This window comes from Gymnodraco acuticeps, unplaced genomic scaffold (genome assembly GCF_902827175.1).
Source record: "Gymnodraco acuticeps unplaced genomic scaffold, fGymAcu1.1, whole genome shotgun sequence".
In the NCBI taxonomy this organism is placed as follows: Eukaryota; Metazoa; Chordata; class Actinopteri; order Perciformes; family Bathydraconidae; genus Gymnodraco; species Gymnodraco acuticeps.
The window spans coordinates 173,993-246,081 of record NW_022989790.1 but is presented as its reverse complement, the minus strand read 5'-3'; positions in this window follow the sequence as shown (position 1 = coordinate 246,081).

Sequence of the window (72,089 nt, the reverse complement as noted above, 5' to 3'; positions counted from 1 at the left end):
ATAATGTTTAATGTGTCGCTTTATTCCTTGAGGGCTTCCCAACATCTGGCATACTTGGAATTGCAAGTACGCTCCCAATTTTATGTATTTTGTCGTATTATTACAGAATTATTTTACATATGTATATCTTATAGTGTCCATTTCTGTCAAATGTTTAACCAATATCCAGTCCCTTTCCTCAAATGTACAACATGTACAACCACATGGCATAATCAATCACATTTCAAAAGACAAATACCCCAAAATATTTGTAATCAGAGTAAGTCGGGTTTCACCCAGAAGACAGGTGTTCATGTCCTGTTTGACAACACATCTTAATTTACATAAATGAAAGTATTTGAATTGTAAGGAGGCTCCCAATTATTCTGAGTATCATTATTACTGAATTATTTTACATATTTGTATCTTATAGTGTCCATTTCCTCTTGTATTCATATTTCCATGCTTGTTTTATTGATTTCCTGCAACATTTTCAAGCTGATATCCAGTCGCTTTCCTCAAAATATTGTTAATATGCAACACAACTGTCAATTAAGTTTTAAAGGACACAAAAACCCACAAATATTTCCAATCAAAGTCTAATCAAAGATTAAGTTTGTTTTCACCAAGGAGACAGGTGAGTCAACATCTTCATTTACATCACATGTGTCAAACTCAAGGCCCGGGGGCCAAATCAGGCCCGTGGTGGATTTAATTTCGGCCCGCAGGATCATTTCTAATTACTCTTAGATCTGGCCCGCCGGTATATTGCACGCACACCTTCACTCCATCCTGAGGGTCTCCTCCGCTCAGAGCCTGAGCCCAAACATTGATGACCTTGCACCCAAGATGAGATGCCAAGTATCTGAGCTAGCATCACAGAGCAGCACACTGAGTTTAATGGATGCTTCCTTCTGCACTTTCTCTCTCACGACAACAGGGCATGTTTGGTTTTCTCTCTGAGGGAATAGTTTTGTTGAAGCTGTCGTTGGCCTGTGGAAAAATGTACTCATAAGAAATGACTCTGGAAAAGCTGCAGATAGAGCCATAAGAAATGAATGCAACTGATTATTTAATGTTTAATGTTGTTTTTATAGGCAATAATTTAAGCTTTGTTAGTTCCAGGTTTAATATGTGCAATAAGTTCATTTCAATAAGTTCTGTAATAAACATTGAACCAGTCCGGACCCATTTTTTAATGTTGGCCCACTGTGTATTTGAGTTTGACCCCCCTGATTTACATAAATCAACGTAACAAACAAACCTATTTTAAGCCAAACCCGAACATTTTACGAAATCTAAACAAGCATTATTGTTGCCTACAATATATCAAGTAGTTTCATTGCACTTAGATTTAGTTTTGTTTTAAATTACAGCAAATATATATTTAGCTCGGAATGTAGATGAGACCACGTTTAGTTCCATGGGATTGTAATTTTGTTGGAGAGAAGGGGTTGAAATATGTCTGCGAACGCCACCTGGTAATGCAAACAGTATTTGGACGTTCCCTCTAAACGATATCAAGTACTTTCATCGTACTTAGATTTTGTTTTATTTTAAATTACAGCAAATATATACATTTTTAGCTCAAAATGTAAATGAGACTTGGAGATGGGAATGTAATTCTGTAAGAGACAGTGTTGAAATGGCTACGAACGCCACCTGGTAATGCAAACAGTATTTGGACGTCCCCTCTTCTTTAGTCTCAGTGTTATTGAGCCACTCAGGTACCACAGCAGCTCTGCTTCTCCCCAGTCAGCTGTCCTATATTACAGGCCAGCTCCCAGCAGTAAAAGACCCTGCCGGAAACTGGGTTTGATTTGTTGATGCGAGTGCGCTGAGGCAGAGTGGGGGCCAAGCATTAACGGGATGGAGACAATAGGCCATCACTAATCAGAGACCTCAAGGTTGCCATGAGGTTAATTGTAATGCAGGTGGCACTAGGGGAGGGGGCGAATAAGAAATGTCGCCTTCTTTACTGCCTTGGCGGCCATTGTGTTGTAACATTAAGCCCCGGGGCTAGGATTTGGCTTTCTCTCTCGCTCTTTCCCCTGTGTCCTCTTTACCTTTTAATTTCTTATTATCCGCTGATTCCCATTCACCCTCCATGGGTTAAAGAAAACCTTTTGCCACGTGTCAAAAGGAAATGTTAATATTGAGCCTGTCCTGTCTGTTGTGATGCGTGGCAAAGCATTGTGGGGCTTCACATTCACTGGAAGCACTCCTGTTGCATCATTGTTATTTGTTTAAACTGACAGGAACAGCAGAGCCTGCTTGCTTTTGTGTCGGTGAAAGAGCTTCTCCAAACAAGAGCGGGGTCATGAATACACAATAGGACGGGGTCTTCAGAGTAGCATTTGTTCTAGGTTTTGTTGTTTCTTGAGACCACTTTTCCGGGAGGTTGGACTGAGCTGCGTTTAGTTTACCGTGCTCATGTTTTTCCTGTGAGCTGTTTGGAAAGTGGAGGGCTTTACAGAGAGGGAAGACATCATCACTGAAACATTGAGTCTCATATGTATGTGTGTGTGTGCGTGTGCGTGTGCGTGTGCGTGTGTGTGTGGCCTAGCATTACTATACTTGTGGGACCTAAATCTGTTACATAGTCACGTGTGGGGACAAAATGGAGGTCCCCATGAGGGGGATCATTCATTTTAGGGTGAAGACTTGGTTAGGGTTAGGGTCAGGCATGTGTTGGTTATGGTTAAGGTTAGGATAAGTCTCCAGGAAATGCATGTAAGTCAATGTAATGTCCCCTGAAGTGATGTATACATGGCATGTGTGTGTGTGCAGATTGTGGTGGAGTTTATATAACCCTGTCTCCAAGACATCAGATGTATCTTCTACTCATTTTCAATACAAAGGAAGTATAATGCTACCCGGATTATGATTTTATGTCATTGCAATGCATTATGTTAATGTTAAGATATTACAGTTTTGATTTGGTGGGTCTGACACACCAGCTTGGCACAATCAAACTTAACTGAGTTATTTAGGATGCTAACCTGGGTCCACAGATTTTTAAGTCCTTCTCTTTGTCACCCACCATCCACCAGAGGACTTAATTCCCTTCAGAAAAGAACCTGTTCCCCGCGAACATAATCCAGGCCGGCAAAACAAACGAGTAAAACATGATATAGCATTTGATGAAATGATTATAATCAAACATCTGGATTCTTTATAGATATGTAATTGCTTAATTAACCTGAGTATCAATATTTACTTTTTATTCTAATCTGCGTCTCAGTGTGCGGATGGGATTTGTCATTACAGTGATTAATCATTCAACACCATCTATTTGATCTGGTCCCTTTGATATAATGTCCTCTAAAGTTTGACGTTTTTTCTCGCAACTTTACATTCCTCCGTGATATAAGGAACAGCATAGAGGCGAGGTACAGTTGTGAGAGGGATGGGGTCAGCGCGAGTAAAAGGGAGGGAGGTGGATCGTCTTGAAAGACAAACATCTCCATGTCTGCCAACCTGCAAATGGCCCCTGTGTTTATTCAGCTGAGGATTGGACGGCAGCCATGAGCATCAATGTGGAAGACTCTTTTCTTCCATGTGAGGGCAAAACGTCGAGATTTTTCATTTGATACATGACAAATGAGATGGTATTGAACAGCGGGGGCGCTGGTAAGGCATGGCTGGGTGAGGTGCAGCCGGTATGGTCGAGGGTAAGAGGAGGGACTTCTGCCAAGATCCTCATCAAACCCTCATGTTGGGGGAATAGCTTTAACTGATTTGTGTGTGGAAATGAGCAATGTATCGTCTCTCCATTACTGTATGTTGGACATAGCTTCCATTGACCTGAGCATCCTTACCTGTCTGATCTGATCACCTGTCTGTGTATGCTAATTGCCTCATAGCAGCCAGCTCAGAAAGCATTTACATCTTGCATGCAAAAATATGCATTTCAGCTTTATTTTTAATCCAAGAGTTTCAAACTAGCGCCATCCAAATAGCATTAACCTGGTGATTATGCAGTACAGTGGCTTTAAAAACTGAGTGTTTACACCTTTCATCTTTCACCCACTCCACGTGACCAAGACCCTGGTCTGACAACCAGATAAAGAGGCATTATTCCAACCATGTGCTGATATTTACCACGTTCATCCGGATAATGTGACATTGAGAGGGACAAGCAGAACCAGATTAAGGCCCCCGTTATCACCTGTGCCTCCAAGACATCCGTGACTTCGCCACACATCCACATGGGCAGGAAATCTGTCGAGAAGCAGACTTTGAAAACAACCTCTTACGACTTTGAAAACGCAAGATGCCGCTTACCTGAGCAGATCATCTGTTGTCACTACGTGTCTTTCTGGGGAGGGCGATCACATCCGTCAGAGTGTTTAGGAGGGTTCGTATCAAGCGGAACATTCTTTCATCTCGCTTAAGGAGGAGCGTGGCGTTCGTGCCTCCAGCTAAGCTCTGAACTGACACTCTGTCCTGATGGCGTGGCCTTAACTGGGGCTTGATCAGCAGCTCTCACTTTAAATCAGAGTGGAACCTCCTGTCGGTGTCGGAGTTTATAATCCAGACAACTTCGCGTCTCGGTGACGTCGTTTCAAACCGACGTCGCCATAGCTAGAAGTGGGTGAAGCTAATCTGGATATGGAAATGGTATCATGGTTTTCTGATTGGGACGTCAACAATATAGCGATATTTTGTCACTTCTACGGCTAAAGCTTGTGTCAATGCATTGCTTTTAGATATTGGGAAGTCATTCTGCCTAGTTCAAAATGGACAAGTGCATGCTATGTATTTACTCCTTTCTTTTGTGTTGATGCAGGAGTCGCATAAGCAAGAACTGTGTGAAGTTTATCTGGAAATTGAAATGGTATTTTTGATGGTTTTCGGATCGGAAAGTCAATGTTATAGCAATATGTTGTGATTGCTATGGCTAAAGCTTCTTCTGTTAATTCATTGGTTTATTATGAATAATAATAATTCTGCCTCATTCAAAATGGATACAGGCTGTGCTTGATGCACAAGTCGCAAAAGCAAGCTGGGTGAAGCTAATCTGGATATGGAATTGGTACCTTTGAGGGTTTTCTCATTGGAACATATGGCAATATTTGGTTATTTCTACGACTAAAGCTTGTGTCAATGCGTTTATTTTACCGAAAGATAGTAATTCTGCTTCGTTCAAACTTGCTAAATGCACGCTAAATAATAACTCCTTTCTGCTGTGTTTGATTCAGAATCTCTCTAGTTTTTTTACTATGAATTTGGGACACATCTTCAGGAATCACTGATAGCATACATAACAGTTTGCACACATTGATGTCCTAATAATTACATAATTTTCCACGCCAAAAATCTGGTGTCTCTAGTCTTAGATATCGCACCTACGCCAGGGTGTAGAGCCTCTCTAGTGAGACTGACATTCTTTTAAGGATCGCTGATAGAAAAATGTGTTTTAAATTCCCAAGTTGACACCTCTGCTCCAGTGGGATCGTGTGTCTGTGGGATGGAGCGGATGTCACAGGTTATGAGGCGACTTCCTGCAGCTCACGCAAGAACGCCTTCATTAGCAGACGTTTCCATTTGATGTAGCATATATAGGTTGATCGACTCTCCCCTGATAGCACTGATTACAGAGTGTTAAATACAAGCGGGGAAATGTTGTAGGTGGATAATTGTGTGCTTAGTTGTTAAATGGAGTTGTAAAAGCCATCTGGAGCATTGGAGGTTTGTTTTTGTTACTATTTACCTGAGAAGGAGTGTCTTTACTGTTGTTTGTAGATTCAAGATTCAATTCAAAGGTTTTATTGTCATGTGCACAAAGCTACAGTGTAGAAATGGCAATGAAATTCTTCTGACCTGAGCTCCTCCAACAATGCAACATATAATAAAATACAAAATAAAAAGTAGTGCAAAAAGTCTATCGACATGTAAATAGTACTGAAAGGCATCTAATATGTGTATTGTCTTGTTTCAATGTCATCATTTCCATGACGAAAAGCACTGAATAATAATAATATATAAATGGCCCTTTGAGTGTAAAACCCAGACTCAACCAACTGGGATGGTTTTTAATGCCACAACATGATTTGTATTTTTACATTTGCTTTACATATGATTATGTTATTACACATTTTTCAGTTCACAATCACAATCAGGTTGCATTACGGGGTTAGATGTAATCCCAAAGTAATACAAATTCAGCTCCCAGCTAATGATATTCATGAGGTGCAGCGTGCCCCTGTAGCTTGTACCTATTGTTAAGCCTTCCTATCTCCCCCTGAGGTATTGGCAACATTTAAAGGAAATGACATAATCTACACTTAGGCGTAGTGTAGAAAAGCTGTCATTGAAACTGAAAGTATTCCAGGCTAGGTTGAAAACACTAAATCGAATGTTTAAAAAAACAACTAGGGAATAGAATTTAACTTTTAATCCGTCAGAATGTTTTAAAAAAGTACTTATTTTTCTTTTAAAACATCAAAGCGTCTCGTCGTTATCCCTCATGTCGTTATGAAGAGCTTTTCTAAAGGACACATGCACTTCTTTGCAGTCGAACATAAGACAATAACCTCCTTAAGTACGAGGCTAAGTCTCCGCTCTGCCTGCATTAGGCAAGAAAAAGGGCTTGTGTAATTAGTCGTGCACTATAAATCAAGTGGTGTGAATCTATTTCGCCATGGCCTAATTGAAAGTGCTCTCTTTTTTTTCGGGGTGCTGTAGTCGGACACAGAGCTCCGTCGGATGGTGATAGATGTGGAATCCAGCACAAACAGTTTGAACCAGTCAGCCCGTGATTGATCAGGACCCTCTGGGATGTCGGGTGGATCTTTCTCCTTCAAGCAGAAGATAAAAGCCTTAACGACTCTCCAGTCTTGTTGTACCTCCCGATTGTGTGTTTGTGTGTGTGTCGGGGTTTCATTATATCGCAGTGTTTGACCTTGAAGGTTTTGTGGGCTGTGATGTCTCAATGATTCCTCTTTTAAGTGCCCAAAACGCAGCCTTGTATGCTCCATTGATGCCACTATACACACACTACATAAATGCCCCATGGAGGAGGCCATTTGCATGAAAATTTAGTTGATTTATGACTGGATTCTATAGCATTTTCTATAATCACCCAGCACATTTTTGCAGGGGCTTAGTAGTGGCCGTAGTGATGCCACAGTACAGTGCTGTAACCCCACTTCAAAGCCCGTTTTGTTCACACGCACCCTCACAAAAACACAGGGTGACTTCAATGGCTTCCAGTGGCAAAGGTGGACCAGCTGGGCTGTTTTGTTCTCCACTTGTGTGTTTTTTTTGTCTGCCCTCTTCATCGTCTCCAGTCCCATCTTTGAGCATTTTCCCCGGAGATTTACACTTGCCGTTGTTGATAGAATAAAAAAAAAAAGCTGCTCAGGTTTGCTGTGTTTCTGTATTTCAATAAGAGTCTGGGCTGATTGTCCTACAGCGGCGATGGATGTGGCTTTTGGAAGTGGAGGTGCATCGGAGGGGATCACTCGGCATCTGGCCCAACACTCTTGTGTCACCGTGACCCTCCTGTGGGGGAGGCAGTGAGGGCCACAACAGGGGTCCCACTGAAAAGCAACATAAATTTCAGAGGGGGAATCAATAGACTGTGAGAATTGTAAGAGATGCATTGGTTTGCACTGGACGCACCTACAGTCCTCAGCAGTGTGTGAAAATAACAACATAAAACAACAGCGTGTTCGAGCCACTAAAACGAGGCGGCTTTTTCGATTATCACACTAACTCAACTCCGATTCTTTAGCACGACTGAAATCTAGGGAAAGCCACAGAGGGGGGAAAAAGAAAGTCTGTTACGTGGGGGGGAAACCTATTCTCCCACAAGATGTATAAATAGCCGCAGCCATGGCTCTCTGTGTCAAAGTTAGGACACTCAGTGGGGTGCACACTTCAAAGCAACCAGGGAATTCTCCAAAACAACTGCTGGCAATTTCAAATCAGCATTCCCTCTGAAAGCCTTGTAACCTTTCACCTGTATTCTGCCATGAGATAACTAGAGGAGAACATGTCATAGTGGGATTATACAGTGCCGTGTATGTGGCAGAAGAGTGGAAACTGTCCATTTGAGACTCTGAAATGTTGGTGTTCACATTGAAAACTGTCCTTAAAATGATCAAATAGATTTTTTAGAGAGGTTTGCCTCATAGTGATTTAAAAAAATACTGCTTTTGAGTTCGTTTTGGCTCCAGATGTCATCCTAAAAACAGAAATCACAGCTGATCAGGCTTCAAAAGACGCCTTATTTGCCACAATATGGAATAAAAAAGGACTTTAAATGGTTACAAGCTGAAAAACATGTACAATTTTGAGTTTCACAAAATATATTTAAATAGGGACAATGGAGTTCTACATTTTCATTTTAACAAATACGCGTGTTGTATCTATTAGGTGTTGAATTCATTGTAAGAAAATAGCCTGAAGCCTATTCAGTAAAGACATGGGGTTGTGTCTTTGATGAGTCGGCCTGTGGTGCATTGTGGGTAGTGGTGTGCTCTCTGGCCACAGCAGGATACGGTCCAGTTTTCAGGTGCTTTTGCTCTCCTCGGTCATATTAATTATGGGATAAGAAAAAGCCTCTAATCCCTCAGCCTTTGAAGCACGAGGCCACTTTTTAAAAGGCTAAAATATCGCATAAAGGACACATGTATGCTACTTTAAAATACAAAAAAATACATTGATGCTAGTAGAAGTAGGATTTATTTTGGATTATAGTTGCTCATTCACAGAAAACTACGATATACACATTTCCACATTTCCACATTTCCCAACTCATTAACCCTAATCTCCATCTAATCTTCTCACGGAACGATCCTAGCATATCAGAGGCGGTGTAAGGATGTCCTTTTGTCTCTTTTCATTCATTTAGCTAATGCCGTTTTGTTATTATGTCTGAAAACACACAAAGCAGATGGACCGTCCTCTCCTCCAAGATCAAAGTGGAGTCCCCGCTGAACGCTGACCCCAGACCGTCACCCCCGGCTCTCTTCAGGCAGACTGAGGTCTAGTTTCTCTCTGTAATCAGATCCCAGGCCAGCGCTTCGTGGAGGAAAACAGCCACTGGAGATTGGCAGCCTACAACAGGTTTTACGGCTGTTGTTTCAGGTGGGAGGCGAGTCGGAGGGATTTTATTTTACACTGCCCTCTTGTGCTCTGACACATACTGTACTGCCTGATTCTCATTGAGATCCTGCAGGGAGACAACAAAAGAGGCAGCGGTGCAGTTACATATTATGCACATATCATTCAAAATGCTGAGGCATGGGAGAGCTTGTGGAGTCATGTGATGTGATGCACATTCCTAGTTTCAATACTCAGCCTTTAAATGAGTTTATTTAGCCCTAATACAAACAGATTAGTGGCTGATTGCTTTTGTATAACAGCTAACTAGATATCTAAGAGACCGACAGACAGACAGACAGACAGACAGACAGACAGACAGACAGACAGACAGACAGACAGACAGACAGACAGACAGACAGACAGACAGACAGACAGAGAGACAGACAGAGAGACAGACAGAGAGACAGACAGACAGACACACAGACAGACAGACAGACAGACAGAGAGACAGACAGAGAGACAGAGAGACAGACAGAGAGACAGAGAGACAGACAGAGAGACAGACAGACAGACAGAGAGACAGACAGACAGACAGAGAGACAGACAGAGAGACAGACAGACAGACAGACAGACAGACAGACAGACAGACAGACAGACAGACAGAGAGACAGATGGACAGACAGACAGACAGACAGACAGACAGATGGATAGAGCGATAGATAGAGAAATAGATACTTTATTGATCCCAATTTGGGAATTGTTTGCGTTGCAGCAGCATAAAAAACAAGGCAATGTACATAAGAGAAATTAAGACACAAGAAATAAACAGTCCAAAATATTTCTGAAAGAAAATAGCATTAAAAAGTTAAAATAAAAAAAAATATATACACGTTATTAGAAAATAATAAAAACCTCAGTATTATTTTCTATTAGCAGATTATCAGCGACACAGGCTGTGAGCTGCTCTCTTCCCGCTCTGCCACATGTCACAAAGATAGAGAGGAATAATTGTTTGATCTGTCCTTCTGCCTGTCGCTGCCCTAATCACTCAAGACTGATTCAGAAAATGCAGGCTTGAATGTCAGAGGGCCTCCTGTGGAGAGGTGGAGCATTTCAGCGGCTTTGGACAGCCGTGGCCCGGTAATCACCACTCTCAACCTGGCCGGGCACTCCAGCTCTCCCCTGATTGAGCACCTCAATCTAACAAGGTGCTATTGCTGGAGCCGGAGATTCTGCCAGGTTTTGACAAACCAGCGGATTGTCCCTGATCATCATGGGACGTTGCTTTTCCCTCTGCTCAGCCATGCATGCTGCAGGAGTCAGGAGCAGATGCCAGCGCTATCAACGCTGCAAGGGAAATTAAAAAGGAGCTTGAAGGTTACAAAAGAAAATCTGATAATTCCACATCATTTGAAGGATGCGTCGCCAGCTTGTTTCCTGTCGTGTTGTACCGAGGAGCCATTTTGGGGCATACAGTTTACATTTCCCCTGTGATTCCTGACTGCTACCACGCTTCCTCTGACCTTGTTTCAGTGTGTGACACCGGGGCTCGCCCCCAGGGACTTTACATCCCGATGTTAGCGAGATAGCAGCCTGTTTACAATTACCTTTAACCTCCAGCTCTTACCTCGGGAGACGTTATTGATGACAGAGGCAAGCTGCAGTCTGTCAGGCTTTGCGTTGAGATGTTGTCTAATGATTTAAGACAACCAGGGCTGCAGCTAACAAGTACACTCATTATCAATTAACCTACCTAATGTTTTCCCGATAGATCGACTCGTTTATTCTATCAAATGTCAAATAATGGTGAACAAATTAGCCATCAGAATATCCCACATGTTTTAATCAGTTAGTTCCAGTCAAGAGAAGTGAGCGTAATGCTGCTTTAAAGAGGCCCTGTTGGGATTTTTAGGGTTTCCCCTTTTCTGTGTTGTGATATATTGGTGTTCGTGCATGTAAATGATGACAAATAAAGAGCTTTTTGAACATTAAAGCATAGAGACATGTCACAGTAGAGACACTACATAAATATGAACCTGAAAATGATCAGAATAGGGCCTCTTTAAAACAAAGCAGTCTTTTAGTATACAGTCATAAATTAGCAAAACAAATATTAGGCTGATGGCTTCAGTAGTATGTGAGCTCACACACAAATCGACACACACACACATGACCAAACACATTATCTCTCTACGCCTTGCAGAGATAATAACACACTATGGACCAAAATATCTATTGGCACAATTATATAAAAATGCGCAATGCCACATACATTAGCAACACTAAAACAAACCACCACTGAACATCAAAACACAGCCTACAAAACAGCCTTTCAACAACACATGAGGAAGAACGAAACGCAACTCTAGACTTAAAACTTGTAGAGACGGCATTCAAAGTTTGTCACTTTATATAACATGTAGTGAACAGGAGGTTATTTAAAGGGCCCATGTCATGCTTTTCTGGTTGTCACCCGTCCCCTTGTGTTATGAAGGTTGTTCTGCATGTGAACGGTCTGCAGAGTCACAAACCCTCAAAGTGCACCCTGTAGGGAGTAAAACTCTAACACAGAGAAGACCTGTCTGTGCTGCCCCAGAACGCCTCGTTGGACATTTCTCTTTTTTCATTGTTTGCTTCCTGGGTTGACGTGTGAACACCCAGACCAACAACAAATGACCGGATTGGCCCAAATGGACCAATCCGTGGAGCTCCTCACACACCAGGACCCCTTGGCTAACTAACAGGGAGTCCCATTGACTTGCATAGAGCTCCCTGGTTGGTAATAGACGAGTTGGGGTCGTGGAGCAATGCTCTCCGCAGACCCATTCTCACAGCGTTAGAAACCTTTCTCTTTCTCAATATCAAGCCACACTTATTGTTTTTACTTCGGCTGTGAGTGTTTGTGTGCTCAGGATGAGTTCCGCGCTGTCTCGCTGTCTCGCCGACCCGGAAGCCTGTCCGCTCCTCCCAGCAGCCTCGCAACGAGCCTCGCAACGTCCCGACCAATCAAAGCACAGTGGGCTCACAGGGAGGGGGGGGGGCAGGAGCTCCAACAAGCCGTTTAGGACAGAGAGGGAATACACACACTATACAGAGATGCTGTGAGAAACCAATGTGAGTTTGGAACATTGAACAATGTAAATCTATTCTAGTCGACCTCAACAATGGAATTATGATCAGCAGAAATGGCCATGGGACCTTTAATGCTTGGATGAAAGTATTTTGGCTCCAAACATGTCTTAGAGTTAACTTCTGACTTAACACAAGAATGGAAATGTAAAAAGATTTCCGTATAAAAATAAATCAAGTCTAAGGAAGGTGATGTCTAGAGTTATAACCTTTACTGTTAAATTAGGGACAATTTAAGTGGTACTTGGTGATGGTTTCAGCCTGCTTAAGAGGTTAATTGTGAAATCCTTCACATTATACATCATAACACAGCTGTGAAAAAAAGACTTCTTTTGAAGGCTTCAAATACATTCGGAGTAACTACTAGCTGTAGGATTTGAAGCAATGCATTTGGAAATTATGATCAATTGTAGTTTTTGCCAAGCTTGATTTAAAGTGTCATAAATGTCTCCACTCAACGGGAAATAATAGCCTTGTAGAGAATTCATCGCAGCGTCGCCTCCAGTTCTTTTACCTCTCATCCGTTTTCAGCTTAATATAATATTGTTGATTTATCTGTGATATATTTCGAGCTTCGGGCCTTTTCTCGCTTTGAAATGAATGGATGTTCTTCAAGACTGCGGACGGGTGTTTCATTATTCTAGTTGGCTTGCCTTTGAATTGTGGCAAGAACATGGCGGTCACTCCATCAAAAGGAATTATGTTCAGGTTCCCACAAAGACATTTGTCATCCGGCGCAGGAGGTATTAGAGCAATGAGAGACTCTTAACTCGGGTTAAAATCAGCACCTTTGAGCCGGGGGAAAACAGCCACTTGGTCTCCTGCGTTCCTCGCGGCATTTTCAACACAGATCCTCATAACTTGGTGCTGAAAGTTGATTAATAGTACATTTAGCTCGACTCACAGCCTTCCTCTCGGTAATAAATTAGGGTCATTAATCAATAAAGAGCACGGCAATTCCAGGAGACAGGGGACATGCTGGTTCCTAATAGAAAAAGAGAGGAGTGACGCTCAGGCCTTTCCCACCGTTGACCACCCTGACCGAGGTGTTCATTGTGCACCTGCCTAAATCCAATTAAATGACGTAATTAATGAACATCTTTCCCAACAATAATGGGCTTTGCGTCTCCGCCAGCCTATTGATTTCTTAGTGGCAAACCAGTTAGGACGGCCTGTCACTGTCAACTTGAAGATTTACTGGGTCTCATGGCTGAAATGTTGTGTTTCTTTCATTAAAAAGCAAGGATTTTGACGTTTCAAGAGGCTTAGCAGTTGGTTTGTACCCAGAAAAAGTCAATTAATATGTCTGTTAATTTAAAGACGGCACCATGTTTCACCATATCCTCCAAACAGGCTACACGATTATAATTAAAGTATAGTTAGGAGGTACATTTGTCCACTTCCAGAAAGCGATTTGCGTTCCTGAGCGGTGGATGAATGGCTCTCAGGTTCGCCTGGCTACCTGAAAAAGCTCCTTCCCTATATAGCGCTGTCCAGAGCTGTCACATCGCCTGGTCTCCATTCAGCTTGATTAATGATCAGCTGAGGGGCACAGCTAGAAGGGCTAGTCTCAATTATGAAAAAGGCAGTAACTAGTCCATTGTGCTGATGCCTTTATTCCACTGACAACGCTGAGAAATAGCAATATTCCTAATCAGAGTTGAATCATTTATCACCCGTTTATTGGCGTTCTTTGACGTCATCCATCCTAACCCTGACCTATCCTTTAAATCCCTGTGCTGCTTTCTACTAATAAACTTGTTGTGACAATCTCCTTAACGGCCATTTGCGTCTCCAAGCGTTAGTTTAGCATTGTAAATAAATGTGCCTGGAAAGAACACCATTAAACTCACAATGCGGAGAGTTTATAGGGGAAGATAAGTGAGTTTAATATGCACTGGAGGGTAAAGGGAATATTCTATTACTGCATGTAGTATGGAAATTACCCCATAAAGAAACTAATATGGCAATTTGGGGGCCAATTTTTAATATGATTTTTATGATACAGTTCTACTTATGGTAATGAAGTTGTCATCGCACTTGTTCACTGCGGCTAACGCAAAGCACCATCTTTCAATTTGTACGAATTACACTAAACTGTTACAAATGAACTTCATTAATGCTGGAATGAGAAAAAACATGTTATTGCATTTCTGGACCGCTGGCTCTGGGATTGTGTGTTTTATATTTGAGAGAAAACACTCTCTTAGGTATATAGGACTGTTCCACAACACAAACAAACAGCGGGGGGTCGTTATGTACTCGGAAACGCGTGCACCAAAGTCTCATTGAGAAGAGGGATGGGGATGCTTTACTGAACCAGAAGTTTATCTATTCTAATTCTACTATATTTACTGTCACATGGGCATCGATTGGGTTTAACAAGGATCAGAACCTCTCAGTCTGCACGGGTCTAAATCTAATGTGGCGCTTTCCTATCGTTATAATGGAAAGAAAAGGAACAATTCAGGACTCTGCCGATCTGTTCATTATATTCCTTTATGACCAAATTATCAATAAACGCTCAATTTTTGTCCACAAATGTGAGATATCTTGAAAGATAAGATACATCCACCCAGATGCTATAGCATGTCTCGATGCATATTGCTGTACACATAACAGTATTACTTACTACATTATCGCAGCACTTTATACTTTCTTACGGGTGGCTTATGAAGTCATTAAGAGGTAAATGCAGTAATTACACCACATTTTGATTAGCATGTCAAGGCCGTTATGTAATCATCGACCCCCCCTGCGCCCTCTGGACCTGCGGAAGGAACATTAAATCCATATTTATAGTGAACGTGCATAATTATTCAGGACATTTTTTAATATACATATTTGGTATTGATAGCAGATTTGAAATGTAGAAATCTGAGAAAACTCAGTTATGTTGCTCCGGTCTGGAGAGTGGAAAAAAATCAATGTCCATTGTCAATACCAGGTGGAGTAATTACCTGTTGAGTCTTCATTCATTTCAACGTGAGCGCTCAGCTTGGCTCAATGAGTACAATCCCTTAATCCCATTCTGCTCGCTGATTAGGAAACCCGGAAACGTTTAAATGTGACAGATGTTGGGAATCAGGTTTGATTCTTTTAATTGCTCCGTATTCTCCAGGCACCGTTTCTTTCATTCAATTTAACAAATGTGTGTTGAGGGAGTCTGCGGTAGACACTGGTGCAGCTCATTGTTTCCACGAAGACATGGCAACAACTACAGAGCATTGGTGTAAGGCTGAACACCACACACACACACACACACACACACACACACACACACACACACACACACACACAACACACACACACACACACACACACACACACACACACACACACACACACAACACACACACACACACACACACACACACACACACACACACACACACACACACACACACACACACACACACACACACACACACACACACACACACACACACACACACACACACACACACACACACACACACACACACACACGAGACTTATCTTAACCAACACAAGTCTTCACCCTAAAATGAATGATTCCCCACATGGTTACTTCCGTGTTGTCCCCATAAGGGAGGCGAGTCCCCACACGTGACTGTGTAAACAGATGAAGGTCCCCACAAGTATAGTAATGCTAGGACACACACACGTTTAGCTGAGGGTTTTATTTTGCAGCTGTCAGCTAGTGCGTCTGGCCCAAGAAGGAAAAGGGCTGTTTTTGAAATCACATGCTAACGTACTGCGTTTTATGTGCCGTTTATGATCCACACATAAAACCCACCTTAAATGCAGTCGGAGGGCACTACATACTACATTTGATGTTAGTCCTAATGCAAATACAAACAATACAAAGTCCCTCTGCACTCAAAGATGGGTTTCCTTATATTTCCTTTACTGAGAGATGTGTCAGAACATCGTAAAAGAGGAGAGGGGGTCTTTAGTGAAGTGTGTTGGATAGGTTTTTGTACACGACAACTTGCAAATGGCCTCGCCCCCTTTTTCACCAATTCAGCCTTGCACTAACAATATCAGTCATTTATTTTCAAACCCTGGAGTTTACATTACCCATAACTCAACTGAACTGCTAGCAAAGCAACGATGAACACAATGATATCGATATATAATACATAGCAAGCAAACCAAATGCCAGTAAAGACATGCTGACGTCTGAGTGTCTCTTAGGGTAGGAATCTGTTCCCTCCTTACTCTCTTTTCCTGAGTCCTCTGTCTTTATCTGACACTTGTGAAATAAGGGTATTCCAACTTGTCTGCGAATGCTTTGACATCTGCTATTACGCATTTCAGAGGTTGTCTGTGGCGATTTATTTGCAGGTTTTGGAAAATGAATTTAACATCGCCGGATTAGAAAGCCCGGGATTTATTATATCCATCACCAAAGCACTGAGTGACACTAAGCTGTCTTTCAAGCATCCAAATGATACTCTCAAATGTAATGAGATCTTAAGCCCTGCCAACATATAATTAAAAACGTTGACGGAGAAATAAGAATGCAAAAAATGTCTTCCAGGACTCTGCAGTGAACTTCGAGCCACGGTGCTTATAGCAAGTGTTCATTAAATACATACATGGTGGAGTGTGAGGCTGTCCATCAATGCTGTCGTGTCTGTTAGAGATGTCTTTATTCCGGTCTGTTGTCATCAAATGTATTTTATTTCGACCCCGCCTCCTTTCTTTTGTCAGTCAGCTGTTATCAGTAGATCCTAGGGGTGTAACGGTTCACAGAAGTCACGGTTCGGTTCATACCTCGGTTTGGGGGTCACAGTTCGGTACGGGTTCGGTACAACAAGGAAAAACAAAAAAGTCCCAAATGCATATTTTTTTTGCTGTTATTTATTTTTAACAGTAGTGCAAGTTTTGGTATGAAAATAAGGAACTCTAACATTTGGAATCATTAACTGTATTACACAGTTAAAAACAAACCACACACACGTAGATGGCCATATTATTTATAATGGCTGATGTCAAACTAAAAGGTAATAAGCTGTAAATCTAAAAAGAATGTCTTGAAAATATTAAAATAAATAAGTGTTTCAATCACAATCAATAAAAGGCAATGCAGAACTGTATAACATCTCCTGATGTCAACATATAAAATAAATACAATGATAAATATAAAACAAAATAAAAGCTGTACCTTTCGGAGCAATGTGTAACATGTGTAATTAACTTGTGAGTGTGTGAGGCCATTATGCCTAAATAAGGTACTCAAGCTTTACTCTATTTTCAAGTTGTTCTTCAGAAAGATGAGTTTGTCTACGTTGTCAGTAGTGAGGGCAGATCTGTTGGCGGTAACTATGTCACCTGCCGTCGAGAAAACCCTCTCGCTGGGACTGAGACTGACTCGGAGGTGATTGAGCATGTTTGACGTGTTACCACTACATACCGCACCGCTGTCGAACATCGCCGACACACCGTCCTCGTCCGATCCACAACTCGCACCCCATCGTTGTTGTAGTCCACAGGGAACCCGACATGTTCCCACACAGCTGATTTAAAAGAAGCAGGTGGGTCTTCTAGCTCCTGTGTGTTGTGTGAACTCGCCGTAGCTACTAACTTTTCTTCTTCATGTATTGTGTTCGTTTTGTTGTGTTTTGTTCTTGTTCTTCATTTGTTATTTACGGGCGGCTGGCTTTTAGGCGCAATACCGCCCCCTGGATTATATATAGTGTAATACTGCCCTGAGTGACAGACTTTTTTCCCACTCGTAAAAAAAGGCGTATTCGTCGTGTGACTGCATGTGCCGAACGGTGCCGAACCGTGACTGCCGAACGGTGCCGAACCGTGACGTCCGAACCGTGACGGTACGGGACGAATACGGATACCGTTACACCCCTAGATCCCTGTGCTCTGATTTGATCATTAATCCCACTTGTATGTTGTCAAATGCTTCAATCAAATGCTGCTTTCAGTTGTTCAAGAAGGATTTCAAACTCCCATGAGAAGAATTATTATTAGTAATAGCCTCTTAAATTTATTCCGGTGGTCTTTTAGTACAACCACGCAATCCGGAGGCCCTTTTGTACCATAGCGAGAATCCTTACCAACTTACAATAATGTTTCAAAAACAACTCAATTATTGATTTTGCAGTGTACGAATTGTCTTTCTGAGGTCAGACACATTTGCAGAAAGTAGTTCAATCCTCCATAAAACACAGCAAACACAACTGTTCCAATCCTTTGAATCATGCAATGTTTATATCCATGTTTACTTGCTGATCTACATTGCATTATTTGCACATTCCTACAACAGTTAATGCGTATTTTGTGCTTGCATGCATGTATGATGGTATACAAAAAAATCGATCTTAGAACGACAAGCTTCTGGGGACAGTGTTCATGGGTCGAGCAACTTGAAGCACTATAATACGTTAAAGTTAAGAAACAAGGTGAACAACTGGATTGTTTCACAACTAGCCGGTGTACCAAACTAATAAAAGAACCAAATCTTTGACAGACCATACCCTGCTCTCAAGATGGACCTGCATGCAACCAAAGCCTGCTCAAACTCCATTAACTATATACAAAAACTACGAAGCTTCCTTTACCAAAATCTTGTCTAGTCACCTACAGATTTGAACACAATAATGGCTAGAAAGAAAGACACATACATGATCATGTCCCTGCTTCTGTCAGAATCCCCAAAGCTTAAACAATGTGTTTGTGGTTGAGGACTCCTGGATGTTAGTGGTGGCACGCAGCCTCTGTCTCCCAGCAGGTGAGGTGATGACAGCGTCTGGCACGATTCCCTCTTTCTCCGGTCACTTCCTGCCGTCCTCAACATATGGGAGGAGACATTGTTATCCATTGGCTCTTCTCCAACACTCTATCACCTTTGCCCACAAACTGAGCAAGACCACGCTGGACACTGAAATGTTTGAGTGACACTACAAATACTCGAATTCTTGCCAAGTATATTCGTCTAACATCTAGTCAGAATATGTCTCTACTCCTGATATAAGACACACTAACTTCAGAAGTAAAACTGCAGTGAGATATCGGGTCTTGTTTTTAGACAAAGCATCCTCTTGATAAGTCAAAGCATCTTATTTTGAGTCTTATCTCAGAGGAAACACGTATTTATTAGGAAATCACCAACTAATCAGAAAACGTTTGAGCAACATTTCCTAATTCTGGTCAAATATAGTTCAGAATGAGTTCTCAGCTAATTACAAGATCTGATTTATCTAAATATCCCTTCTTATTTCAAGACATCTTACCAAGCTCATTTTCACTCGTTCTATTGGCAGATTTTTTTCCTTATTTCATGTAAAAACAGCTCGTTTTCATTATTGTTTAACGTGTTTTTGGAGCAGCATTTGTTTCCAGTGTAAGACCTGTTTTGAAACAAGTCCTGATGAATTGAAAACTTGATGCTTGTATGTCTATAGTTCTTTGGGTGACTTTTTTGGCTTGTGTTGAAGTTGTATAGTGTGTTTGTGAAACTTCAGCGCGTTGTCGGACGTGTGAAGTCGCCCTCAGAAATGATTAATTAGAGTCCTTGAAGTTAGACGATGATCATGCAAACAGATCTTTCCGTTCTCTCAATGCCATGTTTTCTCCAACAAAGCTGGCTCGGTGTCTTCACAACTGTCGAACTGAATATTTGCGGCAAGAAACAGCATATGGTGAAGGATTCATGGATTCATTTTCCATTCAAGGTGGTAGTCAGGCTTTAGAGTGCTTGCTTGTGCCTTTCACCTTTGTCTTGTTGCCGATTAAACCCAGATTATAATAGAGGCAAGAAGTGGACAAAGCAACCCCCGCCCCAGAGACTTGCTGGACTCGCGGTCTCGCTTACACGTTCAGGAGCTGTCGCTTTGAATCGGCAGCAGGCAGCCAGGCTGAAGGTTTCCCACTGACTGCAGAGGAGTCGTTGGCCAGGCTTTCCTTGTCACTGGGACTTAAGGCAGTCACTGATCCTAATGCAGACACTGTTGTTGCAGCATTCCAATTTTTAATCACTGCGTGACTTGTCAGACCTAATGAGGGCAGTGGCGTAAGAATGATCAACATACCAGAACATCTCCGCTCTGCAAGGCCAACACTTCCTGTTTTTAAATATATATCCAAGATGGGTTTAAGCTAGAAAGGTAGTGAGAGCTGAATGGCGCAGCCTTCAGATTGATTGGTTGCTAAGGTGACTGCTAACACTGTGGACACCTTATGCAATCACAGCTCTAATGGGTGCACCTTTTCCACGAATCATGCAGGCATGTTAAAGACAGGGAACAAGAGAAAGTGGAATAGCTGGGCCGTGCTACATTTGGACCAAAATCATTTAGGATTGCTTAAACTAAATCATTTTGACCCTAAAATCATAGTATTTCTAACAGTGTGTGGTTCTGGGTTAATCAAGTGTTATTGTCCTATTTAAGACCTTCAGATAGATTTAGCTAACCTGCGTCCAGTGCTGCACAACCAACACGTTACGTCAAATCCGGTACCAGACAATGAGATTAAACATACAAGCGACCATTTATTTTTACTTTGGTTAACGCTGGGTTCTTCATTGTTGAATCAAAGCTCCAGCAGAGGAAAAGCCTCTTAAAGCCCTGGTTAGTGAGCAGAAGGGCTGTACTGAATGTATTTATTTGTCCACATTAAAAGCTTCTATTGTGGTTTTTCGAACGAACATTTGAATGCCTGTCGATTTTGTGTTATTGTGGCCTATAGAAATGTCATTTATGTGGCTGTAAGACCGCGGCTAGTCCGCCCCCGTTATTACAGTTCTGTGTTTTGAACGCAGTAAAGAAAAAAACAATCTATTTTTGAAACGTGAACCGCCTTGCTATATGGTCCAGGGAGCATTGATTGGCCAGATGTGAACTGAATTGGTTTGTAATGTGTAGGCACCTCTGTGTGTGGTGTGTGTGTGTGTGTGTGTGTGTGTGTGTGTGTGTGTGTGTGTGTGTGTGTGTGTGTGTGTGTGTGTGTGTGTGTGTGTGTGTGTGTGTGTGTGTGTGTGTGTGTGTGTGTGTGTGTGTGTGTGTGTGTGTGTGTGTGTGTGTGTGTGTGTGTGTGTGTGTGTGTGTGTGTGTGTGTGTGTGTGTGTGTGTGTGTGTGTAAAGAAATCCAAGCCCGGCAGAGTGTGTCTGGCGTGCGTTCTGTCAGATGTCTCTCCCTCTTTAATCCTTTGTGTGTGAGAGGGTCAAGAGGCAGCAGACTCCTGCAGGACTGTAGTGGCTGCAGAACACTGGAGCAGAGAGACTCTCCACCTGAAGTCCTGCGTCTGAAACCCTTTGAAAAGAATCCAGCTGGAAGTCCGAGGAGGAGGAAGTTGTCAGTGTCAGTGTTCGTTGTCAGAATACACAAACTGAGAATTCCTCAGTGTTTGGATGCTTTTTGAATGATTTACTCAAAAGTGCAAAATCTTGAATTTAAAGCCGATGTAATGACGCAACTTGTTGGAAAGGGATCAAATGAGATGTATTAATTATTCTGTTAATGTTAATGATTAGAAGTCCAAGACAACATCTTCAAATGATTTGTTTTACAGGCAAAACGTTTTTTTTCCAAAATATTGAGTCTATAATGTCGATATTAGGAAAAAACACAATTTGGGGGATTTTTGCTGAAGTGAAACTCCACATCTATTGATCCAAAAGCTGCACATGTCAATAAACAAATTAGCTAATCTTTGCAACTCTAGTTCAATATTGTTATTTTTACTAAAAAATGCATATACTAATTTGTCAATATTAGTTATTATTAGTATATATATTGAGAGACCAGCCCAAAGTGCTTAATGCAGAAAAACATAACGATGATATTGAAAAAAGGGTTAAAACTCAAATAAAACAGAGAGTAATATATATATATATAATATATACTCAATGGTATGTTAATAGAGACAAGTTTTGTTGGCAATTATTGTACAGTGAGTTTTGCGTACCATGAGCGGGACAAATACAAATTAAATTAAATATATATATAGAACAAATTGTGATTATAACATGTTGTTAACCAGATCGAATCAGAGGCCGTTTTATAATGTATATTTGCGTTCAGAGCCTTCACAGTGAAAGCCCTGAGAGAGTGAAATGGCACATACTGGTAATAAGGATAGCTTATATTTTCGGGGACACAGTAGGGGTCAAAGGTCACCCAGAGGCGCCAGTGTGTTGCTGTCTCTTTTATTAATAAACAACCTTCATTAAAGGAGCAGCGTAACTGAATATTACCACATCTCTGCCTCCCTTTGTGTGATGAGAAGAGCCCCGGTGATTCCTCGCATGGCTCCAAAGGGCTACAGGGGAATTTCCCTCAGAAGCTGCCCCTTCAGCTCAATTCCTCCCCACATTTCCGAAGGCTTTTCATTCGTATCCCCTGGAAACCGCTCCACATTCTTTAAACTCTCCTTCAAGAAAAAAAAGAAGCGGAGGAGGAGGGAGGCAAGGCCCTTACACGTTTTGTTATGCCCTTTGATCACACGTTTATCTTTAAAACAGATGGCTGACCACCGTCCTGTTTGTATCAACACATTTGAAAGAGGGGGTCCTAGAAAATTGGTTTTCAGGATCTCTTGAATCACAAATCATAAGAAATAAAAGGCTCATGTATTCTTTAAAGCTGTTAAAGGGGAGCTTAACTACCTCCCATCCCCCATAATATCCATGTCTGCAGCCAGACTGGCCCTTTCTAAGACATTTCCATCCTTTACAAGAGATAAGCTACTAATATAATGACTGAATCAGACAGAATTATACACACGGGGTACAGAAGGCGTGACAAGGGTTAGTTTGCAGTGAATGGAGGATGTGGCCTGTGATTGTGTCTTAAAAAATGCACAAGAAAGAGCAATGTGACGATTTCAAATAAAATGACTTTTTTTTTCTTTTCTCTTTCCTGTCGTGTGTTATAGGTTTTGGTGCATGTAAATGGTTTGCAAAGGCTACAATCCCTCTGTTCCCTCAGTGACATCACCATGGAACACTCGTGCTTCTATTGGCTAGCGCTCCAACACATTGTACGTGATAGGCTAAGGGGCGGGACATCTCTAAGTGGTTGTCCAATCACAACAGAGCCGGCCAGCTAACCAATCAGAGCAGACTGGGCTCTGGTTTCAGACAGAGGGTGAAAAGAGGTACTGCAGCACAGACAGTATGAGAACAATAAAGAGCTTTTTGAACATTAAAGCATGGAGACATGTAGAGACACTACATACTGATATACACCACCAGCAGGAGAGGACTCTTTAAAGTAGAGACACTACATACTGATATACACCTGAACATCAGCAGGAGAGGACTCTTTAAAGTAGAGACACTACATACTGATATACACCTGAACATCAGCAGGAGAGGACTCTTTAAAGTAGAGACACTACATACTGATATACACCTGAACATCAGCAAGAGAGGACTCTTTAAAGTAGAGACACTACATACTGATATACACCTGAACATCAGCAGGAGATGACTCTTTAAAGTAGAGACACTACATACTGATATACACCTGAACATCAGCAAGAGAGGACTCTTTAAAGTAGAGACACTACATACTGATATACACCTGAACATCAGCAGGAGAGGACTCTTTGAAGTAGAGACACTACATACTGATATACACCTGAACATCAGCAGGAGAGGACTCTTTAAAGTAGAGACACTACATACTGATATACACCTGAACATCAGCAGGAGAGGACTCTTTAAAGTAGAGACACTATATACTGATATACACCTGAATATCAGCAGGAGAGGACTCTTTAAAGTAGAGACACTACATACTGATATACACCTGAACATCAGCAGGAGAGGACTCTTTAAAGTAGAGACACTATATACTGATATACACCTGAACACCAGCAGGAGAGGACTCTTTAAAGTAGAGACACTACATACTGATATACACCTGAACATCAGCAGGAGAGGACTCTTTAAAGTAGAGACACTACATACTGATATACACCTGAACATCAGCAGGAGAGGACTCTTTAAAGTAGAGACACTACATACTGATATACACCTGAACATCAGCAGGAGAGGACTCTTTAAAGTAGAGACACTACATACTGATATACACCTGAACATCAGCAGGAGAGGACTCTTTAAAGTAGAGGCACTACATACTGATATACACCTGAACATCAGCAGGAGAGGACTCTTTAAATCTCATATGTATCTGAGGGGGGAAGAGTGCTTTGCTCCTGCACATCAGAAGGCTGTCAGATGTCCTCAGAGGCGATCAGGTGCACTGACATGCTCTTTTATGTTCTGTAAAGTGGTCACTTATATTTCAAACACTGTATTGGCTTTTGTCACTGCAAGGCGTGATTTTAAATGTATCAGTGCATTGTAAAAGCATTGATTTCTCTCCGGATTTAATATATTTTTAGACATCTTCACTCTCATTTAGTGAGATTACCCCGGGGTCACCTTGGAAACTGTCTTTCCACGTTAACTCCTGGAATCTGACACTGCAGTCGGTAACAACAGTTTAGCAACCTCTCATTAGACGATGAGCCGGATGCATTGACGAGGTCACTTGTGCGGGACAGGAGGTTAGGATAATGAATGGTAGCACACCTCTGCCTACACACTCTTTGTGGTTGCCATGGTGGACGTGAGGGCAATTTAAGCGTCACCATATCCACCGGGGGGGCGCCCTCTCGGGTAAGTGGCTTTGCGGCGGAAAGCTGACGCCTGCCATCAAGGTTGTTCTTTAAGCACCGAGTCTCCACGTTAAGAGATGAGAGCGACGTGAGGACGGGAATTACAGGCGCGTGGAAATGTTGCTTACACGGGAACATGGAGGAATATTACCTAATCAGTCAAATCCTCCCAAGCTGACACCTCTCCGGAGACACCCGATGAGACCCCACTGAACCCCTGTGCCCCCCCCCCCCCACCCGTGGCTCAGCCCTGAGGGCGCCCCCGAGAGAGGATCCGAGGTTCGGAGGTTCTCCTTGACAGACATTCTCAAAATTACTCAAATGGTTTTGCATACAGTGCAGTATCCATCTACCGGGGGGGAACTTTACCCTCAATTAAAAGTGCACCGGTGAAGCTGCATATTTTGCATTTCGTAACAATGTGTGTGTTAAACTGAAGGTGATCTTAATAGGATTTTCTGCGCTTGGGAACCAGAGATTAGGAGCTTTATATCGCAGAGCCGGAGCATTTTGAACAGGGCGAGTGTTTTAATCTGAACTGGATTAAAAATGCCAGACTGAGGAAAGTTAAAGGACAAGGCATCAAAGCGAAATGCCCATTACCTCCTGCTTTTAGAAAGGTGTGAGCAAGCACATAACATGTGTCTGCTGCAGCTCAGAGTGTGTGGAAAAATACACAATCAGCATTCAATAACTTAGTTTTGTCACCATTTGAGTAGCTCATACATCGTATAAGTATTCTGTCACTGTCATCAATCTAAAAAGTTGTTTCAGTCCATACGTTAATTCAGTTTAAATATGTAACACACACACAGACGACACACACGGCTGCAAATTGTATGCTAATGACTGACCAGGAAACATAAAAGGGAAGCACAGGGATGTGGTCTACCTACAGCTGTTAAATATATAATCCATCTGTAATCAAATTTGACAGTTAATCAAGTGCCGCATTTGTAATGCAGACTTTTGGACAGACATAACCAACTCCATCAGCGCCTGCATAATAAATGTATGATTTTAATGATGTTTCTATTAAGCGTCCCCGCTCACTTTACAAATGATTTGACGTGTCTGCTGTTTATTTGTTTTCCAGGGGAAGCTATAGATTGTTGCTAGGAGCAATAATTATGATGGAGGTGTGGAGGGGGTCAGCAGAGAGGGAAATTAAGAAAAAAAATGTAATTACTTATAGATTGAATGAATGAATTTCTAATGCTATTCGCTGGGTTTTGCCTGACAGCTGACAAGACCTTTTCAAGAGTGGTGAAGGAGTCCTTTTGATGGCAGACAAAGAGGACTATCATTTACAGAAAGTGGGTTTCACCTCACCAAGAGGGGAGAGGGTGCAAGTGACACGTCAACAAAACACGGTGCACTTCCTGTATGAGCGTCTGACAGCCGCAGCCTGGGACATGTGCTCCGTCTCTGCAGCTGAAAGAGAGACTGCACAGGGACCATTGTTCCCCCAACGCCTGCTTCTGACTGCATGCAAATATGGTCCGTGTGTGTGTGTTTGAATGTGCATGTAGGTGTGTGTTGACATGTGTAAACATGTGCACATACACCAGGGATATGTGTATCCTCATACACACCAGTCAGTGATTTTCTGTTTATATATGCAGTGCACACGTACAATACAAATTCTATCAGAGATTAGTTGTGTCAGTAAATTTGAAATATCTACGTTAGCTACCTAGCTTACAGCAGATCTGCAGTAACATCAGATCTGTCATGTGACCACATTGTTAAAATAAGACCATCAAACATTTTAGGTAAGTTTCAAACAACAGAGACAATCGTTCAGCTTTATAATCCTGAACGCCACCAAGCGCTCCGGTCCCAGCTGTGCGCGTCACTTTTTAGTGTCCCCTGGTTTCCGTTACGTTTTGAACTTCATGCAGCATTTCATTCGTAGCCATTAGCACTTTCAGTAAATGCCGCACATGTTTCGTGAAGATAAACTTGCATCGTTTCTGAAGCTGCAGCAGCTTTCTCCTGGTGGAAGTGTATGGGCCGTTGTGGCACCCCCTTACACTTCACTATCATACAACAGAACACAAAAGGCTTTAGTCTCTAATCTGGACTCGTGATTCGCTGACAGGCCAGTCTGCGTTGCTCTCAAACCGTTAAACTCCCAGCACCTCTGGAGCTGACATTACATCTCGTTGTATTTGTTCTAAGGATTAAATCCTCAGCATATACACACACTCCTTCCAGACATGGATCACAGACTATTACACACTCCTGTTTCCGGATGGATGTTCCTGTAGGAGTGCCACAAAAGGTTGGCCCATTTAATTACATGTACACCCCGATTGTCCCCTCCTCTCAAGGCCTCGCTCCTAATCATGATCGTGGATGAGCGTCTGCACTTCCGCCGTGTCTGCCTCACTTTCCAGGAGGGTCACCGGTGAGCCGCTGTGACGAGCTCCCCTATATTGTCTCTTGCCTGGGAGAAAGAAGCCTTCGCCTGGTCTCAGCGTCAAACTTTAACCTTTCTCAACTTTAATTACACTAAGTAAGTTTGGAGTGTGCCGCGGTGCTGTCCGGCCGACTCAGCTCCATCCCTGCGCTGATGGGAAGTCTGCATGGGAGCCCCGGCCCCCGCTGCCTCTGACACACTGACGATACTCTGCCCTGACGATACTCTGCCCTGACGCTGCTGCTGACGCTGGCCTGCTCCCCTGACCAGGCGAACACCAGGGCATAAACACACACACACACATTATTTCTGTTCTTGTACATATCATATTCTATTTACATGTATATAGACTTTTTGCACTACTTTTTATTTTGTATTTTATTATATATGTTGGATTGTTGGAGGAACTCAAGTCAGAATCATTTCACTGCCATTTCTACACTGCAGCTATGTTTATAAAACCTTTTAATTGAACACACACAGCAGTGAAAATATGCAAGGAGTTCTCTTCAAATAACATTTCCTGCTTTTGATTATTTGTAGATCAACAAATTCCTAAAATATGTTTATCTACATCATGGGTTACCACTCAAGTTGTGTGTGTGTGTGTGTGTGTGTGTGTGTGTGTGTGTGTACGCATGTATATATATATATATATATGTGATGGTGAATCCGTTAGAAAGTCAGATTCAAGCCATCCTGAAACAGATTTATATTACACAAAGGATCTGTGCCAATAACACTGTGTGTGTGTGTGTGTGTGTGTGTGTGTGTGTGTGTGTGTGTGTGTGTGTGTGTGTGGTGTGTGTGTGTGTGTGTGTGTGTGTGTGTGTGTGTGTGTAAGAGAGATAGGGAACGATGAAGACTTGTGTGTTTGCTCATTACTCATTCCTCTGCAGGAGTGAAATGCATTTTTTTTTGTTATGTCATCAAAACTCTGTTAATGAAGCAGATTTTTTTTCTGGAAGAGCGATGGCACGGATGAAAAAAACACATTTCTATTGTATTTATCTGCAAGAGAAACTGCCCATTCATCACTGGTGAGAAAAACTATTCTAAGCAAGCAAATCCATAATCCTATAAAATGACAGAATTGACCTAAAAGTAAGAAACCCATATGTGTGGGTTTAAAAGACCGATACAACACAAAGCGACAAGGCAAAGTCAAGTACGATACAATATGTGAAAATCCTCACACACACATTTTCAACACACACACGTTGAGTGCTTGACTCAGACGGTCTGATCGATTCACAGGTAGTCGATTGCGCCACTCACATGTGCGCCCTTATGATAATAGGCCCCCTTTTAGAGTCATCTAATTCTGATGATGAATTGGACTTCCATAGAAAGCCAAAAAGGAGTTACTGTGGTAACCGCATGGCCTGTCAATCACCTGCAATCAGCCTTTTTTCTCTGTTCATTGCTTGATGCGTCAAGATTAGGACCTTCTCCGCGGGGGGCTTCAAAACACTCAGAGGGAACGAAGAACCGTGTGGAAGTTCTGCGGCTGATGTTTTGGAAACTTTGCCGGCTGTGACCCTTTGGCTTTGACTTCAGGAGCTGAAGACGTGACTGTTTTTTAAGAGAAAACACACGTTATTGTCCGAGCTGTAATAAAATAAATCCTCACAATTACGACCGCACGCTGGCCTCTTGTTCTACACCTCGGCTGTGCTCTTCATCTGCGTCAGCTACACAGACGGCATGTGTTTCTGACCACAGAGGCTCCTAATGAAATGCCCACGAGGAGAAGGCCATTTAAATGCTAATGCTCTCCATGTATAAGTGTGAGGGTTGGAAATGCCCTACTGTATAGCACGCCTGTATTTACAGATAAAGACACAATGCAAACTATCAGAAGCTGCTTTGAATAAAATAAAATAACATTTGTGTTGGATATATTGCTTTGTTTTCCAGTCTTCTGGAAAAACTCGGTCAATCACATGTTTTTTTTAATTACCTTACACTGAAAGAACCGAAACATTGGCTTTAATGAAACGTATGTCAACATAACATGACATACAAAATTATATGACATAATACATTTAATTATAGTCAATATTTCAGTGTACATTTTACCATAGCACACTGGCTGCAGTTAAACATTTAGGGGAAGTGCAACTAATTTGCCGGGCAGGACTATGAACTGTGGCATTACGTCCTTAAAGAAAAGGGGAAAAGCCATATAACAGAAGCACACAGGCTCTAAAGATCTTAATTCCCCATTAGTTCCTTATTCTCTCCAGTGACAAAGACGGGGCTCCTTTCAGTCCTGTGTTCCCTCGCATACCAAAGTCATTCAACAGAGGAGACCTTTACCAAGAGCAATGCTCTATTCAAGCCATGTTAATTACAATTTTAAACCATTATTTGTTTCAACACCTGGTTAACCTATTCAGACCTGTTTAAATCCTCTTTATTATCCCAGGTGTCATGGGAAGGCACTGAGGAGTGAAAGGGTCCTGTGTGCACCGGGAACATAATCAAGCCGATACGACATCGTGCTGAATGGCTTTTGGGGGATAAGATCAGATGTTACACACTCCAGTCCTCAAGTAAAATGGTGCTAGGTGGATTATGTCTGAAAAGAGGATTTTGTCAAGGATGTGTCCTCAACTTTTCTCTTTCGGCGGTAAAGCACCTTGAATGGCACACTGCTTCTTCAGCAGCTGTATTAGGACTGGAAGACTCAATTGCGGGCTTAAAAGCAATTGGCTTTGTTGTGCATTTCTGTGCATATATTTGTGTTGCAGTTAGAGGCTTTGAGAGCAAGAGGCCATGCTGCGTCATGAGGATGGATGGTGTTTCTATTAGTGGTCTCCTCACCGCCTAAGCTCCTTTTCTCTCTCACCTACTTTGAAGTTGTAGTTAGACCATAGCCCTGCGTCCATTATGATGTCATTAGCACGGCTTTACACAGGAACTTGACCCCTGCTGAGCCTTTGTTACGCCGGCTTACCTGCCTTAGGTACTTGTTTGAGGATGATCCCATTTCAATAGGATATATCAACAGAGTGGCATAATAGGACAACATGATGGAACACACATGAAAAAAGAGAGACTCACACCATCATGAGAGACTTCACAATACCTTTTCTAATTTCCTGGCCCAGCACCTACATCCACAACGGCTGGAGGCTGTTTGTATACACCCCCCGCTGTGTGGTTCAAATATAGTGGCGACTTCGGTATAGTAAAGGATGGCCATACAAAGTTCTGATTAACGAATTAACACCCTCTAATAACCCTTCACCGTCCTCCCTTAAATGGATTAAGGCTCCTCTCTTAACACTTTCTTTTGCACAAAATTTAATTAAGATTTAGATTTGGTTTGAACATGCCAGGACAGATTCGCACTGCATTCATGATGTGCTTCAATTAAAACTACAACTTAAGCTGCTTCCCCAATAATTAGACTTTCTCCTTTATTTAAATGCTATCTAATTATGCTTTATCCCTGCGTAATTCAATTTCTTACGCAGGGTACAGCGTGGATTCTGGGACCGTTTAGGTACATTTTAAAAGGTCATTTTCTCCAATTTAGGGGTTGTATCGAGTGCCTTCCCCTTTTTAAATACATAGCTTTGTTTTGCAACAGCAAATATTCAATTAGACGCCACTTTAATCCCCCGCCATCCCTGACAACATGCTCTCAGTTAGCATCCAATCAACAACTCCTCAGGAAAATATGTAGAATGAATAAAGCTCCATGGCGAGTGTTTACAAACATGATGGTTTTCCAAATAGTGCTTTTTTTTGTCTTCGTTGACATTTGCCCTCCTGAGGCGGTTTCCCATGTATTTGCATAGTGATTTAAAACAACAGAGAATGTCCTGCCCAGTGTTAATTTACTCAAAGCAGCGGGGGTCGCTGGCCCGGCCACTGACCATTACACAGTAGGACAGGGGTGTCCAGCTGACTGTCCTTTTAATCGACAACAGCAGGCCTAAGGAATTTAACAGCAGGGGATTCACCATTTTTTTCCCGAACAAATAACGTTTATGGAAGATTTACGAGTAATCCGAATTGTCTGGGCTTTCCTCCCTTTCGCTTCATTCAATTAGCGGCTGTGGATGTGTTGGTTAAAGGGGTGACGAGACAATTGAAGGTGTCATCTAATTATTTTATCCCTGCGCTACGCAGAAACAGCTCCCCGTGCTGGAATCTCCGGCCTTGGCTCGGCGATATGAAGTAAACGGGTTAAAGCAGCGGGGGTGATGCAATATGTGGCTCTCCTGGAGATGTCCCCCAATCTATAACATGTTTAAAGTGAATCAGGGACCTGCAGGACCGCAATTTGATTAGATGGAAAATGTAAGGTAAATCGAATCAGCTGCTTTATATGCACGCTTTTGAGGCTGTATCTCTAGTAAGGTCAGATGCTGTACTGTTCACAGAGGTAAAGGAATAAGTGTTTAAAGGACACCTATTATGCAAAATCCACTTATTCATACACTTCTTTTCTACATTAACATGTGTCCTCTCTTCTTCATGTCTCTTCTACATCAACATGTGTCCCCTCTTCTTCATGTCTCTTCTACATCAGCATGTGTCCCCTCTTCTTCATGTCTCTTCTACATCAGCATGTGTCCCCTCTTCTTCATGTATCTTCCACATCAACATGTGTCCCCTCTTCTTCATGTCTCTTCTACATCAACATGTGTCCCCTCTTCTACATCAACATGTGTCCCCTCTTCTCCATGTCTCTTCTACATCAACATGTGTCCCCTCTTCTTCATGTCTCTTCTACATCAACATGTGTCCCCTCTTCTTCATGTCTCTTCTACATCAACATGTGTCCCCTCTTCTCCATGTCTCTTCTACATCAACATGTGTCCCCTCTTCTTCATGTCTCTTCTACATCAACATGTGTCCCCTCTTCTTCATGTCTCTTCTACATCAACATGTGTCCCCTCTTCTTCATGTCTCTTCTACATCAACATGTGTCCCCTCTTCTCCATGTCTCTTCTACATCAACATGTGTCCCCTCTTCTTCATGTCTCTTCTACATCAACATGTGTCCCCTCTTCTTCATGTCTCTTCTACATCAACATGTGTCCCCTCTTCTTCATGTCTCTTCTACATCAACATGTGTCCCCTCTTCTTCATGTCTCTTCTACATCAACATGTGTCCCCTCTTCTTCATGTCTCTTCTACATCAACATGTGTCCCCTCTTCTTCATGTCTCTTCTTCATCAACATGTGTCCCCTCTGTGGAAAGAGACTCTGAAAGTTTCAGGAACAAAGATTCTCTCTCTTTTTGATCCATTTCTATAAAAACCTGTCTGAAAATGAGCTGATCAGATTTTGGCCACCTTATGATGTCATAACGATGTGTTGTCTTGTGTAACCATTAGCCAATCAGCAACCAAGGTACCCCCCCCCCCCTTATCACCTGAATCTCCTCCTAGAGCACCATTGAGTTCTTTGTAACCAAATGTCTCTCAGAGGGGCGTGGGGAGGGGCTCCTTATTTTCATCTAAAGTAACAGACAGAGAATCAGCACTTTGGAAACAGGGCTGAAACAGAGGGGATTATGGGTAATGCTGCAATTATCTGTTTGGTGTTTCAGCCAATCAGAGACAGGTTCTGGATATATCTGAGACCTGTGATATATTGATGAAAACAGTATAACCTTTAAAATGCTTTAATGTATCCGATCCAAGCCAAAGAAGTCCTGTGAGCTGAAGTCCGTCCTGCAGCCAGGTTTCCCCCTTGTTTGTAAATCAGCTGTGAGTAATGGATTCTGGGAAGCTGCCCTGCTGCAGGGCTGCTCCCTCGCTGCCGGACCCTCCCATGCTCCCCCGTCGACATTGCCTTCCCAAATCTGTCCTGATGTTCCTAGTCTGTCAGGAGCCGCCCCGGGGGGCCGTGCGATCGCCCCGCTCGGCCCGGCCCCTTCCCCTCGCTGGGCCCAAGCCAGCTGAACCGTGTAAGTCCCTGCCATTGCAAACATGCCGACTCCAACCGGGATTGACAGATCGCAGACCGTGGACGCTCGCCCACCAGTCCGGGGACATCAGGTTCCACTGGTGGTAAGAAAACGGCTAGCATTAAGAGGTCAGGCTGACACATTCGGATGTGCATTGATAATCAGCTTCACGAGGAGGACATAAGTACAATTCTGATTTTACAAGTGTAAACAACCGTGTAGCTGTCCCCTATCATACTGTTTTTCATCAATGTATTACAGGTCTCAGATACAAAACATGTCTCTGAAGTGTTTGGCTCCAAACACCAAACAGATCATTGCAGCATTACCCATAATCCCCTCTGTTTCAGCCCTGATTCCAAAGTGCTGATTCTCTGTCTGTTACTTTAGATGAAAATAAGGAGCCCCTCCCCACGCCCCTCTGAGAGACATTTGGTTACAAAGAACTCAATGGAGCTCTAGAGGAGATTCAGGTGATAAGGGGGGGGGGGGGGGGTTACCTTGGTTGCTGATTGGCTAATGGTTACACAAGACAACACATCGTTATGACATCATAAAGTGGCCAAAATCTGATCAGCTCATTTTCAGACAGGTTTTTATAGAAATGGATCAAAAAGAGAGAGAATCTTTGTTCCTGAAACTTTCAGAGTCTCTTTCCACAGAGGGGACACATGTTGATGTAGAAGAGACATGAAGAAGAGGGGACACATGTTGATGTAGAAGAGACATGAAGAAGAGGGGACACATGTTGATGTAGAAGAGACATGAAGAAGAGGGGACACATGTTGATGTAGAAGAGACATGAAGAAGAGGGGACACATGTTGATGTAGAAGAGACATGAAGAAGAGGGGACACATGTTGATGTAGAAGAGACATGAAGAAGAGCTGACACATGTTGATGTAGAAGAGACATGGAGAAGAGGGGACACATGTTGATGTAGAAGAGACATGGAGAAGAGGGGACACATGTTGATGTAGAAGAGACATGAAGAAGAGGGGACACATGTTGATGTAGAAGAGACATGAAGAAGAGGGGACACATGTTGATGTAGAAGAGACATGAAGAAGAGGGGACACATGTTGATGTAGAAGAGACATGAAGAAGAGGGGACACATGTTGATGTAGAAGAGACATGAAGAAGAGGGGACACATGTTGATGTAGAAGAGACATGAAGAAGAGGGGACACATGTTGATGTAGAAGAGACATGAAGAAGAGGGGACACATGTTGATGTAGAAGAGACATGAAGAAGAGGGGACACATGTTGATGTAGAAGAGACATGAAGAAGAGGGGACACATGTTGATGTAGAAGAGACATGAAGAAGAGGGGACACATGTTGATGTAGAAGAGACATGAAGAAGAGGGGACACATGTTGATGTAGAAGAGACATGAAGAAGAGGGGACACATGTTGATGTAGAAGAGACATGAAGAAGAGGGGACACATGTTGATGTAGAAGAGACATGAAGAAGAGGGGACACATGTTGATGTAGAAGAGACATGAAGAAGAGGATTTTGCATAAGAGGTGACCTTTAAGAAAAAGCTCTTAAATTCAGTTTACTGCACAAAGCACATGAAGCATTTCCCTGTTTCCTCTGTACTGCTACACTTATCCGTGTGTCTGCACAACGCCTTGGCTATGACGACCACATGGGTCCCCAAGCGCACATTAGAGAGCCTGGGGGGTCCCTAAGTGTCACCCATGAAATCAGGATGTTAGGGTATGAAAAACGGGGGAGGGACCGCTAGTAATTCTCATTATTGTTAAATGTTCATCGTCCCTGGTGTTGACTTTGCCTTAGTCTGGCGCCGCTTGCCAAGAAACAACATGACTACCACACCCGCCGGTTTTAAAAGCTACAGATATGGGGGGACATCTTCTTAAGTCTGAGTGTGACCCCAAATTAATTACAACAAGATCTGACCAATAAGGGCTCGGTGAATTTTCCTCACCACTGCTTGCCTTATAATTGCCCCAAAAATTAATCTTGAATCAGCTCTTGTGAAACACGAATAATTATACGGTGATAAATGCAAAAATGTTCTAATTCCAAAAAGGTCAATAGCAATTTGTCAGCAATGAATGTAAAGGTGGAACTGCAGGGTTTCCACATCTCTTCCACTGCGGCCCGAACACTGCGCTGACTGGCAGAGCAAGAGAACTTCTAAATGGCACATTTCTGACGTCCATAATGGCTTAATGTCTGCTTCTGACAGAGATATTGGGGGAAGAAGAGTGACTCTTTGCGCGTTGGCGTGGCCCAGAGGCTTTTGCTGTCACAGCTGATGACAGTAACTTTCCCCATGCAGATTAAATTGGTGTTTACAGATTTGCCCTGGGTGTACATTTTTCCCCCTGCTGGGCTCCACTGGCTGATGATGAGTCGCAGATGAGACCGACCGTTTCTCGACACTGACGCTTACCCTCGATCACACACAGCCTCAGTGGCTTACCAGGCATCCGCCACTTTACCGCCACACAGCGCTTTCCCCTCTAACGGTACACCAGCTATTTACATCTGCAGAAAATTGGAGTGCTGCCACTTTTGTCACGCTGTACTTGCGGCATGTAGCAGTGAGATGAAATGCCGTTGAGCAAATTAAACACCATCACTCACGATGTTGATCGTAGACTCCAAGCAAAGGTCCCGTAGTGTTACAATGGATATCAATGACTTCCTGGTGTTGTTGAATTGCGTGGGTTGTTACAGCTGGTCAGTAAGAATGTGCTCAAAGTTTAAAGACACAGTGGGTTTGTTTTCACAGATGCATGAGACCCCACTTCAAAAAGAAAAAGGAACTTGGCTTATCACACAGAAAAGTTTGGTGTTATGCATGTGAATCACTTCAAAACGGACAGTTCAAATCTATTTAGAGGAATTGAAAATGGCTTTCCCACCGTACAAATGAGTAAGAGTGAGATATTAAGTAGTTACACGTCATTTGCATTGATTCAACTTTTAATTGTATAATTGTGGGAAAGCTGATTGCTTCAAGTGATGCGGTATTTACTCCGAAGGCACTTTATTAGTGAACTTCAGAGTCAAATCAATGGCCAGATTAACCTGGTCGTATGGCAGCACATCTAAACATTTGCTTTTTTTGGACAAATATCCATATTTGATTCAATATTTTGGCATTTGTATGCATCCGTTTTTATCCAAACTAACAACACGGATATTCCTAACTGCTATTTTTGTTAAAGTTATTACTATTTAGATCAAATGAACACCTTTTAGATGCTGGTCACCTGGACGCTTTTTGCATGTGAAGATGAATAAGCAGAACAGCATCTATGTGTGTATTCATTTCAGGTTGTAAACAGTAGTCTCTCACACCGGGTTGTTATCGAGTTGTGGCCCCCGGCGTAGGATTGATCCACTTCAGTGCAGCAGCAGGGGGGCGGGGGGCTCTGCAGGGGCTCAGCGGGGCTCCAAATCAATAAGGTTAATAGATGTGGGGGCCACGCAGTCAGAGGTGTGCAGTCTGGCATTTTCGGTGCCAATGAGGAAAATTCCTGATGACGAGGTGTCTCTTTTGGAGCCTGCATTAATGTCAGTCTGATTACCTGATACAGCGGGTTAGGGGAGCCATTAACTGGAATTAGCTTTACAAGGAGACCCTTCAGATTGGAGACTTTTTAACTTGCCACCTCTTCATCCGCTGTCCATTGAGAACAAATTGCCAGCCCCCTCCCTCCTTTCCTCCAGACTCCATTATTTCGCTCTGATTTTCTATAATGCCAACAGTTTCATAATCACTTGATGAGTAATTTCCTCTCATTTGGGATTCAGAGAGAGAGAGAGGTTTGACTTGGAAGTTCATTTTTTTTCTTCTCATTTTTACAGCGTTGCTCAAATCGCATTGACAAGAAAAGAGGGGTTTGGAGGGGGGGGGAATGGGTGATACAATCAAAAAAATAAACATTTGAAAACCTGGGAATCAAAGCCTATCATTGCAGGATTTGCTCTTCCACATTTGCTGCTGGACTTCTGCGATATCACGGCCTCTCCTCCTCCTCCTCCTCCTGAATACCCCCATTATTTATTTCCGGGACAATAAGCTAACAGTTCACAGAAAGTCTTTTGTACATTTCCCTCACACAGAAAGTTTGTGCTTAGCTTTCCCACACTGTGATATCCACTAGACTATTAAGATTTGTGAATAGGGCCCTTCAGTTTCTCTCAGACTTACAGCAGTGTGTGAATAGCAAATGCAAATGAGTTGCTTGCTGATCTATTCTCAGAGTACCTGGCTAATGTCTATACAGAAGGTCTGAGTGTGTGTGGACGAGGATACACTGGCCAGAGCTCACCTGCAATTAGCCATGCACCTGCATCAGCTGAATTAAAGTGTGCGAGCAGAAGTCATGCTGCTCTCTCCCCTCAGCCCCCCCTAAACAAAACACTGAAGTCATTTGCAATAAAAGAATCAGTTGTCTCCTTTCCCCCCCTTTCAAAAGGGCCCTTTGCATAGGAAATCAGTTGTCTCTCCCTTCATGGACACCATGCCGAGTGGGCTCCCATGGAAATGAGTTTTGGTATTGTTGTGCCGAGGCCCTCCCCCTCTAATAAATTGAGGAGGATTAAGGGAGAAGAATGTAATAAAGGATAGTCATTTCATCATGACAGCCATTTTTAGAGGGGGTTGGGGCAGCCGGAGATTTAAAGGATAATCAGCCCCGGGTTTATTTCCATAACACGCATTACAATCTGCTTCTTTGAACTTTGCTGCCACTTAGGTTACTACATTTGTAGGAGGCAAAAGAAAAAAGCATTATTATCGAATGTTTAGTGTTTGAGGCTTGAGTGACATATTAGAGACATCTGAGTGAGTTATTAAACCGGTTTGGCTCTTAGAGATTACTACGCATTAATCTAAGCACTTTGAAGTGTGTGTGTGTGTGTGTGTGTGTGTGTGTGTGTGTGTGTGTGTGTGTGTGTGTGTGTGTGTGTGTGTGTGTGTGTGTGTGTCTACAGTGGAATTATAGGCATATATTTTGGCTGTAAATGATATTTAAGAAAGTGTTTGAAATGCTTCCCTTGACTTTCATTTAGAAACACACGAAGCTCAAGTGGCTGAAACATTTTGTTGATCATGCTGCCAACTTTTTCTCCACGCATGGTATGAGTTTTTTTATTGATCATGCATTTAGAGCCCACCCCCGCCCCTCCTGGCTGTTTGTTTAGTCTCCGAGATTGGAAACACTTCAGAAATGGTGACCAGCAGCAGGTGATAGGGGTGTGGGGGGGGGGCTGAGCTTTGAAGTCTGTGCTCCTTATTGATCCTGTGCATATTCTAAAAATCAAAGAGGGCATCAAAGGCATAGCTAAACTCTTAAAGACTCTGCACGCACCAAAAAAGGGCACCAATGACAGCGTGAACAAGCAAAGCAGGTGGTGGCTGCCGGTCGGAGAAATTACCCCCCACCCCTCAAAACCCCAGACAGACTGCTGAACGCTTCTATTTTCATGTCGGACACCAGTGGCTCCCACTTTGACTGGCACTTGTCTCTCATTAGAGGAAGGGAAAGGCAGCTTGGGGAAATCTTCAGTTCAAATTAATTAGTCTGCTGAAGCAACACGCTGCACAGGATATTGGAATAGAGCATTTGGAGCAATTAGCCGATAACTTTTGACAACATGATTTGTGCCGCCATGCTAACTCTATAAATTATAGAAGGTGCTAATCTTTATGGTGTGACATTTTGGGAGTTGGTGGGCAAGACATTATTAGAAACAATATGTCAGCAAGGCTAACGGATAGCTCTGTATCACGCTATATGGGGAATGTGCTTTTGAAGAATCGCAAATCCATTTCTAACCACAGTTTAAATACCATCATAAAAAAAGACGAAAACACCATGGTCTTTTTCTATACATTAAAAAGCAGTTTTCTTGCGTTTTTCTCCCTTACAATTTACAAAGTTTACTGCAAAAGTAATCTAGGAGAAATACGTTTTCCTCGATATTGAGGTAACAGGGTTGAAATGCCAAACTTAAGGACATATATCAAAGAGAATATTCATTTATTTCAGAACTGATAGGATATTCTTTATGGGTGTCATCGTGCTCAAAACACACTTACAAACCAGTATTAAGTTCTCCATCGTGTCACAAAGTGCGAACTAGACCCAGCTTCATAGTGACTGATCTCTCTGACAGCCCACAGTCCACAGAGCCATCACCTTGAGTCCACGACTCCACTATTGGCACAATTGATGACACTGAAGCAACTAGGTGGAGGCTTCAATTGGACCATCTTTCCTGAGACATCCAGCGTGCTTCAACAACCCCCAGCTCCCCCTGTGATGTATGCCTGTCCTCTGCTCTCCCTGGGTGCACACGGGAGTTATTTGAGCCTTTGTGGGAGCAGCGGGACGCAGCGCTGCCACACCGGCTCACTGTTGGATTACCCTCATTGCGTGAGTCTTTGGCCTCTTTTTCCTCTGGTGACGACACAGGGTCGAGTTCACAAGGGGCTGATTTAACTCATTCACCGCAGTCAACTGCCACTAGCCACATGCCTGCCAGCCCAGTAATTCTAACACAACACTAACTGTTCCTGAAACGCAGAGACCAAATGCCTCTTTGACTCGATTCACATATATCGCATTTTTTCGGAGGGATGATGGGTTGATTTACGCCTAACGCTCTCCGGGGAGTACGAGAAATTTAGCTCGGGGCACTTGGAGGTCTTGTTTGTAGCTACTGTAAATGTGTGCTTTACACTCTCTGTCTTATTTGCTTTGCTTCACATGAGGTCTGGCTGTCTGTTGGAAAATACATTTGTGGTGCTTTTTTAAAGCTTAAGCTATTGGGTGACTAGGAAATTGACAAACAATTATAATCTGTGACTACATATTATCATAATTCATTGTAATGGTTCATTCAAAAGTTCTGAGTTCAAGCTCCTCAATTAATGACAATACTCTGGATTGCAATTACAATGTAATTAATAAACAAAGTCTGCAGATAAAACACTAATTAAAAATGATTTGTACCGTTACTTTACTTGGTTTAAGACTCCGCAACACAATCTAGATGGAAGTTCAAGCACATACTGTAAAAAGGTAAATGCACTTAAAGAAACCCCCTAGAAATATCTATTTTCTTACGCCACTAGTTGTTGCAAATATGATTTTGAAATCGAGTGTCTGGCCCTCATAGAGAAACAGAGAAGCTAACACTCAATCATTAATCTGTACAAACTTTCCTCATGTTGCTAAAAACGTAGCTTGTTTCTGGTGTAATGATAAGCAGGTGTATAACTGTTGTTGTCATTATCACCTGCAGCATGAACAACATCCATAATACACCTCAGCGATTATGACAGACAGGGATTCAAAACTGTGATTATATGAAGGAAATGGACTGTGTTGGCTTTTCTTGAATAGGAAATTGTTTATATGAATATCTTGGGAGTAAAATCGTTAGTTTTTTATAGTTTTAGATAGTTAGAATAGATTTAGATAAGAGGCTATTGTTCATGATGTTGTATAGCAGAGTATATGCACGAATCCTGAAGTCACATGTAAAACCTTTTAAGACCTTTTAAGACCCTTTCCATACATTTTAAGACCTCATCGCCACTTTGAGTTCTAACCGGTTACCTTGGTGACACACTTTACCTCACATTGACTATATACAGTATTGATTGTCTTTCCTCCTTATCTTCCAACCATTTGGACGCAGACTTGCATTTCCCCATAACGATGTTGCTTAGCAACCGGCGTAACGGAGCTTCGCGCTATCAAGCAGTGAGCGTGCGATGTCCTGTTCAGATGACGTCAAACCCAACGGGATGCCATCAATAAACGACACAGAATCACACTACACACCTACGCCATGATTACATTCAGGCAGACTGTAGAATACAACCTCTTTGGACCATTTATATACTTATTGGAAACAAGCTACAAAATGTAAGTTTCATACTTTTTAATAGCCTTCATTTTCACTAAATTGATTTATCAACTTTTAATACTTTTTAAGACCCCGCGGACACCCTGGTAAAGTCACCCTAAAAACAACTTACATTTAAAATAATAAGTTATTACAATCAGTAAGAACATGCAACAACATAGAGGCTTACACTACGGGAACTGCTAAAGAATATCTAGACTTAACTCAGTGTAAAACATGTATACATTTTACTTTGCGAGTATCTATAATAATTACCCCTTTAATTGCACAGGGATTAGAATGGCTGTCCTCGTTTCTCGGGATGTTGTCACTGAGCTGAAGGAAAAAAACAAAACAACAAAAAGCTTATCCTGCCTTTTCCCAAGAGACTTAACAATCATACAAACAATGGACCTACTGACCCCTGAAACCCGTCTTCTTCGTGGTGTGTGAGGACATGGTGTTTTCACTGGCCGTGTTTCTTAAGTACTGCGCTTTGCTGTAAGTAGCCTGTACAGCGAATGTCTTTGGCCTCGCTAACGGAGGCGTCCCACTGACGTCCCAGGGGACGCATCGGAGTAATGTTCTCACATTAATAGGGCAAACAAGGGATACTCTTTACATTGGGACGATTAATCCAAGATCCTGCAGCGCTCCCGCTCCCCATCATGATGGATCTCATGTGATGTCATTTTCACATCATGGTGAAATAGTCCTAGTGGTTTGGTACCATCTTTTTTTAAAGGAGGCATCCCAATTCAATACTAGGACGAGTGAATCAGAATCCCTTTATTAGAGGAGACATTTACGTTGTTACAGCAGAAAAAGAGCCACAGACAGCTGAATGTTACATGCATACAAAAGTATTAGCTGCAGGAATCCTGAAGTCAAATTTAAGACCTTTTAAGACCCTTTCCGTACATTTTAAGACCTCATCACCACTTGGAGTTTTAACCGGTTGCCTTGGCGACACACTTTACCTCACATTGACTATATACAGTATTGATTGTCCTTCCTCCTTATCTTCCAACCATTTGGACGCAAACTTGCATTTCCCCATAACGATGTTTAACAACCGGCGTAAACGGACCTTCGCGCGCTATCAAGCAGTGAGCGTGCGATGTCCTGTTCTGATGACGTCACACCCAACGGGATGCCATCAATAAACTACACAGAATCACACTACACACCTACGCCATGATTACATTCAGGCAGACTGTAGAACACAACCTCTTTGGACCATTCATATACTTATTGAAAACAAGCTACACAATGTAATGTCTTGGAAAATGCCGTTTAATACTTTTTAATAGCCTTCATTTTCGCTAAATTGATTTATCAACTTTTTAAGACCCCGCGGACCCCCTGATTAAAGTAAACGAGTGAACATGGGATGGTTCTTGTGCTTTGGTGTTTCTGCATGTCATGTAATTAAAGCCCGAAAGTCAACTCTTTTTTTTGTTTTGTTGCAGGGAGGAGAACAAATGAATTCAAGTCTTTTCAGTTTACGGATTTCAACTTTGTTTGACATAAAACGTGCACTTTAACAGATTTGTATTTCCTTTAACACGGTTCTTCCACAGTGTGTCAGCTGTTTAGAAAAGGGTGTGAAGAAGTCTGCTGCCTGTGGCCAAAAGAATGAACTATGGCAGACTGGAGATTGTGAATAGGCCTTTTACAGGTCACAGGACCCATTCAGCCCGCTGACATTGTTATTATCTGACCGTCATAGATGGGCCTAATTAATATTCTCATCATAGGCCTCTGGAACATTGTAAACAAAATTATCCGCTGAGTACCATTTGCTTATTCAGTCGCTCGTTGACTCCGTCAGTGAGAAACTAGCACTCTGCAGAAAATGAACACAAAGTGAAGGCGAACTGGCGGACAAGCACGACTCCTTTTCATGGGCAGAATCACTCTTTTCATCTCCTCTGACGGGACAAAGGGGGAAATAAAACACTACATTGAAGAGGGTTTTTGGCTTGATAATAAAGTATCACTTAAGTATTAGTTCGGTACAAAAATATGGGATGAATAAGTACGTTGTCAAGAAATAAAGGCAAAAATGTATATATATTTAAGTATTGATAAAGCACTATTATTTAAAAATGTCTCAGTAAATCTTGAAATGAAGTATCTTACGAGTTATAGGGTTATGGATGAGTAGCTATTTTTATATATATGCATGTCTTTAAGGTTGCCAAGCTTGAGATTTAAAGTGAAATATCTTTGCATTGGTATTTGCGATATATTTAAAATGTATTTTAATAGATGGTTGTTCCTGCAGATCTCCATCATTATTGTCTTTCCCTCTCCGTGGGGCGTTGGGAGAGTTATGAAGTGTCGTGAGGAAGGGGGACCTGAAGCTGACAGACATTTTCTCGAGGCGAACGGTCTCATGACGGAGCTCCTTCAGATGGGAAAGTGAACAGACTGAAATGCTAATTTTCATGATAAATCTGCGGTATGAAATTGTCGGTACAGAGCCGCGGCCCGAGGCTGTGCGTTATTGCTTTATTCTATTAGTCAGTTATTACCAGCAATCACAGTCAGCCCCCACTGCCCCCCACACACAAAGCCCCTTTTACATTACATTTATCAGGTGTTGTACAAACGTTGAAAACATATGACGGCAGAGCTGTGTTTCCTCGGGGTTTGGGGGGGCCTCTGCTGAGGGAGGGGCCCTCCAGCTGGCCCACAGTGCATCTGTTCTCCGGGCTGCAGTGACACCATGAGGGCCACTTACATCTTCTCCTATACATCCCAGTTCTGACCTCATGTTTATGTACATTGGAGGATCTCTTGACACTGCTAAGGCTCAAGTGTTCACGGTGAAGTGTGAACGTTGCTGTCAGATACATGGAGCTAATCACCTGACTATGCACTTGTAATTGAGCTACCTCTCCGCCCAGATGTTCAGCCCCGTGCCCTCTCTCCACTTCCTCTTATGGGAGCGCCAGCCTGAGGCTATTTACATCACTATCTGTGGAGTAATTACCATACTGTTTTATATAATGCCAAGGCAATCATAGGGTGATAACATGCAATTAAGCAGTTCTCTGATTTGTACGTAGGCAATCTTGCATCACTCCAGCCCCGAAGATAAAGTGCCCGTTTCAAAATGTCACTTTCTAGTAGCTTAATCTGATTATTTTCAATTAATATGCATGTCTTTCTATCCTGGGATTGCAGCCGTTATTGACATTGATAAATTGAGCTCATTTCGATCCGGATTTGAGCCAGAGACACTCCATTTGGTTAAATGTCACCTGTTATACTCGCTTCTCTCTTTGTTTGGCGCTTCATTTTAGGGATTAGAGAAAAGGACAAACATCGAGGGGGTTTGTTGGGATATAATTGTTTGTCATGTCATTTCTGCACCTTGCAAATTCCCCGTGAGTCCCGTTGGAAGCAGGCAGGCGTGGATGACAGGTGCCAGGGGGCTCGGTGTTTATAGAGTCGCCCAGGAGAGTAATGTGGGCCGGGGTCTCCAGAGACAGTCTGCCTGTCTCACTGAAGCAGCTCTGCATCACAGCCTCACAGACGTGAGAGGGAAAAACAAAACAAGAGTGGAAATCTTAATGTTTGCAGGTACAGCGAGAGTCTACTCATCTTCCTTCGCATACTGGAAACTCAAATGATTCGCTTGTACATTGGACCTGTGATTTTCAAGAGAGACCGTGGGAAATTGTCCAATATCACTAAATCAGTCCAAATAAATATTATTTTGTCGCTGCAAATAAAATCCAACAGTGCCGTGGTCACAAGCAAACCTAAACGAGGGCGACTGTGGCTGCGAGGGAGTGCGGTCGTCCTTCAACCAGAAGGTTGTGGGTTCGATCCCTGCCCGTGCAGCCAACATGTCGATGTATCCTTGGGCAAGATACTTAACCCTGAGTTGCTCCTGATGGCCAACGGTGTGTGAATGTGTATGAATGTTAGGTCCTACAGTAAGGTACACTGCTCTGTATGAATGGGTGAACGACATGTAGTATGTAAAGCGCTTTGAGGGGTCTTAAAGACGGGATAAAGCGCTTTATAAGTACAGTCCATTTACCATTTTAAACGTCATCTCCAAACGAATAACCCGTCACTTCCAAACAAGAACAGGGACTATTTTTGTTCACCTGCGTTTGTACATTTCTGAACAAACGGGTAACTTTCTCAAAGCTAGCTACTTAGGAGCTGAACTCGTAGCCAAATTGAGAGACTTGTAATTGAACTATCATTATATGATTCTGGGAGTTTAACTAATGCAGCAGCACTTAATAAGGTCTGGCTTGTTTCTTTTTGTCCTGAGGTTAAATCCCTATGGTTTATTGCACTGCAAGTCGCTTTGGACACAGACATTAGTTAGATGCAATGTAATGCAGTTGAGTTTCAGAGCTGGGAAGTAACTAAGTACATTTTGAGGTACTTGAGTATTTCTATTTCATGCTACTTTATACTTCTAGGGAAATAATGTAATTTTACTCCACTACATTTATTTCACAGCTGTTAACTAAATGCATCTCTAAAAATTAGACTAGTGGATTTACTCTTTAGGTCCCAAGCGTTTAAATATATATCAATCACAACTGTGTTTGTCTACAACATTAAAATCTACTTGATGCAACAATACTATCTAGAAATGTCACATATACAAATATAATTATAAACAGAGGCCATTTTTCTGCACTGTGATCACTTTTGTACTTTTACTGAAGTAAGATTTTGAATGCAGGACTTCTACTTGTAATGGAGGATTTTGACAATAACGTCTTGGTACTTTCACTCAAGTAAGGCTACATACTTCTTCCACCACTGTTGAGTTTAGATATTTCTAGGGGAAGACATCTTATTCGGTTGTAGTGAGCAGGCAGCTCCGTCACATCTGAGCAGATTCTTCCGTGTAGCCTGAGGGAGCGTGGTGCTCACCGTTTGAAGATTAAAACATCCACTGTCATTTCCTGCTCCAGTGGTTGCTTTCCCCAAGAAGAGTGCAGATATGAATTGTATTTTCCACCCCCTTCAGAGCTGATTATCGAGAGGCAGCCTTTCAGTGGCCTCCACGTTTCATGGTGGTCCCAGGAACAAGCCACGAAAGAGGCGCAATCGGAGGGGTGCGGATCAGCTGTGTGTTGTATTTGTGTAAGCCATTGTTCCAAGCAAATACAAAAGGTGAAGCATGGCTAAATCCTTTCTACTTCCTTCTCCGTGTGTGTGTGTGTGTGTGTGTGTGTGTGTGTGTGTGTGTGTGTGTGTGTGTGTGTGTGTGTGTGTGTGTGTGTGTGTGTGTGTGTGTGTGTGTGTGTGTGTGTGTGTCTTCATGAGCCTGGGACTGTTTTCATGTGTGTGGTTGTTGGTGTATTTAGACCCTGCTTTTAGTCTTCCTCCACAGCCCATCAGTGCGTTGTCAGCAGCACGTCCAGTCCGGAGGAAAGGCCCGGGATGGGATGGGTGCCTTGGTGGGGGGGCGCTAATAGAGCCATCAGTCAAGTGCCTGTCCAGCCGAGCGTACCGCGGGGCGTTAGCGTTAATGCTGAGGAGCAGGGCTGTTTGTCAAAGTGCATCCAATGTGAAGGAAGTTGTTAGTTAAGTGTGTGTGTCCTGTCACACGGCTGCACGGACATCCCAGCGGAACAACTTCTGGAGCTGCTTTGGTTTTTACTCACCATTTGATATGTTAGCAGTATTTCAACGGCATTACAACCACTACTATATTTATTTCCCTAATACACAAGAGTGACTGAAGGGATTTGACTGATAATCAATGCACTTTCATCCAACATGGAGAATTCCTCGAGAAGACTGATGACCTTTTTCATGATTTTCTATATCAGAAAACGATACGGGTTCATTTTAGAAATATTACAATTGGCCGTTAACTTTTTTGTATAAACTTCATATCAATGTGAACGCCCAGCAGTCAGTTACTCATCACAGTATTACAAACTATTAAAAACTACACATGTATTTCATATTCTGGTGAAATGCCAAATGATTCCAAAGATACGAAACATTTGAGTTGAAATATGGGGAAATGTATATAAAATCATGCACAATACAATTAATATTTAAATTTGTAGGAGTCATCATGTTTAGTATTGCGTTTTTATATTTTTTCAAAGTCATATACTACCCTTTAATACATGTTGCACTAGCCAACACAAAATATCTGAATCACAAATCCTTTACTCACGTTCAAGGTAGAAAAGGATATATAGCATTATTTAAAAAAGAGGTAACATGTGTCAGCCAGATCGAGTCATTTCACAGAAGCATACACGACGCTAAGGGTTTATAGAAAAACAACAAGGCCTCATCAGAAATCAGAGCTACTTTACTGCAGATATGTATTTGCTAAGTAATGTCCGGAGCCAAAGACCTCCATGGCTATTTTAAGAGGTTGGCCCAAAGTGTGTGTGCAAGCCACTTCCTGCGTGACCTTCTGGAGTGTGAGAGGAGCCGCAGTGAGACACACTCCAACTCTGCATGGAGCGCCAACACTGCACCATCAGATCAGCAAATCACTCACTGCATCACACACTGTTTTCTGCATGTGATTTTAACCCTCATAAATACTACGATAGCTCCTTTTCCCCCTCTCTAATAGTCATTTAAATCAGAAGATATGAACGAGTTCATTGCCTTTACGTCAAGTGCTAAAACCCAGAGCACAGTGTATAATTTTCACCTATTATTGTGTGTCTACAAATATACATATGCTGAAATGAGCGTGTGAACCATGTCTTGTTATGTGTGAAAAATGAGCCGTGTATACATATTTCTACAACACCTTATTCAACACCATTTACAAGAGTAAACAGTTCTGTCGTTTATGTGCCCTCTTTATCATGAAACCTAAAACGAGTGCACCTTGGGAAGCTACGCAGAAGAAGACGTCCCTCGGACATGTGTGTGACTTTCTGTCCGGTGCATCCCGACACTTCTATGGTAGCAGAACGTTGCCTGGGGGCTGAAAGTGAAATGGGTCAGCTGTTTCCAATACAGCAAAAGCAGAAGCAGAAGTGGAGATGTAAAGATAGCACATGTTGGAGCATATAGATCTTATGCTCACATGGGACCTGCTGCTTGTTTAGAGAATCTCCGATCAAAGCCTTCCCTCCTGAGAATGGCTTTATTAGATTTCACACCTTCCCCCTAGGAGCCGGGGCAAGCATGCTCCACTACATCAATAAATATTCATTCTTCTCTCAGATCAATGCCTTTTCAATTTTGCCGTTACATAGCGACGCATTACCCGTGATTGTTTTTGACACAAATATTTATTGTGTTAAGCCCCATATGTTGTGCCACCCTCAGAATAAGCCTGTATCTTCCCTGGTGATGAACTGTTTCTCTTCAGCGTGACGGCGGAGGAGGAAGAGCAACACCGTGTTTTAATTGGCTGGGATTAAGTTTGGATTGAGAAGACTTTTTGGTTGAATGGGATCCGGGCAGGCTGCCAAATGAATAGAAAATGGTGTTCTCTTCCTCTCCACTGGCCATGGCACTCCCTCGTCATTAGGGGGGGGGGGGGGGGGGTGTGTATGTGAGCCCTTCCAGGTTTGATTTTAATAATGTCTTCATCTTGCCTCTTTGAATTGGGTTTTTTGGGGTAAATGCAATCCGTATCCTTTTCCCATTTAGGGAACTTGGATAAAAACACCTCTCAGGTCTTGAGTCCATGCTCCAGGAGTATTAGGTGTGTCTGAAATTGAAGAATGGTATTATCTTCCTTGAAATATGGTTTGCTTTCACTGAGGGGTGTTGAAAGAGAGCGCATTTCTTCTCCCTGTAAGGATGTCTTATAGCTCTTTGTTATATTGAAGGCGCTTTAATGTTTTTGATTTATAGATAGGTTTTTGATAAGAGGACATCTTCAGGTTCATATCAGTATGTAGGGTCTCTACTTTAAAGAGTCCTCTCCTGCTGATGTTCAGGTGTATATCAGTATGTAGTGTCTCTACTTTAAAGAGTCCTCTCCTGCTGATGTTCAGGTGTATATCAGTATGTAGTGTCTCTACTTTAAAGAGTCCTCTCCTGCTGATGTTCAGGTGTATATCAGTATGTAGGGTCTCTACTTTAAAGAGTCCTCTCCTGCTGATGTTCAGGTGTATATCAGTATGTAGTGTCTCCACTTTAAAGAGTCCTCTCCTGCTGATGTTCAGGTGTATATCAGTATGTAGTGTCTCTACTTTAAAGAGTCCTCTCCTGCTGATGTTCAGGTGTATATCAGTATGTAGTGTCTCTACTTTAAAGAGTCCTCTCCTGCTGATGTTCAGGTGTATATCAGTATGTAGTGTCTCTACTTTAAAGAGTCCTCTCCTGCTGATGTTCAGGTGTATATCAGTATGTAGTGTCTCTACTTTAAAGAGTCCTCTCCTGCTGATGTTCAGGTGTATATCAGTATGTAGTGTCTCTACTTTAAAGAGTCCTCTCCTGCTGATGTTCAGGTGTATATCAGTATGTAGTGTCTCTGCATGTCTCCATGCTCTAATGTTCAAACAGCTCTTTATTGTTCTCATACTGCCTGTGCTGCAGCACCTCTTTTCACCCTATGTCTGAAACCAGAGCCCAGTCTGCTCTGATTGGTTAGCTGGCCGGCTCTGTTGTGTGATTGGTCAACCGCTTAGAGATGTCCCACCCCTTAGCTTATCAGGCACAATGTGTCGGAGCGCTAGCCGATAGAAGTGCAAGTGTTATGTAAGGATGTCACTGTGTTCCGGAACTTTGGTATTTTAACCTTTTACACACCGTTGACATGCACACAAACCTATATAACACTACAGGAAAGGTAACAACCCCCAAAAAGCATAACAGGGCCTTTTTACTAGTTATATATTGTCCGTTTACTTTGACCCACATGCGCCACAATGTCCCCGTTTCACCTTTTCAAGTGCTGCTTGTTGTCGGCACACAGGCAAACAGGCCCACTGTGTCAGGCCCTGGGAGCCGGCTGGAGCCAGAGGTTAGCGCTCCCCATTTTCCTCCCTCCTCGCCACATCTCCATGACAACGGATATAGAAATCACACTGTCTCCTTGGGGGAAGAAAAGCCTTGGTGACACCACACAGTGGCACTTTTGTGGTACATGAAGGAGAGCTGGGTTCATTTAGGCGAGCCGGTCAAGGATGAGTATTCAGCTTTTCTGAAGAGGAGAGATCAGGATGGAGAGGCAACAACAACAACAAAAGGGGGGGGGGGGGGCCTTTGGTCAAAAAGCTGTGATGCGGCTCCAAATGATGAAGAAACAGGTCGGAGACAGAGGTGACGGAAGCATTTATTACTAAGATCGCCAACACATTTATCAGGAGGTAGGGTTCGTCACCAAATATAGTTTCCAAATATGTGTGATATGCGTTTATCATTCCAAAATGTCCATTTAGCTTTTACTCATCTACTCTGGAGGGTTGTAAAAGACAGGAGAGGCCTCTACTGGCTGCTGAGGTCCTAACATCTGTCGCATTAGTGGGAAACAAGCCCAGCACACAGGGGACGATGACATAAGAGGAAGCAGCTACTGTACAGGAAAAGAAGAAGCAGAATATGTGACATCCAAGCGCAGCTGTGGCTCAGAGTTGTGAAGCTTATTAAAATTCAACGCACACATTTTTTGATGGATTAAATCTAAGAACTGTCTTCCTCTTTGTGTTTAAGAGCAAAGCCGTTCAATAAAACCGTCAAAGAGTTCACACTGTTCGTCGAACAATAAAAATCGATACCATTAAACACTTCTTTAGGAAACCCTAAGTGTTTCCCCAGAGGCCTTGTCGGTTTCTATGTATCACATCTCTTGGTTTTTTTACAGTCTCTCGTCAATAAAACATTCGGAGGATCTTAAATTCTTCATTACATCTCTGAGGCAGAGGTCTCCACGCGTCTTTCTTCTCCCCCCCTCCTCCTCTGTGGCGTTTTTGAAGATTCAGAAACGCCAGATAGATCAATGGCGGATATTCTTAGAGGAGTGAGCGTACCTTTCATGCAGCGCTAACTTGTTTCTTCCTACGCCCCAGGTGTCTGAGGCGTCCGTCCAATCAGGAGGGCGTAAGAAGTGGGGGCCGACCGACCGTAAGCCTGATCATTCGCTTCCTGAACGCATTCCAATTCCTTCACAGGCGTATAAGCAATTTTTACAGTAGTTAAGCAGAGGTGGAACTGCTCCAGATAATCTCGCTTAGACCGTCTCCACTGTCGGCCCAGTGACAAATCACGTTAAATCCCAGGCTGAGCTCAAGCACAAAGTGGAATAAGCCTCCTTGTGGCAATAAACATGTGAGTACGGACGGCGAAAACACTCCTGCGATCGATGTTATCCATCCTTTCAAAACATGCCGTCCCCAGGAAGTCCCAGCTTGTGGTGATGGAGCTTTAATTCAAATGTAACTATATAATTCAGAGCTATGTTTTCACAGCGTTTACAGTACGTTCTGCTGGGTTTTGGGGCCATGTATGTTGTGATGCCCTGAGGTCAGTTAACTATTAACCAGGACGATCATTGGACTCCTAACCAGTGGTCTCCATGCCTAACGTGACACTAACTTGACTTCAGAGGGCAGCTTCAATTGTTTAACCCCAAGCTGACCATGACAAATAGTCCTTTCAAACTAGCCAACAGGATTACTTCCACTACAGATAACAATGTTGTGGCGAGAAAAAAAAACACACAATTACACAAAACACAAATATAGTGTGACAGATGGGACACAACATCACATAATATGAATTAAATATTCTTCCTTTCTGTTGTGTTTCTAGTTCATGCATCTTATAGTATAATTATTTCCACTCGATATCTTGTTGCACTTTTTGATGCTTAACGTCATTTTGTTTTACTAGTACTACAGAGGTGTCAATACAAATACAAGGGATGTTCCATTATTCCTAATACTTCAATAATATGGTAACAAACGAAATAAAATACAACCCATTTACTTCAACATACAATCCTTTTTGACCGCAATGAGGTTGACCAGATAAGTCCCTCTCTATTATCGATTTTTTAATTAAATGGCTCTTAAAACATCTCCTTTAAGTAACTGTATTCTTCCCAGAAACACAATTGTACAGACTGAACTTGAACGCATCATGACAATGTTATAATTTGACCCAGTTCATCTGCTAAACTGTTTTCTAATAAATGTTAAAAAAGCAATTTCACTGTTTTTCAGCGTCCAAGAGGGTCTTTTGAAATTCTTTGTTTTTGTCCCACAAGAAGTTTTAACGCCAATATATATCGAATAAACATGATACAACAAAGTAAAACAAGAAATAGGTTTAGCTCTAATGTCAGATACTGTCAGAAGTCCTGTAGATGTTTAATTTCTCTTTTTACTGCACTGTACAGTTGTATTATTATGCTGCTGTGTTTATTGTATGTTTGTAACTGGCACAACAATTTCCTTCGGGATGAATAAAGTCTTATCTTAGCTTAAGTGTCTTTAAGACCATAATAAGCACGAGAAGTACCCCTACTAACTAACCCTTAAAGGGCAAGTGCAAAAATAATGTTTGTGTGTTATGAAAGCTTTGTGTACCAACAGACATTGTTTTCCTGTGAGGACTGACTCTTGACGCTTCTTGGGGCCCTCTGAAGACCCCTGCTCCTCTCCTCTCCTCTCCCCCCCCCTCACCCGTCCCATTTGAGCTTCATCAAAGCAAAAGTAGCTCATGGATTGCTAATGCTTCAGATGGTAGCACTAGTCCTAACAACCCTGAGGTTGAGGAATTCTTTGCAGCACACTAAGGTCATTTTTTTTTCTTCCTCCTCCATTCTCTCCCTCACTTTCTCTCTCCATATAACCCCCTCTCTTTCCCCCCCCCAAAATGCTTTTCTCTATTAATCAGAGCTCACAGCTCAAACTGGTCTTCAACTTCCTCCCCAATCCTCGCTAAGCCTGTCATTTCTGGCTATTATTTACTTTAATGGGCTTTGGCTGATCCCTGGCGAAGCCTTGGATCTGGAATAATGCGGCTGAGGGTAGCGGCCAGACGCAGGCGCGGGGCTGCCTGTAGATTAGCTACGGCAGATGGGCTTTACAGGGGCTTCCTGTGAGCAGGAGTGTTGATTGAGAGGGCATAATGAGAGAGGTGGTGTCCTCACAATGGACCCAGCCACCTCGCTGCACCTCTTGCGTCCAAACAACCTCCGAGCTCTCCCCTCTCTCCCTTCCTTCCTCTCCCTCGGCTCTGTGTGGAAGTCGGAGAGCAGAAACAAGCACAAAAGCAACTGTAAATAACCATGAATGTTAATCCAGCATTAATTGGTTCCCTCTTAAACTGGGTGTGCACTTTCACAGGCCGGGTCATTAAAAGGCATAGAGCTCCTCTCATTACTTAACTAGCTTCTTCTATATTTCAAGGGACGGGCTAATAAAATTGACCGTGGCTACAGTATCGAGATGACCTCCATTCGGTGTAAAGAGAGAATCTGAGCTATGGTGGGGTGTTCCTGAAAAAGGCCCCTTTTTTTGTCATTTTCCTTTTTCACAGTATCAAACATAAGTTCACCTTTACTCCTGTGGGACATATTTGTGTCCCCTCAATCCCACATTACATTGTGTCGAGACACTGAACCAGTAGCACCACAAGCTCTCAACGTAATATTCAAATAAATATATATATGCTAAACCAATACAACTTCTAAAAAAAGTATTATTAGGTAAAGATTGTACTGTAAATACTGGACTCCTATTGCTCTCACATTACGATTTCTGCTTTGATCCACCAACACTTATCACTGCTCTTGGACTCAAATCAGTTAAAGAAAGAGAGACCAATACAACTGGTATTATATCTCTCTTTAAGAACAGATTGTACTATATAAATCTGTAAAAGCTAGACTCCTCATGCTCTCCAATTTCTACGATGTGTGTTTTCCTGTAAAAAAAACGCCCCCTAAAATACGTATTTTAACTTTTTCTGCCCCAATACAGTGTCATTGTTGTCACCTGTTTCTCCACACACTGTGGTGTTGACACAAGGCCCCGGGGCCACACTAGGGGCAAACACTCTGAAAGTGTGGAAAAGCCCGGGGTCAAGTTTGTATACAAGAGTTTAAATTTTGTTGCGTCCGACTCTCTCTCGGGAAGTTTCCACACAAGGGCCACTACACAATCCACAGACTCCAATTATCCCCTTCCTCTGAGCGCCTTAAGCAACTTTTTCTAAACTCCTTTCACGTCGCTCTTGTCAAGCAATGAAAGAAAAACTAACCACCATGTCAAGAGAACTCAGCTGCCTAGCAACAGGGCCACAGTTTAATTCTGATTTGCTTCAGGTTTTTGAGTAATGGGAATTGACAACGTTAAGCCAGTCACAAGTGTTGTTTGTCACCTCTGAAATGCAAACAAAAATGCATTGTTTTTACAAAGTATTGAGCATGATTGATGTCTAGCGCCCACAATGGTATCATTCATTTGTCCCTTGTGTTTTTCTTCAGGATTGATGTCATATCTTTTCATGGCGAGTTAAAGGTTTTGAAGGAGCATGAAAACGCACAGCTTTTCATCTCTCAGCAGACGGCAGCGCGGCGCATGCATTCCTATAACTGGTGAAGTTTAATGATTCTATTCAGCCTGTGTTTCGTCTCACCCAGAAATAATTTAATAAGAAACGTTGGCCTTCAGAAGTCTCTGTGTCGTGTCACAATAGTGGCAGGACGGACAAAAGACGAGCTCAATGCAACAAAGAGACGCTCCTGAATATGAGAGCCTTTGAAAGCTTTCATTTATTTGTTCTGTGACTTTTTTTCGGTTAACATTTGTTGTCCGTGACTTTGATGCTGAAATCTTTGGTTATGAGAGAAAGAAAAAGTATGATTTCCCACTAGAGCAGAACAGAAATGTTGATACAAAAATATTACAGTTTAATAAAAGGTTATTTACTTGTTCAAAATGTACTATTTATATCGCTACTTACAATACATATGTATACACTTCTTTGAGGACAATATCTTGGATTGCTTTGTGACGCTATGAAAGCCACACAAATCTGATTGATAGGTGCTTAACAAATTGAAAATTGCTTAACAGAAAAATAAATCATAATTTGTCCATAATAAATGCAGCTGCCTGAAATCATGATTCATTAAAAAAATGGTTTTATTTAAGGCAATAAAAGTGTTTTTCCTTTCATCGACCCAGTTGTGGATGATCCGTCCCGTACGCCACAGACACTGGGTGTGATTTGGAAGCTGGTAATTTCTTCTGCTCCAAAGAGCATTTTTCAAAAAGGCACAAATGACACAATAAGAAAGCCATCCATCACAAAGGAAAATGAGTGTAGGAATAAATGGCAGTGTTGTGCCCGTGTGCTCTGCTGGGATGAATATCGAGGCAGGCAGCGGCGAACAGTCCACAATAACCTCGGTGACATCAAAGGGCCAGACAGGGGTTCTGGGGAAGCCCACGGAGGGCCGCAGACTAAATAAACAGAGCCATGTCATAGGCACATCTCCACCTAGAACCCCCCCCCCCCTTCAGGTCTCCATGCTGCTGCGTTTCCACTGACATCTGCACGAGATTATAATCTGTGGTGCAAATACATTTCTCCCACCTGGGGTTGCACTGGCCTCGGTGATAGTGCACCACTCTTATCCTCGCCAAACAATAAAAAGACTTAATTTTCTTTAATTGTGAAAAACCCCACTGTTCTCTATGTGTGCCTTTTTCAAAAGAACCTTTCCCTCCATATACGTGGAGACTGTAATCTCCAGCGAAGCATTTAGGTGCTGCTTTATATGCATTTCAATTCATGTTGTATGAAGTGACAATGACATGCATGTAATATCGGTGCAGAAGTCGTGCATGTAATCTCACAAGCTTACATCAGAACCGCTCCTACATTCCTATCCATTTTGATCTTATCACAATGCATGCGTCCATATTTAACATACAGCTGCTGTGATCGTGTTATTAAAAGGTTTCGCAGTGATCAATGGCATAGTTTCAAGTCAAAGGACATGTGGCGAGATGAGGAAGTCTGTCATCGCTTAAATACAAAATATAATGTATGTTCAAACAAATCTATAGAGCCACTCATTTATAACCATCAGCGTGCTGCAAATAATCAAGAACTACAACAGCACAACAAATAGTGCTTGGTGTGAAAAACATATCCGACGCCTCTCAGGTTCTGACTCGGTCTGAAATGTCTTCCTGCATCCATAACAAATGGCTCTTAGCACTCATGCCATCTGTCCTTAATGAGTCCATTTTCTCTCCAAGCCATTTCCATACTGTATTGTGCATTGCCTTACATGCATTTGCATAATTGTTCAAAGATTTTGCGCCAAAATAGATATGCATGCTGGGAGAGAGTGAGAGGATGACGCCGGGGAAGAAAAGAGTGAAGATGTTTGTGAAATAATGTGCGGGGGAAATCCATTTTTTTCCACCTCTAAGCCGCAGTAACCTAATCAGGAGTTGCTTTGCTAATCCACATTTAAACTTTAACCTGTGGGGGGGGTCTTTGTGTTAGTTAATGTAAGCATAAAAGCAGGGGCCAGCCTGAATGACTAATCAGATCCATCATACGTTGTTAAACTAAATCGCTTTTCCCCAAAAAAGAAATTAGCGTGACTTCCATCTGAGGGTAAACTTTAAATGAAACAATGGCCGCGTAACAAAATTGTGAAGTGGAATACATTAGTGTTTGAAAAGGCAACTTCTTAATCAGCTCAGCTGTCTGAGGCAGACAGAGACGAGGGATGTTGGGTCATTTGGTAAATGAAGGCGTGGAGGAACCTCAGGACGCAGAGAGCAGCTGCTAATGGAGCCAAGTTCAGAATGAAATGCGAGGACAGCCGTGGAAACGGGAACAAACGCGGGCGATTTAATAAGAAGTCATTTGAAGGGAAATCTTTACAGGCCCACAGGACACGCTGCAGCTAAGATGATAAATGACAGCCATGACAGATGACATATTAGGCTTTTAATATTTCAGTATGTAAAGAGAATTAGAAGTTTGAGCTCAAAGCAGGACGTAAATGAGATCATCCGACAACAATGGTTAATTCATCGCAGTATTTTAAACGCATCTGCTGCTGAGGAACAGTGATAGGAAACACTTCATCTTGAATTAAATGTATTATGTCAACAGATTTCGTTGATTGAATCACATTAAGTTGTATTTTTGTAATTAAACTTAATATTATTTATTCGTTTTTCCTCTTGAAACCGGTAGAAAAACAAACTTAAACATAAGTAAAGGCGTTTGTTTAGTGTCACTCAATCAACATACACAATGAATATTCATAGGGGCCTGTGAAACAATGCATTATTTACCATGACACACACATACCCCTCATTCCATCCTGGAGTCAATTACCTGTCACAACTGCTACATGCTAAATGGTGCAATTCACATGAGATCAAGAGGAATGGGGATATTTTTTTTTCTTTTTCACAGCATTAAACATCTGTTGACAGAGTTCACGTTTACTCCTGTGGGACTGGCACTTACATTTGTTTCCCCTCAATCCCACATTACATTGTGTCAAGACACTGGAGCACCACAACAGTGACATATGGAGCCCTCGATATAATATTCAGATGATTTCTTTGCACCTAAACCATGAAAAAATGGTGTTATTTTAGATCAGACTGTAGTGTATATCCGTGTAGAAACTGACCTCCTAATGCTCTCCAATTATGACTTCTGCCATTAACACTAAATACTGCTCTTGGACTCAAAGAGGATAACAAAAGAAGGAATGAATAGCATGTCACTTTCCCCTTATCGATGTATATAATTTCCCCTCCATTAGACACGAGGACATGCTTCTCTATCAGCATTATCATATCACACAGTAAGGCGAGCTGTCAGCCACATTTCATGATGCATTCGAGTCCCTTTTGCTCTCCGTCCCTACGTTAAAAAACAAAAACTGAGATGTGAGGATGATGGTCTCTTATAGAAAAACGAATTAAAAGCTCAGAGAAAACGATTTTACACATTTGTGTGTAATTCACAACCTTGTTTAAGATGTTACCGTGTTTTTTTCCGGCACGTTGACACTACGGAGGTGGAAGAACGCAGGTGGTCGCTGTTCATTTCCTAGATTTACAGTAAGAAAACACAAGTGCAAACATATAGCCATATGGATATAATACACTAACATGGGTAATTAGCTCGCTGTATGAGAGGGGCTGAAAGCTGGGGGATGCACTCGGGGTGATTTTCATTTGAATAAAGAAGGTAGCTGCTCCCATGGTATGCATGTGTAAAGTCTATTTATGAACCATAGGATGCTAAATAAGAGTAGCCACTGTGCAGAGGAAAGTAGGCTTTCTGCAGGTCTGTGCACGTGAAGAAGGACTACGTGTCCTCTGCTTCACTTCTGCTGTTATTGTCTCCTTTCTGCAGGGTCCCAAAGCTCTGCTGAAGGATCTAACTCCATCTAGTGGCCCTGCACGCGTCCTTCAGCATGCACGACACCCCAAAGCAACCCAAAGCTGTGCAAACACCTCAGAAATACACTTTAACAGAACATCTTCATAGTTGTTCAATCTATTCTTTGCATGTAATCATTATAAATTATTTAGCGTTTTCTTTTATTTTCCATATCTGGGGCCTGTGTGGTCATGCTTGGGCAGGAGCAGTCTGGAGGCTGGGGTAATAAAACCATTTTTCGGAGCCTAATAATAAAAGAAGTCATCTCAAGGGACGTGTAATCTTTGTACATCCTCTAAAGCTCATTATTACCATAATAAAGTTGTCTCTGTCATATTAATGTACCCACTTTTTTTTTCTAGAATCCTAATGAAGTTGTCCAGTCCGTTTTCATTTAGCAGATTACGATATGTAAAGAAACAATAAGCGAGGCCGAGGCTTTGCGACTGTAATCACACAATTTACCAGCGCTCTCAGGTCTTATATGACAGGCCAATTTCCACACTTATTAAGCCTCTCACACACTTGAAATAATCGTATTAGCGCTTTTTGGTGAAATTAGCCCAATTTCTGGGAGACATTCTTGAATCGACGTAATAGACTCTTATGCTTTAACTTGTGATGTCTCTATTGGCACTCAGCAGCAGGCGGGGGGGGTGGGAGGAAGGCCGGTCTTTACTCGGAGCTATCAGTCAAACCCTCGGCCTGCTTCACACTGCTGCCTTTTTTTAATTCCTAACCAAAGACGTGGTGCTAAATGATTTCATTTGAGTAGTTTAACACTTCCAGAGACTCCCTGTGGAGCAGGTCAGAGGCGAGTGTGAGACTCGAAGACTTGAAAACAACTTCCCCACTTGTTTTTCACCCGCTATGTTTAACATGGCTGACATTCTGCCTCCGTGCCGGTTGGTAAACATTGCCAAAGTAGCAAGCATGAAAGTTGCGGTGTCATAATTCACCGCCGCGAAATGAGGCCGCACACTGTGAGCGGTGGAGGGGAGAAACACCCGGAGTCTGCTCACCCACCCCCCCTCCAGGGAGGAATGCTCACTGCAGACCGGCTCTTGTCGAGGTACGCCACATCCTGGTACTTTTATCTTTAACCTCTGACCCCGGGCACATCTGGAAACATAGTTGGACTCGAACATGAGGACGTTTTCTTTTCTCTTCGCTCAGAGCGATTATGGAAGAGGGGGCTTTTAAGTTTTTTCTGCGACACCGTGTTGTCTATGAACTCTGGGATGTCGACAGCGAGCGTTGGACACGGAGATGGTAACAAAATTGTTCTTTTTGGCCGGGTGGCTCCAAGACTTGGACGCAGATAAACATCTCAGCTGGAGGTGGAGGTCTTTTGATGTTGGAGGATGATGATGCTGGAGCCAATGCCAACATGGCCAGGACATTAGACACCTTCCTCCTGGATCAACTGGTTCCAATCAGCTCTTTATTAGCTATTATACAGTCTTACGTGAGTACAAGGTGGAACATAGTAATGCTTCTTGGACGTTGTTTGAGCATCATCTGCATTTTGTAATTGTTGTGCAAAACAATTAAACTGATTTGGCCTCTCTGGCAGCCCGAGGGGATACAACAAAATATTGTTTCCTCTGCTGCGAATCAGAAAAAGGCGAATAAAATAAGTAGATATTTATTAACCTTGGAGGAGGTGTAGATTCCTGAGATGCCATTTGTACCTAAATCTCTCTTTTGGGACTTGTCAGGAAGGTTATGATCTGATCGTCTGCTGCAGGGTTTAAGGCCTTGGGGAACAGTTTTTTTTTACCTCGTCCGGCCAAAAGTGCATTTCTTTATTCTCCCAAAAAAAGATATAACAGCTGATCTCACCGTGGTAACGAGAGACAAAGAGAAAGGGCGGATCGGTTAGAAATATTCTCTCTAGGGGTTTTATTTTTATTGGTTCACTGTCTGTCTCGAAGGATAAAGGTATTTCTAAGAGGACCTATGAATACATAAATGGGAACCGTGTGCGTTACCTCTTCTTTCAAGTTTCTCAACTGACTAATCTTCCACAACTTTAAACGTGGCACCAAAAAAACAAGTGCGACGTTTGAATGATCAATCACTCAAGTTCCAAAGAAAACAAGAACAACCATTTCTTCCAAGACAAATAAATGTATTTAATGAGATATGAAAATGCTTATAAATGTCGGTCGCGCTCCACGGTTAATTGCAGGCTTGGTCACCTAAAGCATTCAGTGAGTGTAGCTCTGCTCTCCACACACACACACACACACACACACACCACACACACACACGACACACACACACACACACACACACACACACACACAACAACACACACACACACACACACACACACACACACACATCACACACACACACACACACACACACACACACACCACTACACACACACACACACACACACACCACACACACACACCACACACACACACACACACAAACACACACACAGCACACACACATACACACACACACACACACACACCACACACACCACACACACACACACACACACACACACACACACCACACACCACACACCACACACACACACACACCACACACACCACACACACCACACACACACACACACACACACACACACACACACACACACACACACACACACACACAACACACACACACACACACACACACACACAACACACACACCACACACACACACACACACACACACAACCACACACACACACCACACACACACACACACACACACACACACACACACACACACACAAGGTTCAAACCCCACTGCAGTCAGCATGTCGTTGTGTCCCTGAGACACTTCACCCCAAATTGCTCCTGTGGGGATTGTCCACAGTATTGAGTATGTAAGTCGCTTTGGATAAAGCGTCTAACAAGTAACATGTATATCTCTCTCTCACACACACACACACACACACACACACACACACACACACACACACACACACACACACACGAGTCTCAGTGTGTGACTCCTATACCACGTTTATGCAGTGCTTTTAAATGTATACACAGTGTCAAACGGTCTGTTTGTCACTTTAAATATGAATTTATAATATTAATAATACTGGGTTCCATTTATAAAGCACTTCATATTTGATTTCAAATCCCGAAGTGCTACAAGTAGTGAGCATGAACAGTATAAATAAACATTACACAACACGGTAGAATTAAAAAAGCAATACAAAAATAAAAAATAAATAAAAGGGTGGTAAAAAGGTCGAGGCAAAGGCTCTTTTGAAGAGATGGGTTTTGTTTAAAAGCCTCCTCTCTCTCTCTGTGGTGCTCTCATTTGGTCGGGGAGAGCATTCCACAGACTTATCCTATTAATCATTGGAAGTTTAATAGCTAGGCTTACATCATGTAGCATCACAGACATGAAATCTCGCCCAGGGACGTAGTTTTGAAGTAGAGGTTGTTTCTTTCCTTTGTGAAACTTCCAAGTGAGGCAATGTCCGCCACCATTTCCATCACAAAACCCACCACTAAAGTCAGTGTGCTGTAAAACAGGCCATATTTTTACATCTGTGGCCCTTGCTGAGCGCGGCTGCACAGGGAAGACCATTTCACACATCTTACCACCCCGTGGTTTCCTGGCTTAGTGTCTCAGAGTCCATGTTCTCCACATTCGCCTGCATGCTCGCCTCGTTACCTCTCACTCAGACCTGACAGTGTGAAAAGACATTTGTGCTGTTGTTCCTGTTTGTTATCTGTCCAACTTTGTTTCCCAATTTACTTTTTTCACGAATAAAGATGAAGTTATAGAAGTAAAGTTGGCTTTACCAGCTGATGTCTGAACTTATTTGCTTTGTGAAGGAGGTCTCTGTTGCAGAGTTAGTCGTCTCATAACGGTTAGTGTTTGTCAGTAGATCTGAAATGACTACGTTAGCTAGCTAGCTTACAACAGATCTGCAGTAACATCAGAAGGAGTCATGTGACCACATTGTTAAAATAAGACCATAAAACATTTTAGGTGAGTTTCCAACAACAGAGACAGTTGTCACTCTTTAGTGTCCCTGGTCTCCCAGCTGTGTGCGTCACTTTTTAGTGTCCCCTGGTCTCCCAGCTGTGTGCGTCACTTTCTAGTGTCCCCTGGTCTCCCAGCTGTGTGCGTCACTCTTTAGTGTCCCCTGGTCTCCCAGCTGTGTGCGTCACTCTTTAGTGTCCCCTGGTCTCCCAGCTGTGTGCGTCACTCTTTAGTGTCCCCTGGTCTCCAGCTGTGTGCGTCACTCTTTAGTGTCCCCTGGTCTCCCAGCTGTGTGCGTCACTCTTCAGTGTCCCCTGGTCTCCCAGTTGTGTGCGTCACTCTTCAGTGTCCCCTGGTCTCCTAGCTGTGTGCGTCACCTTTTAGTGTCCCCTGGTCTCCCAGCTGTGTGCGTCACTCTTTAGTGTCCCCTGGTCTCCCAGCTGTGTGCGTCACTCTTTAGTGTCCCCTGGTCTCCCAGCTGTGTGCGTCACTCTTTAGTGTCCCCTGGTCTCCCAGCTGTGTGCGGCACTCTTTAGTGTCCCCTGGTTTCCGTTGTGCTTTGAGCTTCTTGCAGAGTTTCGTTTATGCAGCGCTTTTAGTAAATGTGGCACATGTTTGGAAACGTGTTGGGCTGTAGCGCGTTTGCCCCGCACTTTAGGAACAAAATAAATGACTGATATCTACGAGCTGATTTGGAAAGCAATCGTGGAGCATTTGATCGCTCTTACATGTGTAGGCTGTCAAGTATTTACTATAAAAGAACATATCAAGTGTTTAATTCTGACCTGCCTCTTTCTGCAGATAAAAGAAAGTCGCAGAATGTGATGGAGGAAATGAAATTGAATGTGGCACCAAATAAAGAGATGACGGAAGCGCCGACTTCACAGCAACTCCAGATTTTACATTGAACGTGTGTGTGTCGTATCAGTGGGAAATCATCAGTTGCCATCAGAGGCCGGTTCAAGAGATCCAGTGAAGAGTCTGCGAGGCGACAGATTAGAGGAGGTCACATCATGCTCATGAGAGTCATTACTATACATGATAGCCAAATAAACTAATTGCCGGTTTATTTACGAGACGGAGTGTCCTAAATCAAAAGGTTAATTACATCTGAGTCCTTCACTGGAAAGTGACCTTTAGATTTGCTGTTTTCTTTCTCCGTTTCTTCAGCAGACACAAAAAAGGCCAGATCCAGATAGAGTTGCCTGCTTGTTTCTTGATGAGCTTCAGGCGCAGACCCTTGCCTATTACTTTGTTGTGTTTCCCCAGGAAGTGCCTGGCTGCATAATTAGCAAACATCATCAGACAAGTCTTGGTGCCACCAAGGACTTTATTTTTCCTGAAGTTTCTGCGCCCGAAGCTTTCCCCCAGCCACCAAAGAATGTTTGTTCTTCTTGAAATTAGATGGGTTTAATTGCTGTGGAACAACAGCAAAACACCCCTCCCCCACCGACACACACACACACACTCTCATACATAAAAAGTCTAAGATCAGGCTGGCTAATTATGCTAATAGCCAATTGTTCAAGCGTGGTGATATGTTTACTGAGGGAGTTGATGTGTTTCTTTTGCCTCGTCATAAGCAGCCTGTCTACGGGTCCTCTGTGAGATGGCTGCACCTGAAGGCAAGAGGACTGTGCCCTCATCCATCCTGCCTAACCCATTACCCTTGGACAGGGAAGAAGATAAATATTGTTGCAGATGCCTAACTCTCTGCAAATGAGATTTTTCAAGCCAGATTGATCAAGCCTTGGCGGGTGTTTAAGGCTCCAAAACTTGGCCCTCGGCATGATAAAATGGCAGCACATGTTTCTGAATCACCCACCACAGTGTTGTTGCCAAAGGGTTATGATGATATAGTCGACTGCTTTTTTCCTGTTGTGCATCATAGCCTTTGAGATTCTCATGTTCTGTTTCCACAAAATGTCTTACATTTTAGGATAGAGTAGTTATTGTTAATCTCGTTTTTGTAAAATGGGTTTTTGTTGCACATTTCTTGTTTATATGCCAGTCAGAAGTGTCTCTTGTACACATTTCTACACACGGTTTTTTATGTAAATAGTAGCATTAAGCACAATTATTACATCCCTAATTTATAGCAGACCTTACAGTCTACTCTTTTTGAGCCTGTACTGCACATAATAATAATAGATTACATTTGTATAGCGCCTTTCAAGGGACCCAAGGCCGCTTTACATGGTGAACAAACAAACAAACAAAAGGGGCAAATAATAAAGTAATTAAATAAATAGCAGTAGTAGTAGGACTGTGATTGGTTACGGTGTTATTGTTTAAAAAATAGGATCATTTAAGTTCATTTTCTCCCAATATACTCCCATTTGTCAAGGCACATCTGTTTTGATAGTGTCAATTACACAGATATCAAGATACACATGGAGTACATATTCTCTCCAAATCGTTTCCCATCAGTTTCACAAACCCAAATCTTCATGAACGATTCGCAGCAGGCGCTCCGCTCACACCCAAAGACGCGGAGGAGGCATTGATGGGAAAAATTCATAGTGACCGCAGTAAAAGTGGTGTGTGCGAACCTGTTGCTGCAGACTCTACGGCCTTAACGGCCCTCTGCGGAGCGTCCCGCGGCGAAGGGCCATATTTATGTTGGCAATATATGCAAAAGAATTAGGATCGTAAAATTCTATGGCCACACAAAAGCTCTTAAGGAACCGCTGTTTCTTAAAGGCCGACTTCATTTATGCAACTGCAGGCTGAAGTCAAGTCTTTTCTTACATTCAGGACAATATTTCCCTTCTTGTCCAGCTTCGTAGCCGTTAAGATTTACGACTTCTAAATATATAAATACCTATTTTTGACACATGTCACTACAAGGCAAGCATGTGCAGCGTGGCATGTCTTCTGCAGGATGCAATGAGCTGAAAAACGTTCAGTCTTTATTCCTATTAATCACTCAGTCTTGGCCATTGGAGAACTTCACGTCAACGACTTTCATAATCGAGTAATGGAAAAAGATGTCCTCTGCATTTGAAAATGATCTCAATGCTCATTTTTCATCGGTTACTCTTCGGCCTTTTGACTGATGACATTCACAACCAAATGGATCGTATTTAGTCTCTTTAAGCAGCCAAGAGGTGCTTGGATATTCAAACACTTATATTTGAGCATGCATTTTTCTAAATGTCACTCATTTCATTATCGAGGACAGCTCACATCCCGGCTTTCACCTGTTCAACCCTCCGGCAGGCGCTACAGGTGTATCACATCCAAAACCAACATCATTGCTCTTAACACCTGAATGTGAATCAATGTGCCTCTGTACATATATCATTACTATTATTATTATTATTATTATAAATACACACTATTATTTATTACATTACAGATTTTATTTGTATACTCCTGGAAATAATTACTGCACTTTATTCCTTTATCCATTATTCCTAAGTATGTATTAGGGCTGTGCGATTATGGCAAAAATCATAATCACGATTATTTGGGTCAATAATTGATATCGCGATTATTTTGACGATTATTCATTGACCATTTATTGAACTTTAAAACAAATAATATTTTACCAATAAACAAGATCAACAAATATGTTGGAGCGCACTTCCAAAACATATATTATTAATATGATAAATACAAATAAATTAGACCAAAATAAATGAAATCAAACATGTTGCAGTGCACTGTCACAACCTGCTGAACACTCCTTAACATATAGCCAACATTTTGGTAAAACATATTCAACATATTCCACTCAGTTAAACGTTGAAGGCTGGCCAACCGTCATGGTCCAGAAGTAACAGGAAATAAATGTTGAACTACAATTTAAGACCAAATAAAAATGTTTAGGCCACCATGGCAAATGCTGGTAGGGCTGCTCGTGTCATCTGTTAAAGATTGTTCGCAAGAAACACCAGCCTGTTGACATGGTCTGGTTTCAGAGATGAGCGCAGGCAGGTGACAATATTGCCACCTGTACTGAAGACCCTCAGCCACGCCCCGACACATGGGGTGACGCCGACCAATCACAAAGCTTTGATGCGTTCAAGTGCATTATTCTGGCACAGGAAGATTATGTTACAGGACATTAACGATAAAACAGAATATTGTTGTTCTATTTTTAGACACATCTTGCGATCGACTGGTTGGGCAACCTGGGCTAGACCATAGGTCTGTTGTGGTGGCAAAGTAGTCAGCTGAAGCCTCATCTCTCTCAACTTCCCCACGGCATTTGTCATATAGCGCAGGCAGCGCAGACCTGCTGAAATAATACCGAGACGGCATCGCGTAACGCTTGTCCAACGTGTTGACAAGTTGCTTAAAGCCCTGGTTGCTAACAGTGCTAACTGGGCACATATCTTTAGCGATGTGGAATGTAATGGCAAAGTACTTGCAAATAGTGGAAATAGTTTTACCCTTCTTTTTAACGAGTTGCTGCTCTTGTTCTGACATCTTCGCTCGCGCTGAACACTCACAACACATGTCACTCCCACGTGGCCGAGTGGGCTTTTAGGGAGGGGCGAAAGCGCACCCAGAAAAATAATCGTATTTTGTCAATTATGCTGTTTTCATAATCGTCGCAAGCCATAATCGTAATCGCGATTAAAATACGATTAATTGCACAGCCCTAGTGTGTATGCTGCGTGTATTTTTTTGTCTTATGTTGTGATGTTTTGATGGCACCCTTGAAAGGGAGAAGCATGTATCTCATTGTATGTATAATGACATTAAACTATTCTTTTCTATTTGGAGAATTTGATTTGATTAGATTTATTTCAAATGTGTAAAACAATAATACAAACAAATGATAATAGTAATGAAACATCAGAATTATTATACTATACAAACTTAAGCAGTGTCAAATTGATATACAAAAATATTACTGATTCTAAATTATATATAAACAAATCTAAATCGACTTCATTACACATCCGAAAATAACATTACGGTTATTTTTCCAAGGGGGTTGTTTGTCTCTTCACTGACGGGAGGAATTACAGTAAAAAACTAAAACCAAGTGTCCAAGAATACTGTAACTCTGAACTAGAAACACCCCCCCCCCCCCCCCCCCCCCCCAGCTCCAGGGGCGGCTCTAACAGCAGCAGCGGGGTCTCTCGTAAAGTAAACACAGGCTGAAGACTTTACCTGCCCTTTGAGCCTGCAGAGGAAATGCAGACAGGAAAGGCTGCTTTAATGTTTTACCTCTTTTTCCTCCGACTTCTCTGTGGGTAGGGGAACCAATAACATAAAAAAGAACATTATAATGTGAAAAGCCTTGAAATGAAATGACAAAATAAAACTTTAACGCACTGGAAATGCAGCAGGACGGTCACTGCATTAAAGATATTGCTGTGTGTCTCCAGAAAGCTGACCTCTGACCCAGCATCTCCAAATCAACACTCTCCTCACACACTCTCCTCACACACTCTCCTCACACACTCGTCTGAAACCAACAGGGAGCCTGGAGTTTCTGCAAATGAACGATCTGTCAGGAGGCTGTTTATATCCCCTCTCCCGCTCCTTTATTTAACACTCTCGCATTAAAAGGGAAGAGCTTTTTAATTAGCTATGGACTCTCCTATTTTAATCAACTCACAAGCGGAATCCAGCTGTGACAGGCTTGACAGGCGAAGACTGGTGATGTTCCGACTCCTGACTCCAACCCCCAAAAAAAAAAGAAACTAGAGGAGAGGAGACAACTGAATTTACAATCTCGGGAAAAACAGTTTAGCTGGGATAGATGGGTTCTGAATTAAAGTGTCTTCCACAGCAAGAGGAATGTTTGGAGTATTCCTTAAAGGGGCCCTATTCTGCTTTTTGGAGTTGTCCCTTCCCTGTACTGTGTTATAGGTTTGTGGGTTAGTTACGTAGCGCTCCAACACATTGTACGTGATAGGCTAAGGGGCGGGACATCTCTAAACCGGTTGACCAATCACTACAGAGCCGGCCAGCTAACCAATCAGAGCAGACTGGGCTCTGGTTTCAGACAGAGGGTGAAAAGAGGTGCTGCAGCACAGACAGTATGAGAAAAATAAAGAGCTTTTTGAACATTAAAGCATGGAGACACTACATACTGATATACACCTGAACATCAGCAGGAGAGGACTCTTTAAAGTAGAGACACTACATACTGATATACAGCTGAACATCAGCAGGAGAGGACTCTTTAAAGTAGAGACACTACATACTGATATACACCTGACATCAGCAGGAGAGGACTCTTTAAAGTAGAGACACTACATACTGATATACACCTGAACATCAGCAGGAGAGAGGACTCTTTAAAGTAGAGACACTACATACTGATATACACCTGAACATCAGCAGGATGAGGACTCTTTAAAGTAGAGACACTACATACTGATATACACCTGAACATCAGCAGGAGAGGACTCTTTAAAGTAGAGGACACTACATTACTGATATACACCTGAAACATCAGCAGGAGAGGACTCTTTAAAGTAGAGACACTACATACTGATATACACCTAAACATCAGCAGGAGAGGACTCTTTAAAATAGAGACACTACATACTGATATACACCTGAACATCAGCAGGAGAGGACTCTTTTAAAGTAGAGACACTACATACTGATATACACCTGAACATCAGCAGGAGAGGACTCTTTAAAGTAGAAGACACTACATACTGATATACACCTGAACATCAGCAGGAGAGGACTCTTTAAAGTAGAGACACTACATACTGATATACACCTGAACATCAGCAGGAGAGGACTCTTTAAAGTAGAGACCTACATACTGATATACACCTGAACATCAGCAGGAGAGGACTCTTTAAAGTAGAGACCACTACATACTGATATACACCTGAACATCATCAGGAGAGGACTCTTTAAAGTAGAGACACTAATACTGATATACACCTGAACATCAGCAGGAGAGAAACTCTTTAAAGTAGAGACACTACTTACTGATATACACCTGCACATCATCAGGAGAGGACTCTTTAAAAGTAGAGACACTACATACTGATATACACCCTGAACATCAGCAGGAGAGGACTCTTTAAAGTAGAGACACTACATACTGATATACACCTGAGCATCAGCAGGAGAGGACTCTTTAAAGTAGAGACACTACATACTGATATACACCTGAACATCAGCAGGAGAGGACTCTTTAAAGTAGAGACACTACATACTGATATGAACCTGAACATCAGCAGGAGAGGACTCTTTAAAGTAGAGACACTACATACTGATATACACCTGAACATCAGCAGGAGAGGACTCTTTAAAGTAGAGACACTACATACTGATATACACCTGAACATCAGCAGGAGAGGACTCTTTAAAGTAGAGACACTACATACTGATATACACCTGAACATCAGCAGGAGAGGACTCTTTAAAGTAGAGACACTACATACTGATATACACCTGAACATCAGCAGGAGAGGACTCTTTAAAGTAGAGACACTACACACTGATATACACCTGAACATCAGCAGGAGAGGACTCTTTAAAGTAGAGACACCTGAAAATGAGCAGAATATTTATTTTTTCATACCAATCATATGTTTTCTGTCTTTGCAGGAATGTAAAGTTCAGCCAATGCAAGATCACTCCTTGTTGCTCAGGTACAAGAAGACCCATAATGCAACAACGTCTGTGAAAAACATTACATTTTTCTGGACATTCTGCCAAAATGCAGCACACTGGATCAGCTTGCTGCATCATTTGCTTTATCCCCTTCCTTTGGCCGCTGACTCCCACTGAACCGCCTTTTATCCCCAGAGTGGCTCTAAGCTCTTAAGCAAAACACATCAACAGTACAAGTATAACAGAGAAGCTTGTTCCAGACATCTGATGTCCCTGCCAGGCAGCCAGTGGGATGCTTCCAATTTAATGTCCTCCATTCAAGATGCAGCTTTTATTTACATGACAAGACTGAACAGATTGCGTCGGCCTTGGAAAAGATAAATGAAAGAAGACACAAAAAAACAAACTTGGACAAATTAAAGTCGATATTTGCCAAACAATGTAATGCAATTAAAACGGAGAAAGCTGTCGAGGACGTAATGTGAGTCCACTCTCTTCAACTGTCAGTGGCTGTTTGATGTTTTATTACACATAGGAGAGCGTGGTGCTTCACTGTGATGTGCAATCTGCTCGCCTCTCATACTGTCATGCAAATACATTAGTGAGGAGACGAGTCCCTCCACAGTACTCTCTGTGGACAACACTCATTAAACTAATTACACATTGAACCTAAACTGAGAGGAGCATAATGAGCTATGTGATATTCACAAACTAGTGCCATTGGGAGAAGGCCAATGGAAATGTGTGATGCCACCATAACACACCTGCCTAAAACACACACAGGGAAATGTGATCTTAAGAACAGTTTGAGTTTGGAGGACTGAGGGTCCTGTGCTGCAGGAGGTGGACAGGCTGAAGTGCTCCTTTAAGTAAACTTTTCATGACCTGAATATAAAAACTTTGCAATTAAATGGAGCTTGTTGCTTTAATTTAATTAGGCTTAATATGTGTGTATATATCACTGTCCTTCCTGTGTCAGAGAGAAGTAAAGGTCAAAGGGAAGAGCCTAAAATACAGCCCTCTGAAAACACATCCTGGATCACAATCAGAAAGCATTTGCACACAATCATCTGGTGCCTTGCATGCAACATTTGTGATATGATTATCCCTAAAACACAGATGAATATCAAAAGGTGGAGCCCACTCTAAACTACACAATCACAACTAAATATTCCATGACTCTGACACACGGTTTTGTCAACAATACGGCAAGCGATAGGAAACAATAACTGGCTTCCACAAATTCAAAACCTTCCATATAAAACACAAAACGCACAATCAGACCCGGGCAAGCAGGCTGTCATTCAGAGTTTCAATTCAGTGGCAAAAGGACATGCAGGCAATCTACACCAATAGCATAATAATGTGTTGAAACATATTCATCAATGCTAGACCAGTCACCACGGGGTGGCACACGCTGCGACTGCTAGTATGCATGAATCCAGGATTTTAAAAAAAAGTAGAAACTCACTTAATGAACTCCACAATAAAGGTTGATTCGTAAAAGTGTAGCTTCATTTCTGCGGAGGTGCACTTCACGCCTAGTGTGCCGAATAAAATGGAGTGAAGGGACACTTATTTACATAATAAATACTGATGTGCTGAGTCAACTCTGTGAAGGCTTGAGAAGTTAACTCGCTGCTTTTTCGCCTATCTCCACAGTCACACACACATTGTGGGGATCATCTCCTTTCCTTTCCTCAAGGATGGCCCAGTGTATCCTTAACTAAAGGACCTTATAAAGGAAGCATTGAAGCTACTATCACCTAGAGAACTCAAACAGCTCTTATAATAACCGACAGACAGAGAAAGCCACACAATCTTCAAGTTGTGGGAAACATTGATGCTAAAGGGCCAATTAGTTAAGAATGACAAAGGACTGCTGCATGGTACCGTATATATTTACTGTATGTAGAAGCTCGAAAACCTGATGAGAATCGTGTCCTTTTCTCGACCTTATTTGTCAGCCTCCATCTCCTTCATGTTTCCGTGTGCATTTTAGAAGTAGAAAGCATTTAATTCTTCGTGCACTCCATGCTACCTTCTCAGAAGCATGGAGAATTAATTCACTGCTACTTTTATACATCGCTAATAAATGTGCGCTGCTATGTTTAT